The following is a 72,089-nucleotide window of genomic DNA, read 5'->3' on the forward strand; positions in this document are numbered from 1 at the left end:
GTTTGTTGATGAACAGATTGCTCCTTATGGCCAACTTCCAATGGACGACGTGTCCATCCTTCGTCACTTGGATTTCATCACCAGCAATAGTGTTCGGATGGCCCATATGGGTGCGGCTTTGTGCCGTATGGTCCAGGGTTCTCCGGTACATGCGACTAAAGCCTTTATGAAGGATGCCTGGCGATCGGTTTTTCTATCGGTAAAGAAATTCACAAATATAATCGCGTCGTAAGTATAGCTTCTAAACCAACAGAAAATCCTTTCGTACAAACGTTTGGTTGTCACAAGTAACAAACCCTTTTAAAATTGATAACCGAAGTATTTAAACCTCGGGTCGTCTTTTCAAGGAACTGCAGGGAGGTATGTTCTTATTATTGGTTATGAGTTTTGTAAATTGAGGGTTTTTGAAATAAGAAGCAAGTAATTTAAATGACAAGAAAAATATGTTAATAATAATAAAAGAAAAGAACTCTTGGCAAGGTATGAGAATTTGGAAGTCCTATCCTAGTTATCCTTATCGATGGTAATGAGAATTGAGTTTTAACCCCACTTAGTCAACCTTTACTAAGGCAAAGAAAAGTCAAGTGGACTAATTAGTTTGATCTTCAGGTCCTAGCCAATTCCTAAGAAAGGACTAGAGTTATTGGAATTCAATTCAATTAGCAAAAATAACAATTATCAATCACGATGAGTTTGATAACTCAAGAGTCTCCAATTAATCAATTTAAGTCAAGAATATAAAAAGCTAAATAGGAATCATAAATCTGAAATACCTCAATTGAATTGATAAAAGAAAATCAATCTAAACATAAAGAGTTCATAAGCCAAATTGGTGACATAAGTCAGATACGAATAAAAGCATTAGAATAAATAAAAATATAAAGGAATATTGAACCTGATAAAGAGTTGAAATAAACTAATAGAATTCCTAAAATCCTAAATCCTAAGAGAGAGGAGAGAACCTCTCTCTCTAAAAACTACATCTAAATCCTAATAATTATGAATTATGAATGTATGATCTATTTTTTTTATTCCTCCATTCTCTGGCTTATAATATGTGTTTCTGGATTCAGAATTGGGCCGAAAAAGGGTCCAGAAATCGCTGGGGGCGTTTTCTGCAGATTCTGGTGCGTAGCGTCTGTCACGCGTTCGCGTAGGTCTCGCGTTCACGTCATCTGAGAGTTTTCCTTGTCACGCGTTCGCTTCGGTCATGCATACGCGTCATTTGCGTTCTGCTCAAGGCACGCGCCCGTGTCAGTCACGCGTTCACGTCGATGCCTTTTCGCGCTAGGCACACGGCCGCGTCGTCCATGTGTTCACGTCGCTGCCCTTTTCTTCAAAACTCCATTTTTGTGCTTTCCTTCCATTTTTGTATGTTTCCTTTCTGTCCTCTAAGCTATTCTTGCCTTGGGAGATCTGAAAATACTTAACTCACAAATCAAGGCATCGAATGGTATAAAGGGAGAATTAATATTTGGTAATTTAAAAGCCCAGGAAGCATGTTTTCAATCATAGCACAAAATCAGGAAGGAAAACGTAAAACATGCGAATCATATGAATAAGTGGGTGAAAAGCTGATAAAAACCACTCAAATTAGCACAAGATAAACCATAAAATAGTGGTTTATCAACCTCCCCACACTTAAACATTAGCATGTCCTCATGCTAAGCTCAAGAGAAGCTATAAAAGAGTGAAGAGGAATGGTAGAATGTATGAAATGCAACCTATCTATATGAATGCAACTACATGCTAAATGCTTTTTCCTACTCGGTTAAAAGTAAACAAATTTTTTTAAGAACAAATATGAACTGGATTTCACTAATTCAAATTATACAATAAAAGACAAGTAAACTTGTAAGAAGAGAGCTCATGAAAGCAGGGAACATAAAATCAAGCATTGAACCCTCACTGGTAGTGTATATCACTCTAATCGCTCAAGTGTCTAGGGTAATTCACTCTACTCTTCTCTAATCATGCTTTCTAAACTTCGTTCTTCATCTAACCAATCAACAAAATTTAGTATACCAATGCAAACATCATGAGGTCTTGTCAAGATTGTAATGGGGCTAAGGTAAGGGTGAGGATATATGTATGGCCAAGTGAGCTATAATATGAATCTTTGACTAACCTACGCTTTCACCTAACATATATACACACACTCTATGTAACTCTAAATTCATGCCTAGCTACCCATAATTCCCACTTTTGTATCACATACTCATGTACCAACCTTTATTTTAATTTTATCACATATGCATTAATTTTTCATTAACTTAACATTGGGATAATTTTGTCCCCTTATTTATTTACTTATTTATTGAATATTTTTTTTGGATTTTTTTTCTTTTTTTTCTCTTTTTTTTTTTTTTTTTTTTTGAAACATAAACACAACATATATCAATGGACATGGTATTTTAGTTTAATTTAGTTTCACATGAGCATGCTCCCAAATTTCTGATTATTCTTATTAATTTAATTCTTTCCTATCAACCCATGTTCCCATGTTTCCCCACACTTAGTTGATACATAATCTCCATCTTAAGCTAACCAAAGATTCAATTTGGGATTTTTACTTTTGTTTTTCTGCTTAAGGCTAGTGATGTGGTTATAGAACAGAAGGGGGTTAAAAGGCTCAAGGGGGCTAACAAGGGTGATGTAAAAGGTAGGCTTATTTAGGATTAGTGAGCTTAAAACAAGTAATGCCCTCAATCATATGTAAGCATGTAAATACACTAAATAGTAGACATATAGAATGGAACAAAATATAGATTACAATCATAGAGAAGGAAACACACAAGGATAAAATATTATGGTTAAATAATGTAACCATATAAATAAGCTCAAAGTCTCACAGGTTGTGTGTCTTTTGGCTCAAAAACCATGTTCCAATTTACAGTCTTCTAACAAGTTTTAACACAAAAAAATTTTTCAATTTAAATTAGTGAAATACTATAAAAATTTCTGGAAAAAGAAAATATTACTTCAACCAAGCAGTAACTAAATGCATAAAATCAAACAAATATGCAATTAAATATGCAAATGCAACAATGAATTAACAAAGAAAATAAAATATTGGTGTTGAGAAGAAAATAACTAACCATGGAGATCGGTATCGACCTCCCCACACTTAAATATTACACCGTCCTCGGTACATGCTAAGATGTGCAAGTGGACGGGCTGCTGTAACTGATGCTTTTCCCTAAAGATTATGCAGATGGACTTGTTTGTCTCTCCATTTAGAAGCTTTCCCTTTCCCTTCTTTGGTGGCCATCCTGAAAGAAGAGGAAAAGAAGAACAGAAACCCAAAAACAATGATAGAAAACAAATAAAATATGAGTGGGTAATGCCAAATAATAAGGGTCTCAATTACATGGTAGCTACAACATGCAAGTGAGAAAACAATAAAAGCACATGGCATACCAGTGGTGCAAAATTTTGCAACAATGAGGGAGAGTGTGGGTAAGGAGAGGTAATATAAATTCATGTCAATGCAAAAGTAATACAGGTATAAAAGATTGGCATTGATTTAAATAATATTACCTAACCAGAATAAAACAAGTCACTAAGCACCTAAAATAATTCAAGAGAAGATGCAACAGTGAAATAAGAAAATTCAACACCAAAGGAAAAATAATGATTTTAGAAAAGAAAATAAAAATATGCACTAAATTAAAATGCAATGAATGAAAGTATGCAAATGAATTAAATAAAATAGGATGAAAGTGAAAAAGGATGAGAAGTCAAAGAGATAAAGTAAGAAATAAAGAAGAAAGAAGGAAAGCTAGAAGAAATTAGGATTAGAAAATAAAAGATAAGATAATTGGCGCTGATTTGGATAAATTGTGCGGCGCAGGCGACGCGGACGCGTGAGTGACGCGGTCGTGTGGTACGCGATAAGGTCAGGTGACGCGGACGCGTGGGTCATGCGATCGCGTGGCCTGATTTCTGCGATTGGCGCGAGTGCAGCCTCGCGTTTGCGCAACTCTCTGTTCGAAACTCTTTTTGCCAAATTTTTTTGAGTGACGCGGTTGTGTGGTTGACGCAATTGCGTGGGTTTGGAAAAAGATGGGTGACGCGGACGCGTGAGGCACGCGATCGCGTCGCTGAAAATTGTGCTAGACGCACACTTCCAGCGTCGTTTCAGCGCAACTCTCTGTCTCCATTTAGGGGGCCATAATATCCACACGACGCGGACGCGTCGCTCATGCTTTCGCGTGGGATGAGTGTTTTGCAAGTGAGACATTCGCGTTAGGGACGCGAACGCGCAGGCCGTTTTGTGCTAAACGCACACCAGCCGCATGATTCCAGCCCAACTTTCTGGGCGTTGGATCTTTACGCCGATATCCAGTTCACGCCCACGCGTGGCCTGCGCGCTCGCGTGGCTTAAAAAAAATTTTTTTTATGTTATGCAATTATGCAGTATGCAATATGCAGTGCTAATGGAGATGCTATGAATACTTCCAGGTTCAATGAAAATAAAATAAAATAAAGACAAATAACACGAAATAAAATTGAAAAAAAAACGATCATACCATGGTGAGTTGTCTCCCACCTAGCACTTTTAGTTAAAGTCCTTAAGTTGGACATTTGATGAGCTTCCTGTCATGGTGGCTTGTGCTTAAATTCATCTAGAAATCTCCACCAATGTTTGGAATGCCAACAGCCTCCGGGGTCCCAAACTAGGCATGTAAAGCTTTTGAGCAGCTTCAAACAGATTCTCAGGCTCCCGGGGTGACGAATGTCAGAATAGATTCCAGGATTCCAAACTTTGCTTTTAAATCCGCCTTTGTCTTGATCTATATTCTTCCATCCGGGCGGTTTAGAAATTGTATTCTCACCAAGATGACCAAACGCCTTCCGAGACCCATTCAATTGAACTTGATACCAATCCTTGCACTTCGAATTGAAGCGTGGAACCTTATTGAATCTTGCACACCAGCTCTGAGTACGAGCCATTTCCCTCTTACTCTTAAAGCCGCAGAGAGCTCTAAGCTGGCCATCTGTTTCAAGCAAACCATATTCAAGTGGAAAAGTAAAGACAAAGGTTAAGGATTGTACCAACTTGAAGCTTGTATTAGGTGGTAATGGCCTTAGGATAGGTGTTTCCAGTGGTTCTGTAAGTTTTACTCCCTTGTATTCTTCTGTGAATTCCTCCACTTCTTTGCAAAATTCTTCAACTACAAATGCGTCTTGATCAAAGTCTTCTATGTCTTCCTCGTCACTCAAGTCATAAGTTGGAGGTTGAGAGAAATCTACCTCGACATCATCTTCGTATTCAGTTGGATAAGGTTCTTCAGGCTCAAGGAATTCAGTTGCGGATGCAAGTTTGTGACTAGGAGAGCTTGATTCATGATCATCACTGCCTATGGAATCAACTTCTTGGTCTGTTCCGTCCAATTTTTCACAAGAGATATGCTTTGGAGGTTGTACACTATCCTCCTTGGCATCAAATTCGAACTTCTCGGAGGAATCCTTCACAGTTCTCAATTCCCATAGAGGTTCAGCATCTCCTAAATATTCAACCACTTCTTCCTCTACAATTATTATGGCTTCCTCCACTTGTTCCAATACAAAGCCATGCTCCTCATTGTCCACCGAAGTTTCTAGTGTCTCCTTCATGCTACGCTCTTCTTTTGATTCTCCACATGTAGCCATGGGAGTACTCTGAGTGCTCAGATGTTGGGAAGCTAATTTATTTACTACCTCGGTTAAGGCAGTAGTGAGTTCCAGTACGTTCCTTTGCATCTTCACTTGTCCTTGAAGAAGAACACGAAGGGTTTCATCCATTGGAGATTGGGGTGGATATGAGGGTTCATTGGTTGGGAGAGAGGGCTCATAATACAGAGGTGGTTCTTCTTGATAAGGACATGGGGATGGTGAATTTTGTGGTGGTGGTTCTTGGGAGTAATTAGATTGGAATTGTGGTGGATAAGGGTCATATGGTGGTGAATGGTGAAAAGAAACTTGTGAGTGTGGTGGTTCAAAGCTATGTTGAGAGGGTGGTTCATAAGCATAGGGTGGAACTTGTTGGTAACTACAAAAGAATCCACCGTATCTATTGCCTTGGCATGCATTGTAGAATGGTCGTCGTCTGTGATACTGTGGAGGGTGTTGTAGCCTAAAGGGTTGATCAAGTCCTCGTGGCTCCATCCATCCTTGATTGTTCTGACCTTGATGCATGTTCCTGCTATAGCTTTCATTCCCTTCAATAATATTAGAACCAAACTCAAAGCGAGAGGGGTGAGAACTCATGGTAGCTAATAAGAATAAAAAATGAAAACAGAAATAAATAAACAAGCAAAAGAAAAATATTTACAATAACCAATAATAAGGCACACGTTTGTAGTTCCCCGGCAACGGTGCCATTTTTGACGATCGGTTTTTCTATCGGTAAAGAAATTCACAAATATAATCACGTTGTAAGTATAGTTTCTAAACCAATAGAAAATCCTTTCGTAAAAATGTTTGGTTGACACAAGTAACAAACCCCTTTAAAATTGATAACCGAAGTATTTAAACCTTGGGTCGTCTTCTCAAGAAACTGCAGGGAGGTATGTTCTTATTATTGGTTATGAGTTTTGTAAATTGGGGGTTTTTGAAATAAGAAGCAAGTAATTTAAATGACAAGAAAAATAAGTTAATTATAATAAAAGAAAAGAACTCTTGGCAAGGTATGAGAATTTGGAAGTCCTATCCTAGTTATCCTTATCGATGGTGATGAGAATTGAGTTTTAACCCCACTTAGTCAAGCTTTACTAAGGCAAAGGAAAGTCAAGTTGACTAATTAGTTTGATCTTCAGGTCCTAGCCAATTCCTAAGAAAGGACTAGAGTTATTGGAATTCAATTCAATTAGCAAAAATAACAATTATCAATCACGATGAGTTTGATAACTCAAGAGTCTCCAATTAATCAATTTAAGCCAAGAATATAAAAAGCTAAATAGGAATCATAAATCTGAAATACCTCAATTGCATTGATAAAAGAAAATCAATCTAAACATAAAGAGTTCATAAGCCAAATTGGCGACATAAGTCAGATACGAATAAAAGCATTAGAATAAATAAAAATATAAAAAGAATATTGAACCTGATAAAGAGTTGAAATAAACTAATAGAATACCTAAAATCCTAAATCCTAAGAGAGAGAGGAGAGAACCTCTCTCTCTAAAAATTACATCTAAATCCTAATAATTATGAATTATGAATGTATGATCTGTTTTTTTTATTCCTCCATTCTCTGGCTTATAATCTGTGTTTCTGGATTCAGAATTGGGCCGAAAAAGGGTCCAGAAATCGCTGGGGGCATTTTCTGCAGATTTTGGTGCGTGGCGTCTGTCACGCGTTCGCGTAGGTCACGCGTTCGCGTCATCTGAGAGTTTTCCTTGTCACGCGTTCGCTTCGGTCATGCGTACACGTCATTTGCGTTCTACTCAAGGCACGCGTCCGCGTCAGTCACGGGTTCGCGTCGATGCCTTTTCGCGCTAGGCACGCGGGCGCGTCATCCATGCGTTCGCGTCGCTGCCCTTTTCTTCAAAACTACATTTTTGTGCTTTCCTTCCATTTTTGTATGTTTCCTTTCTGTCCTCTAAGCTATTCCTGCCTTGGGAGATCTGAAAATACTTAACACACAAATCAAGGCATCGAATGGTATAAAGAGAGAATTAATATTTAGTAATTTAAATGCCCAGGAAGCATGTTTTCAATCATAGCACAAAATCAGGAAGGAAAACGTAAAACATGCGAATCATATGAATAAGTGGGTGAAAAGTTGATAAAAACCACTCAAATTAGCACAAGATAAATCATAAAATAGTGGTTTATCAATGCCAAGTCCGAATTTAATAGAATCAAGGCTTTGAAGGATGAGCTTAACGCTAAGGTGGCAAAGTTGGAACTGGATATGGAGAGGGAGAAGTCCCTGGCTACTGCTGCTGAGGCTGCCACAAACCTGGCTGAGGAAGCGGCGAAAAAGTATAAAGAGAGCTATACTCGCACTTATGGTGAGCTGTTGGAGGCCAGGGAAAGGATTCAGTCTGCCCAGGCTGATTATACCGAGCTTCAGGGTCACCTGGTGGACAGTGTGACTGATGCTTATGAGAACTTGAAGGCCCAATTCCGGGTTTTTGCCCCTGAACTCGACCTGACTCTCTTTAGTCTGGATAATGTAGTGGAGGACGGCAAGATTGTGCCTGCCCCAGACGATGAAGATGAAGGTCCTCCCCCTGCGTCGCCGGCCAAAGCTACTGCCGCCTTGACTTCTTCAACTCCTTCAGCTGAGGTCGACCGTCCCGAGTCTGATCCTGATGTTCGAATTCTGAACCGGGAGGATGGGACTGTGGATGCAACCCCTTTGAAGGCCATTCCTCCTCCTTCAGCCCAGGATGCTACTACCGAGGAGACTTTGAACCCCTTATGATCTCTGTGTATTTGTATATAGTCCGGCTTGTGGACTTTTTGAACTTTAGTTTTCTTTTTGTAACTTTTTATATGGTTGGCTCTCTTGACATTTAGTTGCTTCTATGCAACTTTATTTTGGAAAAACAAAACACTTTTAAACTCTGAGGCTGCTCCTTGGGTGGCCTTTTGAGTCTTTAATGTTTTATTTTGATGGATATGTTTCTCTGATATGTTGACCATACCTTCGCACCCTTTTGTGGGTTTTTATAGAGGGTTGGTATTTTTCTGTCCGACCTCTTTTTGGTCATTTCTTATTTTGTCTATTTTCTGTTTGGGTAGGGTGATCCTCGGAGCTAAGTCGTCCGACAACTTTTTAATGTTCTTGTAGAACCTTTTTAGTTTGTCCGAACGATTTTGATAACCTTGTCGTGGAGTCGTGGCTTTATAGGCAGAGCTGTGTCCCTTTAAGCGCACGTTTCTGAGCCTTAGGTTGTTCCTTTCTTTGAGGTCATTCCTGGGCTTCTTTCATTGCGCGACCTCTTTGTCTGAGCTTTTCAGTCATATTCCAATAACTTTTTAGGTAGTGTTCCAAGGGGAACCTTTTCTTTATAGTTTAGTTGGACGACTTTTTAGCCCTTCCTTTGGTTTTGTGCGTTTGCTTTTTAAGTAGTGTCTTTTTTCAAGACTTCGTACCTTTCAGCAAAGCATTGCTGGCCTTTCTTTGGCCTTTGCGAGATGTCTTCGTCCCTTTTTAGTGATCCTTTCATTGGTCCGACTTCTTTGTCGGGCCTTCTTAAGTTATTTTTAGTAATCCATGTTTAGTCAGACCTCGTCAGGCCGCTTTCTATGGATTACTTTTTATAAATTCTTGCATTAATCTGTCTCGTCTACTTTCACCTTGCCGACTTCTTTATAATCGGTCGATGAATTTGGTTTTTCACCTTACCGACTTCTTTATAATCGGTCGATGAATTTGGTTTTCACCTTGCCGACTTCTTTATAATCGGTCGATGAATTGTTGCATTTTTGTGAGCTTAGATTAATGTGTCTTGGTAGGAAACTTTTTAGGGAATCTAAAAAACTTTATTCAAATAGGAATATAAACAGGAATATATACATATGAGTGCTTACCCTTCTAAGTTGGACAATTTTGTAGATCTTGGCCTGGCGCCTCATTAAAAAACCTTTTCAAGAAAAAGAGTGCACCTTAACCTAAGATCCTTTTTTATTATTTTCTAACTATAGTACCTTCTTAGGTTACAGGCATGCCATGACCTTGGTAGCTCTTACCCTTCGAGGTCAGACACCTTGTAGTAACATTTCCCTAGTACTTCGACAACTCGGTAGGCTCCTTTCAAGTTAGATGCTAGCTTCCCTTCTCCTGATCGACCTGCTCCGATGTCATTTCGGATTAAGATGAGATCGTTGGTGGTGAAGCTTCGTTGGACTACCTTCTAGTTATAATTTAGATCCATTCGACGTTTTAATGCTTCCTCCCTAATTCGAGCTATTTCTCGGACTTCTGGAAGTAGGTCGAGCTCCTCTTTTTGAATTTGTGAGTTGGCATCTTCATTGTAGAAGATTATTCTAGGATATCTTTCTTCTATTTCTACTAGGACCATTGCTTCCATCCAGTAAGCGAGTCAAAAGGGTGATTATCCTGTGGTGGAGTGTGGAGTTGTCCGATATGCCCATAGGACTTGTGGGAACTCTTCATCCCAAGCTCCCTTCGCGTCCCGTAGTCTCCTTTTTAACCCAGCCAGTATGACTTTATTGGCAGCTTCTGCCTGTCCGTTGGCTTGTAGGTGTTTTACAGATGTGAATTTGTGCTTTATTTTTAAGTCAGCTACCAAATTTCTAAAACCTGTGTCCGTGAACTGAGTGCCATTATCTGTGGTGATAGAGTAAGGGACCCCAAACCTTGTGATAATGTTCCTATATAGAAATTTCCGACTTCTTTGGGCGGTAGCATTAGCTAAGGGCTCTGCTTCAATCCACTTTGTGAAATAGTCTATTCCCACAATGAGGAATTTGACTTGTCCTGACCCTTGGGGGAAGGGTCCAAGGAGGTCGAGCCCCCCATTTTGTGAATGGCCAGGGCGACGTAACACTAATGAGCTCCTCTGGTGGAGCGATATGGAAGTTAGCATGCTTCTTTTCCCAAGGTTGGCCAGAAGAAACCGGCTGAGAGTACCTTTTTAGAAAGACCTCGTGCCCCCAGGTGGTTGCCACACATGCCACCATGTACTTCTTCCAAGACTTCCCTTGTATTGGAGGTCGACACATATTTAGGAGGGGTGTTGAGATCCCTCTCCTATATAAGATGTCTCCTACTATAGTGTAGTACTGTGCTTCTCGTATTAGCCTTTTTGCCTCCTTCTTATCTGTGGGAAGTATCTCTGATTTGAGGTAGTTGATTATGGGGGCCATCCATCCTTGATCCTGAGCTGATATAGTTAGGACCTTTTCTTCTTCCGAGATTGATGGACTTGGCAATGTTTCCTGGATGAGGCTTCTGTTATTGCCCCTTGGTTTGGTGCTAGCTAGTTTTGAGAGTGCATCAGCTTGAGCGTTCTGTTCTCGAGGTATATGTTGGACCTCATATTCCCCGAATTGTCCGAGCTGGTCTCTGGTCTTGTCCAGATATTTTTTCATGGTGGGGTCCTTAGTTTGGTAGCTTCCTTCTATTTGTGAGGTAACTACTTGTGAATCGCTGAAGATGACAAGCTTTTGAACTCCTACCTCCCTAGCCAGTCTCAAACCAGCCAGTAGTGCCTCATACTCAGCTTGATTATTTGAAGCAAGGAATTCAAACTTTAGTGAGAGCTCGATTTGGGTTCTCTGATCACTTTCTATAATTATACCTGCGCCACTCCCGGTTTTGTTTGAAGAGCCGTCCACGTAGAGATTCCATTTTGTGGGGGTTCCCGGGGCGTCAGTGTATTCTGCAATGAAGTCGGCCAGGTACTGTGATTTGATGGCTGTCCGAGCTTCATATCGAAGATAGAATTCAGATAATTCAATTTCCCATTGTAGGATTCTTCCTGCTAAGTCTGTTTTCTGGAGGATGCCTTTTATGGGCTGGTTGGTCCGAACCCTGATAGTGTGAGCTTGGAAGTATGGGCGGAGTCGCCGAGAAGTGAGTATGAGGGCGTAGGCTGATAAACTACTATTTCATGGTTTATCTTGTGCTCAATTGAGTGGATTTTACCAACTCTTTACCCACTTATTCATACTATTTGCATGGTTTTACATTTGCCTTCCTAATTATGTGCTTTGATTGAAAACATGCTTCTTTGGCCTTTATATTGCTAATATTAATCCTCTCTTATCACCATTAGATGCCTTGATATGTGTGTTAAGTGATTTCAGAGATTACAGGGCAGGAATGGCTCAGAGGATGGAAAGGAAGCATGCAAAAGTGGAAGGAATACAAGAAGTTGGAGAAATAGCTAAGCTATCCAGCCTGACCTCTTCGCACTCAAATGGCTATAACTTTAGCTACAGAGGTCCAAACGACGCAGTTCCAGTTGCGTTGGAAAGCTAACATCCGAAGATTCGATTTGATATATAATATGCTATAGTTTCCCTGATGCTAGGTGACACGACCGCGTGCTCTATACGGCCGCATCGCAGTGACAGAAATCCAGCGTGATTGAATTCGAGACCAGCGAATTTTGGGCTGTTTTTGACCCAGTTTGCAGCCCAGAAAACACAGATTAGAGGCTATAAAGTGGGGGAATGCATCCATTCATAACAAGGCTCTCACATTCACAATTTTAGGAGTAGATGTAGTTTTTAGAGAGAGAGGTTCTCTCCTCTCTCTTAGGATTAGGATTTAGGACTTCTCTTAGTTTTAGGAGTGACTCTCAATCCTAGGTTCAATGTTCTTTTTATTTATTTCTCTAATTTAATTTGTATGTCAGATTTAAGTTCTTTTGTGAATGAAATTCGAGGTATTTTTAGACTTAATTTTGCTTTGCTTTATTTATATGAATGCTTTTAATTTAATTTAGATATTTTCCCTTTTGGTCTTGGTTAAGAAATCAGTAACTCAGGAATTATCCAACTCAATAGCATAATTGATAATTGTTATCCTTGCTAATTGAATTGATCTTCAATAATCCCAATCTTTTCTTAGGAATTAACTAGGATTCAAAGATCTAAATAATTAGTCGCTTGACCTTCCCTTGTTATAGCAAAGGTTAACTAAGTGGAATTAAGATTCAGTTTTTATTATCATTGATAAGGATAACTAGACTGGACTTCCAATTTCTCATACCTTGCCAAAAGTTTATTTTACAATTATTTATTTATTTTATTTGTCATTTAAATATATCTGTGCTCATTGCCCAAGCTCCAAAACCCCCAATTTACAAAACTCATAATCAATAATAAGAACATACTTCCCTGCAATTCCTTGAGAAGACGACCCGAGGTTTAAATACTCAGTTATCAATTTTAAAAAGGGTTTGTTACTTGTGACAACCAAAACATTTGTACGAAGGGATTTTTGTTGGTTTAGAGACTATATCTACAACGCGACTGTTTTTATGAAATTCTTTACTGGCAAAAATTCTAACGTCATAGGCGAACTTTTCTATCTTTTTATAGTTTAGTTCGGCCCTTGGAGAGCTTTGCTGATGAAGTAGATGGGTTGTTGCCCATTTTCGTCTTCTCTGACTAGTGTTGAGGCTATTGCCCGACTTCCCACTATGAGGTATAATATGAGTGCTTCTCCTTTCCGTGGTCGGGTAAGAATGGGTGGTTGCCCCAAGAATTTTTTGAAATCTTGGAATGCTTTCTCGCACTCTGATATCCATTCAAAGCTCTTTCCCTTCCTTATTGTTGCATAAAAAGGGGAGAGATCTTATGGCTGATCCGGCCAGAAATCTGGGCAGAGCTGCCAGTCTGCCGTTGAGCTGTTGTACCTCTTTGACGCAAGTCAGAATTTTCATGTTGAGTATAGCCTGACATTTATCTGGATTTGCCTCGATTCCTCTTTAGGTGAGCATGAAGCCTAATAATTTGTCAGCCTCTACTGCGAAGGTGCACTTTGCGGGTTTAAGTCACATACCGTACTTTCTGATGGTGTCGAACACTTTAGTAAGGTCAGACAACAATGATTCCTCACTTTGTGTTTTTACCAGCATGTCATCTATGTAAACCTCCATCAGTTTTCCAATATGGTCAGCAAAGACTTTGTTCATCAATCTTTGGTAGGTAGCTCCTGCATTTTTAAGCCTGAATGGCATAACTATATAGCAATAGTTTGCCTTTGGGGTTAGGAACGAGGTCTTCTCTTGATCAGGTGGGTACATTGGGATTTGGTTGTATCCTGAATAGGCATCCATGAAGGAGAGGTACTTGTATCCAGAAGAGGTATCCACTAGAGTATCTATGTTTAGGAGTGGGTAGGGATCTTTTGGGAAGACCTTATTGAGGTCGGTGTAGTCGGTACACATTCTCCACTTGCCATTTGACTTCTTCACTAAGACAATGTTGGCTAGCCATAATGGGTATTTGACCTCCCTTATGAACACTGCCTCTAGTAAAGCTTGCACTTACTCTTCCACAGCTTGGGATCTTTCTGGCCCGAGCTTCCTACGTTTTTGTTGCACGGGTCGAGATCCAGGGTATACTACCAGCTTATGGCACATTAGCTTGGGATCTATGCCGGGCATGTCCGCTTCCTTCCATGCAAAGAGATCGGCATTATCCTTTAGGAATTGTATCAGTGGCTCCTTTAAGTCTCTTTTTAAGGTTGCCCCGATATTTGTTATTTTATCGTGGGCATCCCCGATCTGGACTTCTCCGATCTTGCCTTGGGGTCGCGGTCGAAGTTCCTCACGGGCACGTACTCCCCCGAGTTCGATATTGTTGATTTCCTCCCCTTTGGGGCCGCCTTTAAGGTTTAGACTTTCATTGTAACAGTGTCGCGCAATCTTTTGGTCTCCCTTTATCATGGCGATCCCTTCTTAAGTTGGGAATTTCATGCGCAGATGTGGAGTGGAGACTACTGCGACGAGCTGGTTTAGCTTTGTCCGACCTATTAGAGCGTTATAGGCTGAGCTCACGTCGACTACTATGTAGTCTATGTTGAGTGTCCTGAACCGAGTTCCTTTTCCAAAGGTTGTGTGCAGTGAGATATATCCAAGTGATTGGATTGGAGTGTTTCCCTGTCCGAACAAGCTATTCGGATATGCTTTGAGCTCTTTATCTTGTAGACCGAGCTTGTCGAAGGCGAATTTAAACAAGATATCCGCGGAGCTTCCTTGGTCTACCAGTGTTCGGTGGAGATTAGCATTGGCCAGTATGATAGTAATAACCATGGGATCATCATGCCCCGGGATGATTCCCGCAGCGTCTTCTTGAGTGAAGGTGATATTGGGGAAGTTGGCCGACCTGTCTCCTCCTCTGACATGGTACACCTCCTTAAGGTGTCTTTTGCGTGATTATTTAGAGATCCCCCTCCTGCGAATCCTCCATTTATCATATGAACGTGTCTTTCGGGGGTGTGGTGGGGGTGTTTAGCTTGTCCAATCTCTTCTTCCCTTCTTCTCTTTCTCGGTTTCTCCGTCTTACTGGCTAAGAACCAGTCTAGTCACCCTTCTCGTGCCAATATTTCTATGACATTCTTTAGGTCAAAGCACTCATTGGTAGAATGCCCGTAGATTCGGTGGTATTCGTAGTACTCTGTCTGATTTCCTCTTCCCCTTTTGTGTTTAATCGGGCAAGGCGGTGGATCTTCTCAGTGTTGCATATCTCTCTGTATACATCCACAAGGGACACTCTGAGTGGAGTGTAGTTGTGGTCTTCTTTTTTTCTGGACTCTTTATCCTTGTCTCGAGGGGGGTAAGAGAGTCCGGATTTTGAGATTTCCCCTAGTCGAGAGTTCTCCTCCATGTTGATATACTTCTCTTCCCGTTCTTGTACCTCGTTTAGAGACGTTGGATGCTTTTTTGATATAGAGTGGCTAAAGGGTCCTTCTCGCAGACCATTGATGAGACCCATGATGGCTGCTTCTGTTGGCAGACTTTGTATGTCTAGACATGCCTTGTTGAATCTTTCCATGTAGTTGCGGAGGCTCTCCCGATCTCCTTGCTTAATTCCTAACAGGCTTGGGGCATGTTTAACTTTGTCTTTTTGGATGGAGATTCTGGCTAGGCACTTCTTGGCGAGGTCATCAAAGCTTGCTATTCATCTTGGTGGCAAGCTGTCGAACCACTTTATTGCCGTTCTGGTTAAGGTGGTCGGGAAAGCTTTACAGCAAATTGCATCTGAGGTATCTGTGACATGCATCCTACTTCTGAAATTATTGAGATGATGGCTCGGAGCCGATGTACCATCGTATGGGGTCATGTCAGGAGCTTTGAAGTCCTTTGGGACTTTAGCTTTCATGATCTCTTTGGTGAATGGGTCTTGATCTTTGTGGGAGCTGTCTTCATGACTGGATCGAATGGTTTTGGTTTTAAGGTCGGCCTCGAGCTTTAGGAGCTTGTCTTCTAACTCTCGACGTCGACTTGTTTCCCTCCGGAGATCTCTTTTGGCTTCGCGCTGGTGTTCAACCTCTTGTTCAAGCTGCTTGAGACATTCCTGCTATTCTCGGAGGGCATCTAAAATTTCTGTGTTTGGAGAATGCTTGTCTCCATTTTGTTGAGGTGTATTTTTCGGTGGGATGTCTGCGTTCTTATGCAGCGTCCTATTTTCTAAATCAGAATTGTGGTCGTTGTCAAGGTTTTCCGCCATGATGATGGAATGACTTCCAGGTTCCCCAGCAATGGCGCCAATGTTCTGAGGGTTACGTGAAACTGAAGGTCGATCTCGAATGAGATCTGTTGTGGTTGCCGGAGCTGTTGTGTCCGACGTGTTGGATTTGGTGGTTCCGCTGATCCTTGGTCACCGGAGGGTGGTGGTACCTACAAGAGACTCCGATGCTTAAGTTAGCATGGGCTTTAAGCAGGGTTTTTGTGTAGAATAAGAGTATGAGTTATACCTGGGTGCTCCAGTGTATTTATAGTAGTGTAGAGTGACCTTCCCATAAGATAAGATAGTTATCTTATCTTATCTTTTTAGGGGAACTGCCTTATCTTTCTTGGCTTTGCCGCCTTTAGAATGGGCTTTGCTCCTTTCGTTTGGGCTTGCTTGGGCCTCTATGGTGATTTGTTCGAACTCTTTTAGTAAGAGGTCGGTGGTGACCATCCTGAAGAGGTCGGTCACTCGTGTCTTTAGCCAGCCCGGGTCGCATAGCTCGACCCAGGGTATGAACACTAAGTGATCCCACTAACCTTAATAATCAGCCTCTTATTTAAAAACTTCCTCCTCTACCTCATCTACACAAAAACTTCTCTCCGTCTCTGTTCTCTACAACGTTATTCTCTGTGATGCTGCTCTCTGTGCCACCCATCGCCGCCGTGACGAGCAGCTATTCGGCGCCGCCGCCACTCGTTCCACCGATCATCACTGTTGCTCATCACCACAGCCACTCCTTACTGCCACTGCTAACTGTGGTTCCCCCTCTGGTTTGTACATCTTATTTCAACTTCTCTGGTCGTATTTTTTTCTTTTCTCTCTTCTCTACTACCTGTTCTTTATAGCCATTATCAATAATCAGTGTCAAAACTCTCTTCTTCCAATTTTTTTTCATTTAGTTTACTATGTCCATTTCTAGACAAGCCCTTGATTCTAAAGTTCCTACCCCTGCCTCTGCTAGTCCTGCTGCTGGCACTGCCCCTGTTGGTCCCGCAACTCCTATCCATTCTAATAGAATTGACCCAAGCTGGAAATATATTATTACTATAGAAGAAGAAAATACCAATGAAACTGTATGTAAATTTTGTGGGAAAATTATGAAAAGAGGCATTACACGGGAAAAAGAGCACTTAATGATCAAGCTTGGAAATGTTGCTGGATGTAAAATGGTCCCAAAGGATATTATTGTTAAATTATGAGAGTATTACAATTAAAAAAAGAATCGAGGAAGACAAAGTGCCACACCAGGAAGCACCGAAGAACAGAATGTCAATGCTAGGAAACTTGACTTAGAGAGTTTGGGGTTCAAATTTTTAGAGGAAGATGCTCAAGGGATTGATGAACTTCATAATCGAACTCCAATGGCAGTAGCTAGAGGGGGTGCCAGTAGTGCTAGAAGGGGTGCGAGTAGTATGAGAGGTCCAATGGACTTTTTTGTTAGAAGACCTGAAATTGCCATTGCAAGAAATAAAAAAGAGAAATTGAGGTAGTAAAACATCAAGGAGGCATATAATAAGGAAGTAATGAAAACATCCCTAAAAGTAACTAGATTCTACTAAAAACATACTAAAAACAATGCCAAAAAGTGTATAAATTATCCGCTCATCACAACACCAAAATTAAATTGTTGCTTGTCCCCAAGCAACTGAAAATCAAATAGGATAAAAAGAAGAGAATATACTATAAATTCCAAACTATCAATGAAACATAGCTCCAATTAAATGAGCGGGACTTGTAGCTTTTTTGCCTCTTGAATAGTTTTGGCATCTCACTTTATCCATTGAAGTTCAGAATGATTGGCATCTATAGGAACTCAGAGTTCAGATAGTGTTATTGATTCTCCTAGTTCAGTATGATGATTCTTGAATACAGCTATTTTATGAGTCTTGGCCGTGGCCCTAAGCACTTTGTTTTCCAGTATTACCACCAGATACATAAATGCCATAGACACATAATTGGGTGAACCTTTTCAGATTGTGACTCAGCTTTGCTAAAGTCCCCAATTAGAGGTGTCCAGGGTTCTTAAGCACACTCTTCTTTTGCTTTGGACCTTGACTTTAACCGCTCAGTCTCAAGTTTTCACTTGACACCATCATGCCACAAGTACATGGTTAGGAACAGCTTGGTTTAGCCGCTTAGGCTAGGATTTTATTCCTTTAGGCCCTCCTATCCACTGATGCTCAAAGTCTTGGGATCCTTTTTATTTACCCTTGCCTTTTGGTTTTAAGGGTTATTGGCTTTTTGCTCTTGCCTCTTGGTTTTAAGAGCTTTTGGCTTTTTCTGCTTGCTTTTTCTTTTTCTTTCTATTTTTTTTCGCCTATTTTTTTTTCTTTTTCTGCAAGCTTTGTTCTTTGCTGTTTTTTCTTTCTTCAAGAATCATTTTCATGATTTTTCAGATTATCAAATAACATGTCTCCATATCATCATTCTTTCAAGAGCCAACATATTTAACATTCTTAAACAACAACTTCAAAAGACATATGCGCTGTTCAAGTATTCATTCAGAAAATAAGAAGCATTGTCACCACATCAATATAATTAAACTAAGTTCAAGGATAAATTCGAAACTCATGTACTTCTTGTTCTTTTGAATTAAAACAGTTTTCATTTAAGAGAGGTGTTGGATTCATATTCACTACTTTAAGGCATAGTTACTAAATACTAATGATCATGTAATAAGACACAAACTTAGATAAGCACTTATCATAGAAAATGAAAAACAGAGAATATAAGAACAAGGAATGAGTCCACCTTAGTGATGGTGGCGTTTCCTTCTTGAGGAACCAATGATGTCCTTGAGCTCTTCCATGTCTCTTCCTTGTCTTTGTTGCTCTTCCCTCATTGCTTTTTGATCTTCTCTTATTTCATGAAAGATGATGGAGTGCTCTTGATGTTCCACCCTTAGTTGTCCCATGTTGGAACTTAATTCTCCTAGGGAGGTGTTGATTTGCTCCCAATAGTTTTGTGGAGGAAAATGCATTTGAGGCATCTCCGGGATCTCATAGTGATGAGCTTCCTGCGCCTCTTGAGCTCCATGAATGGGCTCTCTTGCTTGCTCCATCCTTTTCTTAGTGATGGGCTTCTCTTCCTCAATGGGAAAGTCTCCTTCTATGAAAGCTCCAGCTGAGTAACATAGATGGCAAATAAGATGAGGAAAAGCTAGCCTTGCCATGGGGGAGGACTTTTCGACCATTTTGTAGAGTTCAAGAGAGATGACTTCATGAACTTCTACTTCCTCTCCAATCATGATGCTATGAATCATGATGGCCCGATCCACAGTAACTTCAGATCGGTTGCTAGTGGGGATGATGGAGCGTTGGATGAACTCCAACCATCCTCTAGCCACAGGCTTGAGGTCTAATCTTCTTAGTTGAACCAGCTTGCCTTTGGAGTCAATATTCCATTGAGCTCCTTCCACACATATGTCCATGAGGACTTAGTCCAACCTTTGATTAAAGTTGACCCTTCTAGTGTAGGGGCGTGCATTTCCTTGCATCATAGGCAAGTTAAACGCCAACCTCACATTTTCCGGGCTAAAATCTAAGTATTTCCCCCGAACCATGGTGAGATAATTCTTTGGGTCCGGGTTCTTACTTTGATCATGGTTCCTAGTGATCCATGCATTGGCATAGAACTCTTGAACCATTAGGATGCCGACTTGTTGGATGGGTTTTGTTAGAACTTCCCAACCTCTTCTTTGGATTTCATGTCGGATCTCCAGATACTCATTCTTCTTGAGCTTGAAAGGGACCTCAGGGATCACCTTCTTCTTGGCCACAACATCATAGAAGTGGTCTTGATGAGCTTTGGAGATGAATCTTTCCATCTCCCATGACTCGGAGGTGGAAGCTTTTGTCTTCCCTTTCCCTTTTCTAGAGGATTCTCTGGTCTTAGGTGCCATCAATGGTAATGGAAAAACAAAAAGCTTATGCTTTTACCACACCAAACTTAGAATTTTGCTCGCCCTTGAGCAAGAGAAGAAATAAGAGATGAAGAAGAAGAAGAAATGGAGGAGAGAGAGAGATATGTTTCGGCCAAGAAGGGGAAGAGAGGGTTGTGTTGTGTGAAAATGAGGAGGAATGGAGGGCTATATATAGGGAAGGGAGGGGGGTAAGGTTTCGGCCATATAGGGTGGGTTTGGGTGGGAAATTGATTTTGAATTTTGAAGGTAGGTGGTGTTCATGAGGTAGGTTTTTGGGGAAGAGTGGATGGATGTGAGTGGTGAAGTGGAGGTAGGTGGGGATCCTGTGGGGTCCACAGATCCTGAGGTGATCCTATGGGGTCAACAGATCCTGAGGTGTTCAAGGATTTACAACCTTGCACCCAATTAGGCATGAAAAAATGCCCTTGCACACAACTCTGGGCATTCAGCGCCAGATTGGTGCTTGTTCTGGGTGTTGAACGCCCATTTGTTGCCCATTTCTGGCGTTGAACGCCAGAACCATGCTTGTTCTGGGCGTTCAGCGCCAGCTCTTCTCTAGGGTGCAATTCTGGCGTTCAAACGCCCAGATGCTGCCCATTTTGGGCATTCAGCGCCAGAACCATGCTCTGTTCTGGCGTTGAACGCCAGCCAGATGCATCTTACTAGCGTTTAAACGCCAGTAAGGTCTTCCTCTAGGGTGTGATTTTTCTTCTGCTGTTTTTGATTCCGTTTTCAATTTTTTTATTTATTTTGTGACTCTACATGATCATGAACTTAATAAAACATGAAAAACAATAAAAATAGAAATTAGATAAAAATTGGGTTGCCTCCCAACAAGCACTTCTTTAATGTCAATATCTTGACAGTGGGCTCTCATGGAGCCTCACAGATGTTCAGAGCATTGTTGAGACTCTCCAACACCAAACTTAGAGTTTGGATATGGGAGTTCAACACCAAACTTAGAGTTTGGTTGTGGCTTCCCAACACCAAACTTAGAGTTTGACTGTGGGGGCTCTGGTTGACTCTGCAATGAGAGAAGCTTACTATGCTTCCTCTCCATGGGTACAGAGAGAGATCCTTGAGTTTTAAACACAAGGTTGTCCTCATTTAATTGATGGATCAATTCTCCTCTGTCCACATTAATCACAGCTCTTGCTGTGGCTAGGAAGGGTCTTCCAAGGATGATGAATTCATCCTCATCCTTCCCAGTATCTAGGACTATGAAATTAGCAGGATGTAAAGGCCTTCAACCTTTACTAACACAGCCTCTACTTGTCCATAAGCCTGTTTTCTTGAATTGTCTGCCATCTCTAATGAGATTTTAGTGGCTTGCACCCCATAGATTCCCAGTTTCTCTATTACAGAGAGGGGCATGAGGTTTATCCCTGAACCAAGGTCACACAGAGCCTTTTCAAAGGTCATGATGCCTATGGTACAAGGTATTAAGAACTTTCCAGGATCCTGTTTCTTCTGAGGCAATCTCAGTTGATCCAGATCACTTAGTTCATTGGTGAACAAGGGAGTTCATCTTCCCAAGTCTCAATACCAAATAATTTGGCATTCAACTTCATGATTGCACCAAGAAACTTGGCAGCTTGCTCTTCAGTAACATCCTCATTCTCTTCAGAAGAGGAATACTCATCAGAGCTCATGAATGGCATAAGGAGGTTTAATGGAATCTCTATGGTCTCTAAATGAGTCTCAGATTCCTTTGGTTCCTCAAAGGGAAACTCCTTGTTGATCACTGGACGTCCCAGGAGGTCTTCTCCCTTGGGATTCACGTCCTCCTCTCCCTCTTTGGGTTCGGCCATTTTGGTTATGTCAATGGCCTTGCACTCTCTCTTTGGATTTTCTTCTGTATTGCTTGGGAGAGTACAGGGAGGGATTTCAGTGATCCTTTTACTCAGCTGGCCCACTTGTGCTTCCAAATTTCTAATGGAAGACCTTGTTTCATTCATGAAACTTACAGTGGCCTTGGACAGATCAGAGACTAAGTTTGCTAAATTAGAGGTATTTTGTTCAGAGTTCTCTGTCTGTTGCTGAGAAGATGATGGAAAAGGTTTACTATTGTTAAACCTGTTTCTTCCACCATTATTAAAGCCTTGTTGAGGCTTTTGTTGATCCTTCCATGAGAGATTTGGGTGATTTCTCCATGAGGGATTATAGGTGTTTCCATATGGTTCACCCATGTAATTCACTTCTGCTATTGCAGGGTTTTCAGGATCATAAGCTTCTTCTTCAGAAGATGCCTCTTGAGTACTGTTGGATGCAGCTTGCATTCCATTCAGACTCTGAGAAATCATATTGACTTGCTGAGTCAATATTTTATTCTGAGCCAATATAGCATTCAGAGTATCAATTTCAAGAACTCCCTTCTTCATAGGCGTCCCATTACTCACAGGATTCCTCTCAGAAGTGTACATGAACTGGTTATTAGCAACCATGTCCATGAGTTCTTGAGCTTCTGCAGGCGTTTTCTTTAGGTGAATAGATCCACCTGTAGAAGTATCCAATGACATCTTAGCTAATTCAGACAGACCATCATAGAATATATCCAGGATGGTCCATTCTGAAAGCATGTCAGAAGGACACTTTTTGGTCAGTCCTTTGTATCTTTCCCAAGCTTCATAGAGGGATTCACCTTCTTTCTGTCTGAAGGTTTGAACATCCACTCTAAGCTTGCTCAGCTTTTGAGGAGGAAAGAACTTGGCTAAGAAAGCTGTGACCAGCTTGTCCCAAGAGTTCAGGCTATCTCTGGGTTGAGAGTCCAACCACACTCTAGCTATGTCTCTTACAGCAAAAGGGAAAAGCATGAGCCTGTAGACTTCAGGATCTACTCCATTAGTCTTAACAGTATCACATATCTGCAAAAATTCAGTTAAGAACTGAAAAGGATCTTCAGATGGAAGTCCATGAAACTTGCAGTTCTACTGCATCAGAGAAACTAATTGAGGTTTCAGCTCAAAGTTGTTTGCTCCAATGGCAGGAATGGAGATGCTTCTTCCATGTAAATTGGAATTAGGTGCAGTAAAGTCACCAAGCATTCTCCGTGCATTATTGTTGTTGGGTTCGGCTGCCATCTCCTCTTCCTGTTCGAAATTTTCAATAAGGTTGTCTCTGGATTGTTGTAATTTAGCTTCTCTTAGTTTTCTCTTCAGAGTCCTTTCAAGTTCTGGATCAGCTTCAACAAGAATGCCTTTTTCCTTGTTCCTGCTCATAAGAAAGAGAAGAGAACAAGAAAATAAGAGGAATCCTCTATGTCACAGTAAAGAGGTTCCTTATTGTTAGTAGAAGAAGAAAAGGAATAGGGGTGAAGAAGAATGAAGAATCCAAACACAAGGGTAAGGATAGGATCAGTGATGTGAGATGAAGAGAAGTGTTAGTAGATGAATAAATAATTAGAAGGAGATGAGGGAGAAGGATTTTCGAAAATTATTTTTGAAAAAGAGTTAGTGATTTTCGAAAATAGTTTTTGAAAAAGGTTAGTAATTTTTTGAAAATTAAAATCAAAAATTAAAATAATTAGTCAATAAAAAAGAAATTTTGAAAAAGAGGGAAGATATTTTCGAAAATTAGATAGAGAGAGTTAGTTAGGTAGTTTTGAAAAAGATAAGAAACAAACAAAAAGTTAGTTAGTTAGTTGAAACAAATTTTGAAAAGATAAGGAGTTAGAAAGTTAGAAAAGATATTTTGAAATCAAGTTTTTGAAAAAGATATGATAAGAAGATATTTTTGAAAAGATATGATTGAAATTAGTTTTGAAAAAGGTTTGATTTTTAAAATCACAATTAATGACTTGATTCACAAGAAATCATGAGATATGATTCTAGAACTTAAAGTTTGAATCTTTCTTAATAAGCAAGTAACAAACTTGAAATTTTTGAATCAAAACATTAATTGATGATGTTATTTTCGAAAATTAGGAGACAAAGATAAGAAAAAGATTTTTGAAAAATATTTTTATAATTTTCAAAAATAACTAAGAAAAATGAAAAAGACTTGATTTTTGAAAAAGATAAGATTTTTAAAATTGAAAATTTGATTTGACTCATAAAAACAACTAGATTTTAAAAATTTTTGAAAAAGTCAAATCTAATTTTCGAAATTTTAAGAGAGAGAAAAAGGAAAGATATTTTTTTTATTTTTTTGATTTTTGAATTTTTAATGATGAGAGGGAAAACCATGAAAAAGACTCAATGCATGAAAATTTTAGATCAAAACAATGAATGCATGCAAGAATGCTATGAATGTCAAGATGAACACCAAGAACACTTTGATTGTCATGATGAACATCAAGACTTATTTTTGAAAATTTTTATATGCAAAGGAAACATGCAAGACACCAAACTTAGAAATCTTTCATGTTTAGACACTATGAATGCAAAAATGCACATGAAAAACAAGAAAAGATGCAAAACAAGAAAACATCAAGATCAAACAAGAAAACTTACCAAGAACAACTTGAAGATCATGAAGAACACCATGAATGCATGAATTTTTCGAAAAATGCAAGATGAACATGCAATTGACACCAAACTTTCAACTTGACTCAAGACTCAAACAAGAAACATAAAATAATTTTTTGATTTTTATGATTTTATGAAATTTTTTTTTTGTATTTTCTTTTAATTTTTTTTTTTTTGAAAATCATTTTGAAAAGGAAAATAAGGATTCCAAACAATTTTTTATATGAATTCCAGGAATCTTATGCTCTTTAGTCTAAAGCTCCAATCAAAGGGTCAGGCATGGCTTAATAGCCAGCTAAGCTTTAGTATGTAACTCAAACATGACACGCCTGACATTCCCTACCCAGAAGGATTAGACATGGCTTTACAGCCAGCCAGGCTTCAACATGCTTCATGAAACACTAGAATTCATTCTTAAAAATTCTGAAGAAAAATATATTTTTAAAAATATTTTTATTTTAAAAATTTTTCGAAAACAAAGGAGAAATTTTTGAAAGATTTTTGAAAAATTTTTGAAAAGAAAACGAAAAGAAAGTTACCCAATCTGAGCAACAAGATGAACCGTCAGTTGTCCAAACTCGAACAATCCCCGGCAACGGCGCCAAAAACTTGGTGCACGAGATTGTGATCATCAATGGCGCCATCAATATGGTACGCTCAATTGTAATCTCAACTTTTTATCACAATTTCGCACAACTAAACAGCAAGTGCACTGGGTCGTCCAAGTAATAAACCTTACGCGAGTAAGGGTCGATCCCACGGAGATTGTTAGTATGAAGCAAGCTATGGTCATCTTGTAAATCTCAGTCAGGCGAATATCAAAAGGTTATGGAGTTTTTGAAATTAAATAATAAGTAAACATAAAATAGGGATAGAGATACTTATGTAAATCCTTGGTGAGAATTTTAGATAAGCGTATAGAGATGCTTTCGTTCCTCTGAATCTCTGCTTTCCCGCTGTCTTCATCCAATCAGTCTTACTCCTTTCCATGGCTGGCTTTATGTAAGGACATCACAATTGGCAATGGCTACTTTTGATCCTCTCTGGAAAATGGTCCGATGCGCTGTCACTGCATGGCTAATCGTCTGGAGGCATCACCCTTGTCAATGGCTGCATCCCATCCTCTTGTGAAAATGGTCCAAATGCTTTGTCACAGCACGGCTAATCATCTGAGGTTCTCGATCATACTGGAATAGGATTCACCCTCCTTTTGCGTCTGTCATTACGCCCAGCACTCGCGAGTTTGAAGTTCGTCACAGTCATTCAATCCCAGAGTCCTACTCGGAATACCACAGACAAGGTTTAGACTTTCCGGACTCTCATGAATGCCGCCATCAATCTAGCTTATACCACGAAGATTCTGATTAAGAGATCCAAGAGATACTCATTCAATCTAAGGTAGAACGGAAGTGGTTGTCAGGCACGCGTTCATAAGGAATGATGATGATTGTCACGTTCATCACATTCAGGTTGAAGTGCGAATGAATATCTTAGAAGAGGAATAAGTTGAATTGAATAGAAAAACAGTAGTACTTTGCATTAATCTTTGAGGAACAGCAGAGCTCCACACCTTAATCTATGGAGTGCAGAAACTCTACCGTATGAAAATACATAAGTGAATAGAGGGTAGGAATGGCCGAGTGGCCAGCCCCCAAACGTGATCAATAGATCAAAATATAATCCAAAGATGTTCAAAGATGTCTAATACAATAGTAAAAAGTCCTATTTATAATAAACTAGCTACTAGGGTTTACAGAAGTAAGTAATTGATGCATAAATCCACTTCCGGGGCCCCTTGGTGTGTGCTTGGGCTGAGCTTGAATGTTACACGTGCAGAGGCTCTTTCTGGATTTGAACGCCAGGTTGTAATGTATTTCTGGCGTTCAACTCTGGTTTGTGACTTGTTTCTGGCGTTTAACTCCAAACAGCAGCGTAGAACTGGCATTCAACGCCCTTTTACGTCGTCTAAACAAGGCCAAAGTATGGGCTATTATACATTGCTGGAAATCCCTGGATGTCTACTTTCCAACGCAATTGAAAGCGCACCATTTGAAGTTCTGTAGCTCCAGAAAATCCACTTTGAGTGCAGGGAGGTCAGAATCCAACAGCATCAGCAGTCCTTCTTCAACCTCTGAATCTGATTTTTGCTCAAGTCCCTCAATTTCAGCCAGAAAATACCTGAAATCACAGAAAAACACACAAACTCATAGTAAAGTCCAGAAATATGAATTTAACATAAAAACTAATGAAAACATCCCTAAAAGTAACTAGATTCTACTAAAAACATACTAAAAACAATGCCAAAAAGCGTATAAATTATCCGCTCATCACGTACGCACACACCTATGCATATGCACAAATACCAGTACGTGACTTCATTAAAAAGTCACATGGCTCACTATTTTGAAGGCTTTTCTGGCCCATTTCTGATTGGTTTGAAGCATATATAGAAGGTCTAGCAAGTGGAGAAGAGACCATAGAATACCATACAACACTTCGGCATATTCTTAGATAGTTTTAGGTAGTTTTAGTTTAGTTTTTCTTTAGGTTTTCTCTCAACTTTCATAGGGTTTAATTAGGGTTTAGATTACAATTTCACATTTTCCAATTTTGATCTTAGATTCTAGCTTGCTTTCATTGTAAATATTTCTTAATTTTCTCTTTAATTGCACTACTTGTTCTACACTTTTATATAATTTAATTCACTTTATCAATACATATATACTTTTGCAATTTTGATTTTTAGTTGATGATTTTGATGTTTAGTGGTTATTATATGTTTGTTTGAGTTGCCATTGTTGACTTTGTTCATTGTTGTTCATAGTTTTGAATATTTTTACAATTTTTTCATGTTTTATGAATATGCCTGATGAACGGATTTTTGACGGTTTAGAATTCACAATAAATTCTCGTTGCTAGTATAGTTTCTAAGCCAACAAAGAATCCTTTAATACAAAAATTTGGTTTTCACAAAAAGGTCCACCATAGCTATTGTCCTGGTATGCATCATAGAATGGTTGTTGGTCATAGTGCATTGGAGAGGGTTGATCAAATCCTTATGGCTCCTCCCATTTTTGACTGTCCCAACCTTGATGCGTGTTCTCATTGTAGCTTCTATTCCCTACAACATAATTTAGACCAAACTCATAGCCAAAGGGGTGAGAATTCATAGTAACAGAAGAAAGTAAAAACAAAAACTAATAAGAATTAATGAAAATAAACTCCTAAAACTAGAAACACTAACAAAGAAACGAAAAAGCAAAATTATTCACAATTTTCACAATAACTAATAATAAGGCACACATTTGCAATTCCTCGGCAATGGCGCCATTTTGATGAACGGATTTTTGCTAGTAAAAAATTCTAAATAAATTTTCGTTGCTAGTATAGAGTCTAAACTAACAAAGAATCCTTTCATACAAAAATTTGGTTGTCATAAGTAACAAACCCCTAAAAATAATAACCGAAGTATTCAAATCTCGGGTCGTCTCTCAAAGGAATTGCAGGGAAGTGTAGTTATTATTAGTTACGGGAAAGTATCTTTTTGGGGTTTTTTAAATAAGGAACAAGGAAATTAAATGGCAAGAAATTAAATTAATAACTAAGAAAACTCTTGGCAAGGTATGAGAACTAGAATTCCTATCCTAGTTATCCTTATCAATTGTGATGAGAATTGTCCATCGCTCCCACTTAGTTAACCTCTAACTATGAAGGAAAGTCAAGTGGATAAATCAATTTGATTCCTCAAGTCCTAGTCAACTCCTAAGGAAAGACTAGCTTTAGAGGGATCCAAATCAACTAGCAAATTTCAATTATCAATCAACAAAGGAGTTTGGTAACTCAAGAGTCTCTAATTACTCAACCAAAGCCAAAAGGAGAGAAATCTACACTAAAATCTAACCAAGCATTTTATCAAACACTTGGAAGGCACAACATAAAAGCATAGAAAAGCAATAAGAGATAATAAAATCCAAACAACCAATTGCAAGCATCAATAACATAAATAGAAGAAAGCAATCATAAATACGAAATACCTCAAATTGCATTAATAAGAAATTGAATCTAACATGGAGTTCATAAACCAAATTGGAGAATAAATAAAGCAACAAGAGAAGACAAATAAACTAAAGGACTAGAACAAATAAGAGTAGAAGAGAAACTAAATTAAAGTAAAGTAGAAATCTCTAATTGAAAATAGCTAAATCTAAAATTCTAAAACCTAGAGAGAGGAGAGAGCCTCTCTCTAGAAAACTACATCTCAAACCTAAAATTATGTGAATGAATGTTGTCTGAATGAATGAATCTGATTCCCCTACTCTGCAGCCTCTAATCTGTGTTTTTCAGGCTTGAAACTGGGCCAAAAATAGCCCAAAAATTGCCTCCAGCGATTTCTAATACGTCTAGCACGTGGCTCTGTCACGCATACGCGTCATCTACGCGTACGCGTCGCTGAGCTTTCGCAATGTCAGGCGTACACGTGTGCGTCAACTAACTGCATGGCAACGATGGAAAATTATATATCATTTCGAAGCCCCGGATATTAGCTTTCCAACGCAACTAGAACCGTCTCATTTGGACCTCTGTAGCTCATGTTATGATCGATTTAGTACGAGGAGGTCAGGCTTGACAGCTTTAGCAATTCCTTCAATTTCTTGTATTTCTTCCACTTTTGCATGCTTCCTTTCCATCCTCTAAGCCATTCCTGCCCTATAAACTCTGAAATCATTTAACACACATATCACAGCATCGAATGGTAATAAGAGAGGATTAATAATTAGTAATTTTAAGGCCAAAGAAACAAATTTTCAATCATAGCATAAAATTAGGAAGGAAAGTGTAAAACATGCAAATTCTATGAATAAATGTGAGAATAGTGGATAAAATCCACTCAATTAAGCACAAGATGTACCACGAAATAGTGGTGCATCAATGCCTACCATGTGTTTGTTGAAATGCCAATTTTTATTATGGGGTAGATTTCCACTCCTTGACTTGGGAAAATGAGTATATGGGTCACTATAGTCATAATGTCCAATATTTAGTGATAATTCTTGGATTGATAGTTGTTCTTGTTTCCACTAACGCTAGCTTTTCAATAAGGTAATTAGTAAGTTAGCTAGGATTTGTGGATTAAGAACAACTATACTCACTTGACTTACTCTTCGATGTTAAGGGTTGACTAGGTGAGATTAATCCATTCTAATTATCATAGTTGTGGTTATGAAAAGAAAGGGATTCCCTAACTCAACCCAACCTAAGGCAACCATTTATGTTTTGAACCACAATTCAATCATTTTAAGCTTTACTTGTTCATACTACATAGATAGCTCTTTAATTCGTTTATTAGTTCATTAATTGCAATTTTGAATGTTCTTTAATTCCTTTCATTGTTTGATTCATTATTGAAACACCCAATTTCACAATCAAAATTATGCACTTGTGGTTACTAGTTCCTAGGGAAGACAACCTAGGATATGGAGAGGATGTTGATGTAGACTCACACAACCTCCAAAGTGTGACTTAAGTGATGGGGAAGAGTTGGATGAAGTTGGTGAGGAAGGAGTTGATAATCAAGAGGTGAAGGTCTTTATGCAATAATCCAAGAGGGTGACACTACTTCATGGGCAATTTGAGTGGGTAACCATATCACCCATGAAATTTATCGTCCCACATCAATACGCTATTTTGGAGACGGATCACCAACTTAAGGTCCTACTTGGAGTGTTATATGATGAAGAATTGGAGGTTGGTTGCCAAAAGAGTTCAAGACCTATCAAAAGTGCTAATTCAAGCTTTGGGATTCAAGCGTGGTATAAAGCACAATTTAGTGGATTCCAGAAAGTGTTGGGGGTGCTTTGAGGGTACTTTGAGAGTTTGTCCACCCGACTTGAAGCATAGAGATCAACAAGACGGGGAATAGGAAACTAGAATATGGGATCCCGGAGGAGCTTTAAAGACCAAGCGCGGATGGAGATTCAAGGAGGAATGGAAGCAAAGGCTGCCTTAACAAGAGTCTCTTCAATAAGTCCAACTTAAGGACTTTAAATAAAAGTGCTAGGTGGAAGACACCCCACCATGGTAACATCTTTCTAACCCTTTCCTTGTTTATAGTTTAAATTCATTACATTTTTACTTGTCTTAGCCAGCTTAGAATTAGTTTAATTTTGAACTTCGATAGGTTGATTTTCATATGGATCATGAGTTTGTGAATTTCTAGATGTTTTAGGGTTGAAATTTTTGTTGAGCTCAAGTTTAATTCCTTAGTGGTTGAAGCAAATTTTTTTGAGAAATAGGGGAGTATGCGTACGCACACCGTTATGCGTACGTACACAAAGACTAAATTCAGCATCTTGTGCGTACGCATCCATAAGTGCATACACCAACTCATTGACAACCCTTCTGTCAGGAGCGCTCGCACCTCTCTGTGCGTGCATATCCCAGCCTTTTTTCTCTTTGTGCATATACACGCCCATGTGCACATGCACACTTGATCCTTTTCTTCTTAAAAAAATTGCCTTTTGTGCGTATGCACATGCCTATGCATACACACACTTCTTAATTGCCTCTCTGCTCAGTGCGCTCGCACATGTGTGTGTGGGCTCACGCCTTACACTTTCCACCTTGTGTACATACACACACCTAGATGTGCGTACGCACAAGTGCTGTTTTGGGCATAATTTCGATTACGCTTTGAATTAAGCCCTAACGCACTTCCGTCCCCCTCCATCCTTCTCTTCTCTTACTTTTTCCCTATTTTCTACTTGTCCTAGTTAGTTTTATTTGCATTTTATTTTCATTTTAGTAATTATATTTGGTTTGGTTTAGTATTTGTCAATTAAATAAGTTGCAAGTGTTTGCTTGATGTTGATTGGAGTGCTTCTTGCTTGAAATGTGGCTTCAATTTGATGAATATCTGCACTAAGTATTAAGTCTTTCTTTAATTGCCTAAATAAATTTTGAGTTTGATTCATATGTTGTAGGTACCATATGCGTTAAACTATATCCTTGTTTGGCAACTTAATCATGAATTTTGCACCTTAGATGATCATTGATGCTATTTAAGATTGAATCTCATCAATGCACTTATACTTTGGTTTAAATTACTAGTACCTAGTGATGGGTGGAAATCAGATTCCAACACCTAAACTCACCGGCAGGTGTACCGGGTCGCATCAAGTAGTAATTACTCACATGAGTGAGGTCGATCCCACAGGGATTGAAGGATTGAGCAATTTTAGTTAGGTGGTTAGTTTAGTTAAGCAAACAGTTGATGACTTGAGTAAATTGTAACCAACAGAAGTTAAATTGCATGAAACTAAAAGGGAGAGGGAAAATTGACAGAAAAGTAAAGTGCAGAAGAGTAAATTGCATGAAACTTAAAGTGCAAGAAAGTAAAAGAGCTGAATCTTAAAGTGCAAGTAATGTAAATGACTGAAGCTTAGATTGCAAGAAATGTAAATAGCTGAAGCTTAGAATGCAAGAAATATAAATTGCTTGAATAGTAAAGGGATGTGGGATGCTGGGATGCAGAATTTAACAATAGAAAGTAAAGAAGATGAAGTAAGTGCAGTAGATCTAAACAGAAATGGAAAATTGCTTGAAGAACAAAACAGAAAGTAAATTCAACAAAATTGTAAAAGCTAGGAAAGAAATTCAAGATCTCAAGGGCTCAATGAGACTAGAAAACAGGTCTAGATCTCAATTCCTTCCTTGATCCAACAGAGAACAATTTGTAGAAGAAAAGAAGATGAAACAGCAAATAAAACTTAGATCCAATTCTTAGAACAATTGAGAAGAGAGGTAAAAGATGATTCTCAAACTTAGAATCAGTGAAGCTCTTCAATCTCAATTCAAATTCCAAGAGCAGATAGCAAGAGTTGTAGAAGAAATGAAAATGAAGATAGAAAGCTAAATCTAATTCCCAATCCTTAGAATTATGCAGAAGAAAACAAAGATAAGTTGCAGATCAAGATTGAAACAGAATTCCTTCAATCTCAATCTACAATTCAAAAATAGAAAGTAAGAAATGCAAAAGTAAGAAAAAGGATGAAGAGAACTCATCTCTCAATCCCAATTCCCCAATTCAAGCTAAAATGTAAAAGTGAGCTAAAAATAAAACTCAAAATAAAAGAAAGTTCAAAGTGAAAGTAAAGGGTTCCTCTCTAAATCAAACTAAGTCCTATTTATACACTTTCTATTTTTGATCTTCAGAACTTGGAGTGGGCTTTTCATTTGGTGAAGAGTTGGATCCAATTTGGCTTTTAATTGAAATTGAACCATGGTGCACTTCCAGGGAACTGCTCGGTTAATTGAACCAACGGAGCGCTCAAAGTCTTGGCCCAGGTTTGTCTAGTGCATGGCTCCAGGGAAGCGTTCAGTTACTTATGGCAACGCAGCGCTCAAATTCTTGGTCCCAGGCTTTCGAACCAAGCCTCCTTGGCGCACACGCGTGGATCGCAAAGGCAATCGGCGCGCACGCACGCATGGCGCGCACGCACGGGAAGCTGCACGTGACCTCATTAAGGGAAATCATGCCTGGCAATTTTTGAGGCTCATGAGGCCCAATTTCAAGCTGTTTCTGCATAGAAAAGACCCAAGGATGCTAGGGGAAAAAGGGGGGATCATTCATTTTACACTAAGACACAATTTTAGCTAGTTTTTGGGTTCTTTATTCTTCTAGAGAGAGAAACCTTTATTCTCCTCTAGATCTAATTTTAATTTGATCTTCCCTTGTTAAATTCTGAATTGGATCTTGTTAATTACTCATTTTAGTAGTTTAATTTGAATTCCTTAGTATAATTTTGCTTAGATCTTGTGTTAGCTTTATGAATTCTCATCAATTGTCATCTTATACCCATTTCATGAATGTTGTGAATTTTGCTTTGTTGATGTTACATTATTGATTTCTATGATTAATTGTGTTGTTTGGATGATTGTATGTTGATAATTGTTAGTAGGTACTTGTTAATTTCAATTTAATTGCAAATTGAACATGTCTTTTATTAATGCTTACTAAGTGTTTGATGAATTGTTTACCTTGATTATGGAGTAGTTCTTTTTGCTCTTGGCCTAGGCTAAGGGAATTGGGTAAACTTGAGTCATTGGGTCTAATGGATTTGATGATTTGGGAGCCCTTAGTGGTCAATTTGATAACTATTGATGCTAACCTTCTATTAAGTTAATTAATAGGGAGGTTAGAACTTATGGGTTGATGTTGACCAAACCATTTGACGTACTTCAAGTATAGAAGTAGACTTAATGAGTTTGGTTCCTCATAACTGTCAAGATATGGTTATTAGACAAGGATGGTGACCCCAATTTCCATACCTAGCCAAGAGTTGCTTTTATCATTCATATTTGGAAACCCAGAATTCTTGCTTACTTGCTTTAGTTATAGTTACTTGTTTAGTTAGAATAGAATTACTTTGTTAGTTTGGAATCACTCATGTCTTGCTTAGTTATTTGAATTAATTTCTTGCATTTTAAGATTGCTTGCTTGTTAAGATTCCCATTTTACTTTCTTACTCGTAACTCACAACCTCGGATTTCTAACCAATGTTGAAGCACATGTTTGCCCATTCCTTGTGAGACGACTTGAGGTTTGAATACTTCGGTTATTTCTATTGGGGTTGAACTTGTGACAACCAAATCCCTCTCTAAATTTGATCCCCAAGGATTGTTGTTGGTAGAGCTATACTTGCAACGTGACTTTATTGACAAAAATCTTTACTGAGCATCCCTTGGGAAGCCATCAAACCCTGGACGATGCAATTTGGTGCTAATTTACTTGGCCCAATGCCCTTGCTTCCTTGCTTGGTGTAGCGCTTGTTTTGGCTCCCTGGGTGCAAGGTTCGAAACTTGGTGAAGTCATTTTGGCTTATTTTCTTGCAAGGCTTTGTAGCGTGCTTCCCCTTGCTAGCATGGGTTCGAAACCTGGCTGCCCCCTTTCTTGGTGTGGCGCCTTGATTTTCTTTCATGAGGAGCCCGATAAAGTTAACAAAGTTAACTGAGCGCTATTGATTTTCCCTTGTGAATTTTGGTTCCTTGGGCGCTCAGTTAAGAGAGTTCACTGAGCACCATATGCCTTTGCTCCCTTGGCCTTTGCTGTTGATGCTCCACTAGCGCTCAGTTAGGTAAGTGAACTGAGCGCCCTTGCCTTCTTTGTGCGTAACGCTTTTGTGCCTTGGGTCACGCTTTCCAAAGCGTGGCCTAAGGTCCAAAGCGTGTTTTAACTTCAAAAGCGTGCCAAAAAATCCTTTTTCCACCATTTCTTCACCTACAAGTAATCAAAACAACCAATCAAAGTTTTAATAATTCACAAGGTCTACAAATCATTCAAAAACCAACTAATTTTAGCTTAAACCTCATGATTTAGTGTCAAATAAAGGATGGTTGATTAATTTAACAAAACCATACAAAACCACTCCAAATTACTTACTTCTAATGCAAGAAAGTGCATAAAACCTAATGAAACAAGTGAAAAATGCTTGAAAAGCTAGCACAAGATGACTTGTTATCACAACAATGAGGTTTTATGCAGACAATGGTAGCTAATTTATTACTTGCTGACAGATAAGAAATGTTTCCTTAAAGGTTCACTAGAGTTGCTGCTATAATGCCTTACTTTTGCTTGATCCCTTGCTAGCTTTTTCTTTCTTTCTTTTGCTTCAGATAGCTTATTTATTAATGAAAGCTTGGTGGCAAATGTTGCAGCAGCCGTTTGGCTCAATTTTGCTCAACATTCTTTCACCACAGACACGTGGCTCACAATTTCTTCCTAGGAGCATTGATGCCCAGCATCTCTTTGGATTACTAAATGCTTTGTAACTAGATTGCTCTTGATGGTGGACTTTCAGTTGGCAATCCCAGATCAGTTGATCTAAGTGGCCAAGTTTCAGAATACTCCTCAAAACCTACTTGTCCAAGCATATCCCAGTACAAAAATACCACAGGCATATGTCCTAAGGTCCAAGCTATTGGTGTCTAGCCTTATTGTTTGTTTCTTTGCCAATTCTTGGCTTTTCTTTTTCTTTTTCTTTTTGTTTTGCTTCATTCTCAAGGGAATTTCATTAATTAACAGACTTTATTGCAGTAAACTAATTCACACTTCAAAGAACATGTTATTATGCAGCTTTTGTTATTTGAGCTAACCATTAAATCAAACAAATACCTCCACTGAATGTCATTCTAATTTCTACAACATTGGACAATCACTTTCTTGTTTCAAACATTTCTCTTTTATTTTTACAGAAGGGAAATAAAACAAAATTTCAAGTTACTGATGTATGACAATCACAATATGCAGGCTAGCATTCTTAGCAAAAAAAAAATCTCCACTTGCACTTAATTGAACACTTCAGCAAGACATATAGGGATTTCCAAATTAAAGTACTTCAAAGCACCAAGGAGTAAGTGTCAATACAACCTATTGGGAATGTCTTCGCAGCTTTTCCTTCTGTCATCATTATTTCTCCTTGTTGCACTTCCTTTGGACAATGATACAGACTCCCTCCACAGGTTGAATGTTTTCCTGCATAATCCTTAAAAGTTGCTTGTCTCTCAAGCCCTTAAGCAAATGGTTAGCCAACATGATTTATTTATGGGCTTTTGAACTTACTTTGGTGTGTGAACACCAAACTTAGTCCCTTGCCAAAGTTTCTTATGCATTAAGTCAACCATATATATGAACCCCTTTGTTTTTGCTGAAGGTTGTAAAACTAAAAACTAGAAGATAGACAATGATTCAATGGTTTATCTAATTTCTTGGAGCTAGCAACCCTTTATGTAGAAGGTGAGAATGTGTTTTTAAATGAGATTTTGGTGGAACACCAAACTTAGCATCCTTCACTCTCCCTTAAATTGTTTTGGTGTGAAACACCAAACTTAGCTCCTTGCAATACAGATAAAACCACTTAACCTTTTTTATTGAATTAGCTATGAAAAGAAAACTACCTCAGGTTGGGTTGCCTCCCAACAAGCGCTTCTTTTATTGTCACTAGCTTGACGTTGGACCCTCATTAGGGTGGTTGATGACTGTAGTGTCTCAGCTTGTCTCCCCTTACTGTGAGCTTCCTTCCAGTGCCCTGATGTTCAATCTCTGCATGCTCCAGTGAGAGTACTCTGTTGATAATGTAGTAGTCATTAGCTTGTTAATTTGTCCCCAACTATTGGTAGATTAGTTGCACTTTATCTCCCTTTAAGAATCCTTCAGTTAGGATCTTTTTATTTTTCCACCCTTTTGGACCCTTTTTCTTGCTTGTCTTCCCTTTTCTTGATGATTTTTCTCTTTTGACAGTGGGCTGTATTTTGGAATCTGTCTTCTCAGTGGCTAACACCTCACTTCCTTCTTGCTTCTTCTCATCATTCGGTGCAGTCTCATTCTCCTTTTGGCCTGCCTTGTTGCTTGTCTGTTGCTTTGGAAGGAAATTAATGAGTGTCTTGTTGGTTTCTTCCTTCCACTACAAGTCTTCTTTGTCAACCTCCAAGCATTTTTCCTTTTCATCATTATGCTATGCTTCTGGAAAGACATTCAAAGTAATGCTTTCATCATGTACCCTTAGAGTCAGCTCTCCTTGTTCAACATCTATGATGGCTCTTGCTGTGGCCAAGAAGGGTTTTCCCAAGATAATAGAGTCATTCCCTTCTTCTCCTAGATCCAGGATCACAAAGTCTGTAGGAAATATGAACTTGTCCACCTTGACCAAAAGGTTTTCAATTACTCCTTTAGGAAACACCAATGATTTGTCCACGAGCTCTAGTGACATCTGTGTGGGCTTTACCTCTTCTATGCACAGCTTTCTCATTATAGAATACGGTATTAGATTAATGCTGGCCCCTAAGTCACACAGTGCCCTTTTTATGGTTATATTGCCAATGGTGCAAGGCAAGAAGAAGCTTCCTGGATCCTTGAGTTTTGGTGGGAGACCTCTTTGAATCACAGCACTGCACTCTTGTGTGAGCATAATAGTTTCCTTCTCATGCCAGCTTCTCTTTTTGTTAATGAGCTCTTTCAAGAATTTTGCATATAGAGGCATCTGCTCTAATGCTTCAGCCAGGGGGATATTGATCTCCAACTTCTTGAAGACTTCAAGGAATTTGGGGAAGTATTGATCCTTGATCTCCTTGTTGAACCTTTGAGGGTATGGCAAGGGGGTGTGAAAGCCTTCACTGCCTGCTTCTACCCTTGAGATGATTCCTCCATTACTTGCTTCCTTTTCCTTGGATCTTGTGGTTGGTCATCCTTCTCTTTAAGCTTCTCTTGAGCTTGCTTGCTTGCTGTCATCTCTTCCTTGCTGTTAGCTTCATCCTTCTTGTTAATGATCTTGTCACTCTCCATGGGCTTCTTGTTGGCTTCTTTGTCATCACCCAAAGTCCTTCCACTCCTCAGTTGGATGGCTTTGTACTCCTCTTTAGGATTTGGAATGGTGTCACTTGGGAGTGAGCTTGTTGGCCTTTCAATCACAGCTTGCTTGGATAGTTGTCCAATCTGTCTCTCTAAGTTTCTTATTGAAGCTTCCTGATTCTTGCTTGTTATCTCTTGGTTCTTCAGCATCTTTTCTATCAATATCTCCAAGTTGAAGATCCTTTGAGTGTTTTGTGATGCTTGTGGCTGGTTGTGAGATGTTGAAGGTGGATGATAGGCGTTTTGGTTAGTAGTTGGGTTATTAAGTGGATAGTAGCTGGAATTTGGGTAGTTATTTTGGGGTTTTCTATATGGATTGGGGTTAGTGTTTTGCTGGTTGTGGTTCTGGTTGTTTCTTGAGTTGTTTTGGTTTGAATTCCTTTGCCATGGTTGCTGGTTTTGAGTGTGGTTATCTCCCCATCTGAGATTTGGATGGTCCTTCCAGGATGGATTGTAGGTGTCACCATAAACTTCATTTTGGCCTGAGCCTTGGTTGTGCACATATTGAATTTGTTCCTGCTGCTGATCTTCTTAGTTTTCTTCACTTTGCCCCTATGTGGGTGATGGTTGGCTTGTATTCACTACTGCAACTTGCAAGCTATCAATCCTCTTAGCCATCTGCTCAAATTATTGTTGGATTTGCTGCTGTATTATCTTATTTTGAGCTAGGATGGTGTCTACTGCTTCCAACTCCATGACTCCTTTCCTTTGGGCTATTGGCGTTGCCTTTGATGAGCAAAGAAGTATTGATTGTTTGCCACCATATCAATGAGGTTTTGGGCTTCCTCTGCTGTCTTCATTAATTGCAATGAGCCTCCTGCTAAGTGATCTAGTGCTTCCTGAGCCTTCAATGTTAATCCTTCATAGAAGTTTTGAAGGATGCCCCATTCATTGAATATTTCAGGGGGACATTTTCTAATCAGGGCCTTCCCATGCCTTATAGAGAGATTCTGCATCCATTTGTGTAAAGGTTTGCACCTCAGTTTTGAGCCTGATGATCCTTTGAGGGGGGTAAAACTTGGCCAAGAATTTATTCACTAGATCCTCCCAGCTAGTGATGCTTCCTTGTGGAAAGGTTTCAAGCCATTGAGCAGCCTTGTCCCTCAATAAGAATGGGAACAGCAGCAATTTATATGTTTCTGGATGCACACCATTAGACTTCACTGTATCACAGATCTTTAGGAAGGTAGATAAATGCTGATTTGGATCTTCTATTAGACTTCCTCTATATGAGCAGTTGTTTTGTACCAATGTGATGAGCTAGGGCTTCAATTCGAAGTTATTTGCATTGATATTTGGGGTAAGGATGCTACTCCTACAATGCCTTGGATTAGCAAATGTATATGAAGCCAAAACTCTCCTCTAGGGTTGACCATTGTTGTTGGCCACTCCCACTGTTGGATTTGTTGGATTTGTTGAATGTTCCTCCATTTCTTAAAATTCTTCTTCTGAATCCTCTTCTCCAACAATGCCTTTCCCTCTTGCTTCTCTTCTTAACCTTCGAAGAGTTCTTTCGTCAGTTTCACAAAAGGTAGGGATCTCTCTCCTTGCTTCTATCATAAAACCACAACAACAAGAAACACAAGAGCACTCTGTAGCTTGAGTGCAGTGAGAGTTAGTAGCGACAAAGTCTCAAATAGTTAGTGTGCTAGTTAAAAATAAAGGAAATAAACAAAAATAAAGAAAAAAGTGCTTAATCTAGACTACCAACTTACTTAATCATTGTCAATCTAATCAATCCCCGGCAACGGCACCAAAAACTTGATGGGTGGAAATCAGATTCTAACACTTAAACTCACCGGCAAGTGTACCAGGTCGCATCAAGTAGTAATTACTCACATGAGTGAGGTCGATCCCGCATGATTGAAGGATTGAGCAATTTTAGTTAGGTGGTTAGTTTAGTTAAGCAAACAGTTGATGACTTGAGTGAATTATAACCAACAGAAGTTAAATTGCATGAAACTAAAAGGGAGAGGGGAAATTGACAGAAAAGTAAAGTGCAGAAGAGTAAATTGCATGAAACTTAAAGTGCAAGAAAGTAAAAGAGCTAAATCTAAATTGCTTGAATAGTAAAGGGATGTGGGATGCTGGGATGCAGAATTTAACAATAGAAAGTAAATAAGATGAAGTAAGTGCAGTAGATCTAAACAGAAATGGAAAATTGCTTGAAGAACAAAACAGAAAGTAAATTCAACTCAATTGTAAAAGCTAGGAAAAAAATTTAAGATCTCAGGGGCTCAATGAGACTAGAAAATAGGTCTAGATCTCAATTCCTTCCTTAATCCAATAGAGAACAATTTGTAGAAGAAAAGAAGATGAAATAGCAAATAAAACTTAGATCCAATTCTTAGAACAATTGAGAAGAGAGGTAAAAGATGATTCTCAAACTTTGAATCAGTGAAGCTCTTCAATCTCAATTCAAATTCCAAGAAGAGATAGCAAGAGTTGCAGAAGAAATGAAAATAAAGACAGAAACTAATGGGCGGATAATTTATACGCTTTTTGACATTGTTTTTAGTATGATTTAGTTAGTTTTTAGTATATTTTTATTAGTTTTTAAATAAAAAATGCATTTCTGGACTTTACTATGAGTTTGTGTGTTTTTCTGTGATTTCAGGTATTTTCTGGCTGAAATTGAGGGACTTGAGCAAAAATCTGATTCAGACACTGAAGAAGGACTGCAGATGCTGTTGGATTCTGACCTCCCTACACTCGAAGTGGATTTTCTAGAGCTATAGAAACCCAATTGGTGCGCTCTCAATTGCGTTGGAAAGTAGACATCCAGGGCTTTCCAGCAATGTATAATAGTTCATACTTTGCACGAGTTTTGATGACGCAAACTGGCGTTCAAACGCCAGTTCCCTGCCCTATTCTGGAGTTAAACGCCAGAAACAGGTTACAACCTGGCGTTTAACTCCAAAAAGAGTCTCTACACATGGAAGCTCAATGCTCAGCCCAAGCACACACCAAGTGGGCCCGGAAGTGGATTTCTGCATCATTTACTTATCTTATGTAACCCTAGCTACTAGTTTAGTATAAAAACTACATTTAGTGATTTATTTCACATCTTTTGAATAATTTGATGTTTAGAGATCACGTTTAGGGGGCTGGCCATTTGGCCATGCCTGGACCTTCATTACTTATGTATTTTCAACGGTGGAGTTTCTACACACCATAGATTAAGGTGTGGAGCTCTGCTGCTCCTCGAGTATTAATGCAAAGTACCATTGTTTTCTTATTCAATTCAAGCTTATTCCTATTCTAAGATATTCGCTTGTACTTCAACATGATGAATGTGATGATCCGTGACACTCATCACCATTCTCAACCTATGAACGCGTGCCTGACAACCACTTCTGTTCTACCTTGGATTGAGTGTTTATCTCTTAGCCTCCATTCTGAAAGATCGGAGTCTTTGTGGTATAAGCTAGAATTATTGGCGGTCATTCTTGAGATCCGGAAAGTCTAAACCTTGTCTGTGGTATTCCGAGTAGGATCTGGGATGGGATGACTGTGACGAGCTTCAAACTCGTGAGTGTTGGGCGTGTGACAGACGCAAAAGGATCAATGGATCCTATTCCAACATGATCGAGAACCGACAGATGATTAGCCATGCGGTGAAAGCGTATTTAGACCATTTTCACTGAGAAGACGGGAAGTAGCCATTGACAACGGTGATGCCCAGCATACAGCTTGCCATGGAAAGGAGTATGAATCATTGAATGAAGACAGTAGGAAAGCAGAGGTTCAGAAGGAACAAAAGCATCTCCATACGCTTATCTAAAATTCTCACCAATGAATTGCATAAGTATCTCTATCCTTGATGCTGGGATTGATGTTGTGCAAGTGACGCGATCGCGTCAGGGACGCGATCGCGTGGGCGTTTTGTGCAAAATGCACAATGGCCGCACGATTCCAACCTAACTTTCTGGTCGTTGGATGTTTACGCTGATTTCTAGATCACGCGGCCGCGTGAATGACGTGGTCGCATGGGAAGTGTTTTTCGCAACTTGACGCGATCGCATGAGTGATGCGGTCACGTCGCACACCCTTTTTTTATGCAGTATGCAGAATGCAATGATTAACATGAATGCGATGCAAAACTCCAGGTTCAATATAATAAAATAAAATAAAACTTGAAAACAAATAAAACTGAATAAAAAATTGAAAAAGGAACGATCATACCATGGTGGGTTGTCTCCCACCTAGCACTTTTAGTTAAAGTCCTTAAGTTGGACATTGGATGAGCTTCCTGTTATGGCGGCTTATGTTTAAATTCATCCAGAAATCTCCACCAATGCTTGGAATGCCAATGGCCTCCGGGGTCCCAAACTAGGCATGTGAAGCTTCTGAGTAGCTTCAAACAAATTGTCAGGCTCCCTGGGTGACGAATGTCAGCATAGATTCCAGGATCCCAAACTTTGCTTTTAAATCCGCCTTCGTCTTGATCTATACTTTTCCATCTGGGCAGTTTAGAAATTAGATTCTCACCAGGATAACCAAATGTTTTCCGAGATCCATTCGGTTGATCATGATGCCAATCCGTGCACTTCGAGTTGAAGCGTGGAACCTTATTAAACCTTGTGCACCAACTCTGAGTACGAGCCATTTCCCGCTTACTCTTAAAGCCGCAGAGAGCTCTAAGCTGGCCATCTATTTCAAGCAAACCATATTCAAGTGAAAAAATACAGTTAAAGGTTAAGGATTGTACCCACTTGAAACTTGTATTGGGTGGTAATGGCCTTGGGATAGGTGGTTCCAATGGTTCTGTGAGTTCTACTCCCTTGTGCTCTTCTGTGAAATTCTCCACTTCTTTGCAAGATTCTTCAAATGTATCCATGTCCTGATCAAAGCCATCTATGTCTTCCTTATCACTTAAGTCATAGACTGGAGGTTGAGAGAAATCTACCTCCGTATCATCTTCGTACTCGCTTGGGGAAGATTCTTCGATCTCAGAGAATTCACTCACGGATGCAAGTTCATTACTTAGGGGTTGGGCACTGTCCTCCTCAGCATCAGCTGTAACATCCTTGACAGAATTCTCCATAACTCTGGGTTCCCATGGAGGTTCAGCGTCTCCTAAGTCTTCAACCAACTCTTCTTCTTGTATAATGATAGCTTTCTCTACTTGTTCTAGTACGAAGTCATGCTCTGTCTTGTCCACTGGAGTTTCTAATATCTTCTTCATGCTACACTCTTCATTAGATTGTCCACATGGGGCTCTGGGAGGCCCTTGAATGTTCGAACGTCTAGAAGATAATTGCCTTACTGCTTGCTCCAGTTGATGAAGGGTTGTTTGAAGTTGATCTACTGTTTCCTTGAGGCGAACCTCTGATTCTCGGGGTGATAGATTTGGATGTGGTACCTTGGGAAGTGGTGGTGTTTGGGAGTAATTGGATTGGGATCGGGGTAAATGAAGATCATACGGTGGTGAATGGTGAAAAGGAGCTTGTGAGTGTGGTGGTTCAAAGTTGTGTTGAGAGGATGGTCTATAAGCACAGGGTGGGGCTTGTTGGTAACTACAAGGTTGTCCACCATGTCTATTGTCTTGGTATGCATTGTAGAATGGTCTTTGTCCATGATATCTTGGAGGGTATTACTGCCTAAAGGGTTGATCAGATCCTCTTGGCTCCATCCATCTTTGATTGCTCTGACCTTGATGCATGTTCCTATTATAACTTTCATTCCTTTCAATAACATTAGAACCAGACTCAAAGCGAAAAGGGTGAGAATTCATAGTAGCTAATAAAAATAAAAGGGGAAAATAAAGACAAATAACAAGTAAAAGAAAAATATTTACAATAACCAATAATAAGGCACACGATTGCAGTTCCCCGGCAACGGCGCCATTTTGACGTTAGGATTTTTGATAGTAAAGAATTTATAAAAATAGTCGCGTTGTAGATATAGTTTCTAAACCAACAGAAATCCCTTCGTACAAACGTTTTGGTTGTCACAAGTAACAAACCCCTAAATAAATTGATAACCAAAGTATTCAAACTTCGGGTCGTCTTCTCAAGGAACTACAGGGAAGTATGTTCTTATTATTGGTTATGGAGATTGTAAATTGGGGTTTTGAGAATGAGGAGTGAATAGTTTAATTAGCAAATAAAGTAAATGAAGACAAGCAATTTAAATGGCAAGTAAAATAAATAAATGACTGTAAATAAACTTTTGGCAAGGTATGAGAAATTGGAGGTCCTATCCTAGTTACCCTTATCAATGATGATGAGAATTGAATCTTAATTCCACTTTGTTAACCTTTACTAAGATAAAGGAAGGTCAAGGGATTAATTGGTTTAATCTTCGGATCCTATTTATTTCCTAAGAAAAGATTGGGATTATTGAAGTTCAATTTAATTAACAAAGATAACAATTATCAATCATGTTTGAGTTTGATAACTCCTGAGTTACTAATTTCTTAACCAAGACCAAAAGGAGAAAAGTAAATCTACTGGAATAAAAATGTCTTCAGATTGGGAACAATAGTAACATAAATAAAATAAAGCAATATTAAACTGAAATACCTCAAATAACATTAATTCAAAAGAGTAATCTGTAACATGGAAGAATTCATAATTAAATTGCAAAAGTAAATAAAAGGGAATATTGAACCTGATAAAGAGATAATCCTGAAAGCGAATAAAATCCTAATTCTAAATCCTAATCCTAAAGAGAGAAGAGAGAGGAGAGAACCTCTCTCTAAACTAAATCTAAATCATGAAAAACTAACTAAAGTGGAGACTCTCCTTGAATGGATGCATTCTCCCACTTCATAACCACTGGTCTATGCCTTATGGACTTGGATTTGGGCCAACAAGGGCTTCAGAATTTGCTGGGAGCATTTTCTACAATTTTGGTGCGTGGCCTCTGTCACGCGTCCGCGTGGGTCATGCGGTCGTGTCATTCGGAGTTTTCCTTGTCACGCGGTCGCGTCAGTCATGCAACCGCGTCATATGTGTTTCGCTCGAGGTGCGCGGTCGCATCAGTCATGCGGCCGCGTCAATGCCTTTTCGCGCTGGCATGCGACCGCGTCGCCCATGCGATTGCGTGGCTGCCAGTTTCTTCAAAAACTCTGTTTTGTGCTTTCCTTCCATTTTTGTATGTTTCCTTTCCATCCTTTGAGTCATTCCTGCCTTAGAAGATCTGAAACTACTCAACACACGAATCACGGCATCGAATGGAAATAAAGGTAATTAAAATAGTTAATTTTAAAGCATAGGAAACATATTTTTTACATACATCATATAATAAGGAAGGGAAAGTAAAACCATGCAATTAATATGAATAAGTGGGTGAAGGATTGAATAAATCACTCAAACTAAGCATAAAATATATCATAAAATATGGGTTTATCAATCCTATTTTATATTTTATATTTTAATTATCAAAATCACATAACCATTTGAATCTGCTTGACTAAGATTTACAAGATGACCATAGCCTGCTTCATACCGACAATCTCCTTGGGATCGACCCTTACTCACGTAAGGTTTTTACTTGGACGACCTAGTGCACTTGCTGGTTAGTTGTATCGGAGTTGTGAAAAAGAATTTGAGATTATAAACGTGGTACCGAGTTTTTGGCACCGTTGCTAGAGATTTCGTGCACCAGAAAGCTAAATCCAATTTCCAATCCTTAGAATTATGCAGAAGAAAACAAAGATGAGTTGCAGATCAAGGATTGAAACAAAATTCCTTCAATCTCAATCTACAATTCAAAAACAGAAAGTAAGAAATGCAAAAGTAAGAACAAGGATAAAGAGAACTCATCTCTCAATCCCAATTCCCCAATTCAAGCTAAAATGTAAAAGTGAGCTAAAAATAAAACTCAAAATAAAAGAAAGTTCAAAGTGAAAGTAAAGGGTTCCTCTCTAAATCAAACTAAGTTCTATTTACACACTTTTTATTTTTGATCTTCAGAACTTAGAGTGGGCTTTTCATTTGGTGAAGAGTTGGATCCAATTTGGCTTTTAATTGAAATTGAACCATGGTGCACCTCTAGGGAACCGCTCGGTTAATTGAACCAACAGAGCTCTCAAAGTCTTGGCCCAGGTTTGTCTCGTGCATGGCTCCAGGGAAGCGTTCAGTTACTTATGGCAACGCAGCGCTCAAATTCTTGGTCCTAGGCTTTCGAACCAAGCCTCCTTGGCAAGGCTTTGCATAGCGCTAAGTTAAGAATCCAAATGTAGTGCCCTTTTACTTGAATATGGGTTTCTAGCTTCGAGCCATAGTTATCCCATTTGATGAACATTTTCCTTGTACTGGTGCTCAGTTAAAGGAGTTAACTCAACGCCCTTTGCTTGTGGAGAGAACTCCCCCTTCGAACCTTGGACGATGCTTTTCGGCACTAATTTCCTTGGCCCAATTCCCTTGCAAAGTGGCGCTCAGTGAAGTAAAGTAACTGAGCACCCAATGGCTTTGCTTCCTTGCTTGGTGTAGTGCTTCTTTTGGCTTCCTGGGTGCAAGGTTCGAAACTTGGTGAAGTCATTTTGGCTTATTTTCTTGCAAGGGTTTGTAGCGTGCTTCCCGTTGCTATCATGGGTTCGAAACCTGGCTGCCCCTTTTCTTGGTGTGGCGCCTTGATTTTCTTTCATGAGGAGCCCGATAAAGTTAACAAAGTTAACTGAGCGCTATTGATTTTCCCTTGTGAATTTTGGTTCCTTGGGCTCTCAGTTAAGAGAGTTCACTGAGCGCCATATATCTTTGCTCCCTTGGCTTTTGCTGTTGATGCTCCACTAGCGCTCAGTTAGGTAAGTGAACTGAGCGCCCTTGCCTTCTTTGTGCGTAACGCTTTTGTGCTTTGGGTCACGCTTTCCAAAGCGTGGCCTAAGGTCCAAAGCGTGTTTTAACTTCAAAAGCATGCCAAAAAATCCTTTTTCCACCATTTCTTCACCTACAAGTAATCAAAACAACCAATCAAAGTTTTAATAATTCACAAGGTCTACAAATCATTCAAAAACCAACTAATTTTAGCTTAAACCTCATGATTTAGTGTCAAATAAAGGATGGTTGATTAATTTAACAAAACCATACAAAACCACTCCAAATTACTTACTTCTAATGCAAGAAAGTGCATAAAACCTAATGAAACAAGTGAAAAATGCTTGAAAAGCTAGCACAAGATGACTTGTCATCGCCTAGTAGTTTTGAAAATTCATGTTTTGATTGCATCCTAGGACAAATTATTTGTGAGTGAATATTGAATTAAGTGAATTGAGTTGAATTACTTGTTCATCATGATTTTCATATCAAATTAATCACTAAACCGGTACTTGTTTCTTGTTAATGTTTTGCATTTGTTTGAGTGACTTGACTGGATTCTTGTCGAGTTTGTCACTTTTTGCAACAAGTACCTTTACCATGTGACTATTTCATTATGTTTCAAGATGAATAAGTGGTTCTCTTTTCATTATTAGATTGGTTATTGTTTATTGTGCTTTTATATTAATTTTGTGCTTTCACTTGCACAATTACAATATCCAATATTTCCTAAATTCAATTCACTCCTGTTCTATTTGCCTAAACTTGATTGTGCTTCAATCCTTGTTTATTCTGTGTCTTGCAACTTAGGCCACTTAATTAAGGAACTTATACTTCATTTTGCAAGCGTGTGGTTTTTGTTTTAACTTGCCAATGTATGTGTCCTAACCGTGTGCACATTTAGAATACACACATTTTCTTTTATCATACCACACTCATATGAACTCTTCCTCATTTTCTGTTTATTTATTTTCTACAGTAGCCCGAGCCCCCGCATCAGCCAGCTGAAGGTGGAGTGCCTTTGAGCCTTTTTCCCCATATTGTGATGCTTGCACGGAGGACTGTGGGGGAAGGATTCACAATTATGGGGCGTAAACTTCTCTTCCCGAACACTTTGCAATATTTCTTATTTTGTTTATATGTCTTTTCTGGATATTTGTTGATAGTTTTGATGTTTTGCACCGTACCTTATTTATTTTGCTTATATGTGTGTGTGTGTGTGTGTGTGTGTGTGTGTGTGTGTGTGTGTGTGTGTGTGTGTGTGTGTGTGTGTGTGTGTGTGTGTGTGTCCTAGTTTATTTCTAGTTTTATTGTAGTAAATATTTGCATGTTACCTAGTATAGGAAATAAGTTTGGCAAAAACAACAAAGAAATTTTCAAGAAATCTCTTTCAGGGCATTCCATTGATTAGATTTAAAAACTTCTCTTTCAAACTTGCTTGAAATATTTTTTGTAGAACATAAAAAAGAGCTAGAACAAACCACCAAGTAAGATTTGAGCTTTAATGGTGTGGTTGCACATTATCAACGACAAATTTTGTTCTTCTGTGCTATACTCCTTTTATGATTGTGATCTTAGATTTGCTTGAGTCTTTATGTCCTAAATTTGATGTTTTAAATGCATTTAGTATGATTGAGGCCATTTTTAAAATTAAACTTAATAACCCATATAGCCATACCCTTATATCTACCATTGTAACCCGCTTTTGAGCCTTTTTAATCCTCTTTTTGTTCTAATTTTAAGCACATCTTTCTCCCTAAGCGAAAAATTATTAATGTCCATAAATCATATTTTTTATTAGTTTAGGTTGAGGAGTGTGTGTTATTCAAGTGTGGGAGAAGATTTATGGAGGAACATTGGTAGTAAAGAAAAATTTTACCTTGGGTATTCATCGAGAAATTTTGGAAAAAATGGGTAAATACTCATGCATTTGTTACTTAGAACATATGCATCTTTTTTGGTGATAAAAGAAATATTTTGGTGCATATCCTTTTGCATATATATATATATATATATATATATATATATATATATATATATATATATAAAGAGAAAAAAAGAAAAAGAAGAGAAATGATAATAATAATGCTACATAAAGAATGCATATGTGGTTGAATTAGAAAGAAAATGCATGAGTAAATATGCGATAGGAGAAGAATGGGGAGTTAGGTTGTTTTCTTTTGTGTAAATAAGTTGATATAGGATTAGGTGGGATATTTGAGCTAATCAAAGATCTAATCTACTAGTCCACTTAACCATATTAATCCTACCCTTATCCTAACCCCGTTACAACCCTCTAAAGACCTCATGACATTTGCATTCCTACATCAAGTATTTGTTGATTGTTAGATGACTAGCAAATCGTAGAAAACATGATTAAAGGAGAATTGAGTGATTAAGCCCTAAACACTGAGCGATTAGAGCGTATACACATCGGGTGAGGGGTTCAATTGCTCAATTCTATAATTCCTTCTCTTATCTTATGTCTTTTTGCAAGTTGCTGAATTAATTTTTAAAAACTTCAAATCAAATCTTTGGACATTGATCATATTGCATTAATTCCTTGCCTTAACCCTAATGATCTACTGTTGATTGGTTGGAATTTTGTTGTTTGTTTTTTGCCAAATTTAGTAGGAACTTTAATATAAATATATGAGTAGGTAATATTTAACATAGTTGCACGCATGTAGGTAGTACATTAAATAAGTTGCTTGCCCTTTCACTTCTCTCCTTTGATTGGGATTAGCATGAGGACATGCTATTATTTAAGTGTGTGGAAATTGATGAATCCATATTTGATGATAGATTTTGGATTGAATTGAGTGGATTTCATCATATAAACCCACATTTATTCATCTAAATAGCATACTTTTGTGTTTTCTCTTTAATTATGTCTAATTGTGAAAACATGCTATTTTGTGCTTAATTTAATCAATTTTATTCCACTTTCATTCCATTCGATTCCTTGATATTTTTTTATGAGTGATTTCAGGTGTAATAGGTAAGAATGGCTTGAAAAGAGTGGAAGAGAAGCATGCAATTGGGAGAAAACATGAAGAAACAAAGCAGAAGCACACAGTCAAGTGTGCGTACGCACAAGTACCAGCGCGTGACTTCATTAAAAAGTCACGTGGCTTGCAATTTTGAGGGCTTTTCTGGCCCATTTCTGATTGGTTGAAGCATATATGGAAGGGCTTGCAAGGGGAGAAGAGACCATACAATACAATACAACACTTAGGCATATTTTTAGATAGTTTTAGGTAGTTTTAGTTTAGTTTTTCTTTAGGTTTTCTCTCAACTTTTTTAGGGTTTAATTAGGATTTAGATTATAAGTTTATATTTTTCAATTTTGATCTTGGATTCTAGTTTGCTTTCATTTTAAGTATTTCTTAATTTTCTCTTTAATTGCACTACATGTTCTACACTTTTATATATTTTAATTCACTTCATCAATACATATATACTTTTGCAATTTTGAGTTTTAGTTGATAATTTTGATGTTTAGTGGTTATTATATATTTGTTTGAGTTGCCATTGTTGACTTTGTTCTTTGGTTATTCATAGTTTTGAGTAGTTTTGCAATTTTGCCATGTTTTATGAATATGCCTACCATGTGTTTATTGAAATGCCAATTTTGATTATGAGGTAGATTTCCACTCATTGGCTTGGGGAAATGAGTATATGGGTTACTAGAGTCATAATGTTTGACATTTAGTAATAATTCTTGGATTGTTAGTTATGCTTGTTTCCACTAACACTAGCTTTTTACTAAGGTAATTAGTAAGTTAGCTAGGATTTATGGATTAAGAACAACTATGCTCACTTGACTTACTCTTCGATGTTAAATGTTGACTAGGTGAGTTAATCCATTATAATTATCATAGTTGTGGTTATGACAAGAAAAGGATTCCCTAACTCAACCCAAGCCAAGGCAACCATTTATGTTTTGAACCATAATTCAATCATTTTAAGCTTTACTTGTTCATACTACATAGATAGCTCTTTAATTCATTTATTAGTTCATTAATTGCAATTTTGATTGTTCTTTAATTCCTTTCATTGTTTGCTTCATTATTGAAACCCCCGATTTCCCAACCAAACTTATGCACTTGTGGTCACTAGTTCCTAGAGAAGACGACCCGAGATTCTTCTCCCGGTTATTTTAGTTTGAATTGTGACGTCTCTATTTTAAACTTTGATGGAGGGTTATTTGTCGGTCTAGGCTATGCTTGCAACGAAGAAGTTCTTTTCATATTGAGAAATTCTAGACCGGCACTAATTCTCCTCATCAGGCAACAAAGATTGTTATCATGCCCCCCTTTTAGAATCATGTCAAGTACACCCTTAAGATCATGAGCCCTCTTGTTTGGGTGCTTAGACTTGTTGATGGGAACAAGAAGCTACCAATGGGATATATTTATGATGAATGGAGAAGGAAAAGAAATGCATCATGAAAACATTTTCAAATGATGAGAGCAGGTACAATGATATTTTTAAAATCATTGACAACAGATGGAATTGCCAACTTCATCGTCCATTGCATGCAGCTGGTCATTTTCTAAATCCCGAGTTATTTTATGACAACCCTCGCATTGAGCTGGATTTAGAAGTTACAAAGGGGTGGTTTGAGTGAATCACTAGATTGGTGCCAAGTCAAGCTGTACAACAAAAGATATTGGAGGAGCAAGCACTATACAAGACAGGCTATGGGCTTTTTGGATCAGATTTTGCAAAATCTCAGAGGAAAAAGATTTCACCTGGTAAGATTGTTATAAATTTTACAAAGCTTTATAAATTTAGTTTGATTAAAATCTTAGACAAATTTATTTTAATTTTATAGCATTTTAGTGGCAGACATATGGGCATGAAGTTCCAAACATGCGAGACCTTGCTATCAAGATCTTAAGCTTGACTTGTAGGGCTTCAGGATGTGAGCGTAATTGGAGTATATTTGAGTATATTCTTACTAAAAAAAGAAATAGGCTTGATCATGAAATGATTGAGAGTTTGGTCTTCAAAAAGTATAACCAACAACTCATCGAGAGGTACAACCTTAAAGATGAAGTTGACCCTATTGCACTCAATGACATTGATGAGTGTAATGAGTGGCTAGTTGGAGAAATTGGGACTGCCACCTTTCGAGATGATGATAATGTGGATGATGATGCTAATTTGGTTCATCAAGATGACAACACTTTGAGTTGGAACCTTGTGTTTGAAGCAATGGGGTACAAAGGGTGGACCATAAAATAAAGAAGAACCAAGTGGGTTTAAGGGATGGTGCAAAGGGTGGACCAAGTGGGTTTAAGGCTTCAAAAAAAGGAAAAGAAAAGGAAATAATTATGGAAGAGGAAGAAGAACCAAAATTTGAAGATGAAGAGGATTCTGAAAATGAAGAAGAACAAGAAGAGGAGATTCAATTTAACGATACTGAATCAGAGGATGATGAGGGGGCAGAGGGACACGATAATAATCGTGTTAATTTGGATGAAGTTGATGAGAGATAGAATTTAGATGTTTTATAGTTTTTATGTTTTATATCTTCTGTTTTATGGCTTTCTTATGACTTTTGAGTTACGATTTGAACTTGATGTTATGTTTATTTGCAAAATTTGCTACTATATTTGCTACATTAATTGGATGCTTTATGACTAAAAAATTATTTATATAAATAGATTTTATAGTTTATTATATTTGTAATTTTTTTGCATATTTTTTTGTACATATATATGTATTTTTTAGGTAATCCACTATTTTCGCCATTTTTTTCAACACTATCCACTATAATTTTATGACGGATTTTTGCCTCACCGCCATAAGTCGCCATCCGCAATCAAAAACCATGGTTGTTAGAGGTTAAACTTGCAGATTTATTCAAGCCTGACTCTGACGGTGGCCTTATTACACTGTCAGTATTGTGCGCCTTCTGGTGCATTGCAGCAATGCTATGCTTCTCACTTGTAATTGCCACACACACTGTTTAAATATATCTGAATTTGCAGAAAAAACAATGAAGGTTTAAATTAAATTACGTACACTTAACACTCAATATAATCCTAGTAATATAATATCTTAATAATTTTTCTAAGAAACAGTAAAAAAATTAAAAATATATATACTCTTAAAACATTTAAAAACATGTTTACTTAATCTATATTTTTAGTAAACTTTTATTTAATATTTAAAAGGATATTTAATTAAGAACACCTACTAAATTAATAAATCATTTTTAAAAATCCATGTGCAAATGTGTTCTCAACTGAGTTCAAGCTCGAACGTCTGAAATATAAGCATCCTACTATATATTTGACTAAGCGAAGTAAATACTTGACATGATGAAAATTGACAACTATCATCAAACGTGCTTGTCAAAAATTCAAAACTTAATAATAGTCTTCTTAGCAACTTGCATTCTACAAAATTATTGAAGAATTAACAGAGCTTGGGTTAGGGGAGTTCTTAATTTATCAATTTAAACAAGTATTTAATGAATAAATTAATAATTTAACATGCTATGTAATCATGTTTTGTTAACTTAAAAGAGATCATTGATAGAAGACTAATCAATCTCACAAAATTAAAGATCAAAACCAAAAATAAATTTTTTTTTTATTAGGAAACTCACTATCTTTTAAAATATTTATTGGATTATTTAGAGTTTTTGCTCGTCAATAAAAACTACATGTAAATCTCTCTTTTCAATTCAATACTTCTCCATCATTCTTTAATATAAACTTCCACACACATATGAAATAAAATTGACACACATATATATGAAATAAAATTGATTATCCAAAATCTGAATTGCTTGTCTCAATTTCTATTTTATGAACTTACTTATTGTAACTTTAAAGAACGAATTCATGAGTTAAATATGGAATCTTTACAATTAAAAAAAACATAAAAAATAAAAGCAAAAAATTATTTCACAAAATCGTATCATCTTGCATGATGAGTTAATATTCAAAATGATCCCCGAAATTTGATCACCAACTCAATTTGATCTTCTAATTTTTAATTGACTTAATTTATACCCTGAAATTTTAAGACGTGGCTCAAATTGACTCTTCCGTTTAATTCTGTCACCAGAGTGATGACGTGGCACCCAAATCTCACCACATGCCTCTCCTTCTTCCTTTTACCATCGTCATCACCACCTCCCCTCTACCAACACCCTCCCTCCCCCAACAAACAACAACATTCACAATCCACCAACACCCACACATTTTCAACGCCACTTATAAAGAGCTTTTTTATTATCTAATCTTTCTCTTTTTCACCATCACCATCACCATCACCATTACCATCTTTTCTCTACCAACATCCTCCCTCCCAAACAAACAACATTAACAATCACTAACATTAACAAATTAAAGAGAAATAGAAAAGAAAAAAAAATACAACACCACACTTTAGATCCCTCTTAATAGGAACACAAAGACGAGTGCAATTGGTAAGGGTGCTTTTGAGGGTGCTTTAAATTTGGGACAATGGGTGGTTGATGCGCATAAACTAGTTATGCTACGATTTAGGAAATTGCACGATCGGCAAAATTCCTTCCGGCAAGTGCACCGGTTATCGTCGTCAAGTAAAAACTCACAATAGAGTGAGGTCGAATCCCACAAGGATTGGTTGAGTGAGCAATTCGAATTAGAAGTGTGTTCTAGTTGAGCGGAATCAAGATTTGAGATGAGAATTGCGGAATGTAAAATTGGCGGGAAAAGTAAATGACAAGAAAATTAAATGGCTGAATCTTAAATTGCATGAATTAAAGAGCAGAATGTAAATTGCTGAAATTAAAAGGGAATGGGGATGATTGCAAGAATTGAATTGCAGAATTTAAAGAGAAAGTGGAAATCAGAAATGGGGAATTCATTGGGTTTAGGAGATATTGAAATCTCCGAATCAAAACATGTAAATCTCTTCCTCAACCAATGCATTCATTAAATTTTGCTTGGCAATCTTATATGATTGGATCCCAATTCCTTGGCTCACCAATGCTCTCTAAAAACAAACAAATTCCCAATCCCTTGGTTTAAATGTTCATAAGAAGAGATGATGCTTGATCACTGATTATACCACACAATTTCATGAACCACAATTTGGTAGGATTACATGTCACAATATCCATCCAAACCCCAATCCAATCCACTGTGAGAAAGCTTCTCTAGCATGAATCCTCCATTCCTTTCCCAAGGCTCCGAAGGATTCCAAGTATGAGTAGTTTCTTTCCCAAGACAACTACTCAATGGAATTAGATCGAGAAGCTTTCTAACAAAATTCAAGAGAAAAGATTGAAGAAGAAGATAAACTATTATTGATTCATTGAATTACAATAGAGCTCCCTAACCCAATGAAAGGGGGTTTAGTGAATCATAGCTCTGAATTCAATTACAAAGAAAAAGAAAACTAGCTAAAAGTGAAAGTAAAAGTCCAAGGTCCCCATCAGGGGCTGGATTCCCCTTCAATCCCCCCCTCTTTAAAAACAGAAACTAAGGCCTTTAAATAGGCTCCCTAAATTACAAAATGAAAATGAAATTCAAAGCAAATTACAATCAAATGAAAATAAACTATTCTAGATGATTCTTGTGGCCTTGATTTGGTGTTGTTGATGGGCCTTGCTTGCTTGAAGGGCTGAGTGACATAATTGATCCAAAAAGGATAATGATCCATTAAACTACACTCAAATGTTGCACCCCCTTTCTTGAGTCGTCACTTTGTTCTCTTGTCAACCTTGCCAATTTGATGCCAAATATAGACTATTATACCTCGTTGGAAAGCTATGGATGTCAGCTTTCTAACGCAACTGGAAGCACCTCAATTGGATCTCTACAACTCGAGTTATACTCCATGGAAGGTGAAGAGGTCAGCTGGCCTGATTGCATGTTGGTACTATGCTCTTCTATGCACATTACGGGGCTGTTTTCTCCCTCAATTTTTAGTATCCACCATGCATGCCATATATGCTTGGAAAGCTCTAGATGTCTTCTTTCCAATGCATTTTGAATCACCTCATTTGGAGTTTTGTAGCTCAAGTTATTTATGTTTGAAGAAGGCATGGTCAAGCTGTTCCATATAACACGTTTAAGCTTCAGTTTAAGGTTAAACTGAAGCTTAAACGTGGATAAAGGAAGGGCAGCCCTGGAGGTCGAACACGTTTAACCTCCAGTTTGAGGTCAAACTGGAGGTTAAACGTGGAATGCTTAGAATGGTAGCCCTGGAGGTGTCGAACACGTTTAACCTTCAGTTTGAGGTCAAACTGGAGGTTAAACGTGGAATGGCTCCCTGGTACTCTTCCTGGTTCTGGCGTTTAACCTCCAGTTTGAGGTCAAACTGGAGGTTAAACGTGGAACTCCTCCCTGGGTGGCATTATCATTCTGGCGTTTAACCTCCAGTTTGAGGTCAAACTGGAGGTTAAACGTGGAATGCTTCTTTAGTGAGGCTTTTCATTCTGGCGTTTAACCTCCAGTTTGAGGTCAAACTGGAGGTTAAACTTCAATTCCAGCATTTCTTATCCTTCATGATTTTTGGCGTTTAAGCTCCAGTTTAGGCTTAAACTGGAACTTAAACTCCACATGTGATATTCAAGCTTCCTTTATTGATTTTGTTGCTTCCTTGCCTAGCCTCTTCTTCTCTGAAATCATCCAAACAGTTGCATCAAAGTCTTGCTAAAATTCATGAGAATTCTTCCATTCATAGCATTCAAGGAATATAACTAAAAACTCATGGAATTTGCATAAAAATCTTCATGTTTGAATGATTTAAGACAAGCATGACTATTTGGCCCAAATGATTACTTAAGGCTCAAGAAAATGCATAAAACAACTAAAAATAACATAAAAAATGCTAGTGAAACTAGCCTAAGATGCCTTGGCATCAGTGGTGTGACCTTGTAATTGATAGTAACATTGGGAATGCATTGCTCAACATGTATACTAAGTGTGGTTACATGAAAATTGGATTCAAGATTTTCAACATGATTGTGCATAAGGATGTTATGTCTTCGGGTGCCGTTATTTGCGGCATGGCGATGAATGGTCACGATAAACAAGCATTGCAGCTCTTTTCACAAATTGTAGTTCATGGTATTGCCCCTAACAATGTCACATTCATTGGTTTACTGTTTGCTTACAGTTATGAAGGAATGATGAATGTAGGTGTTATGCTCTTCAAAACTATGGCGGTAGAAATGTGTGAGTGTTGGTGGGTTGTGAATGTTATTGTTTGTTGGGGGAGAGAGTATTGGTAAAGGAGAGGTGATTATGGCGATGGTAAGCGGAAGAAGGAGAGGCATGTGGTGAGGTTTGGGTGCCACATTATCACACGTCTTAAAATTTTAAAGTATAAATTGGGTCAATTAAAAATTAGAGGGTCAAATTGAGTCGGTAGTCAAATTTCGGAGATCATTTTAAATATTAACTCTCTGCAGGGACGGATCCACTCTTATAGTTGTAGGGCAAGCGCCCCACTAAAATTTGAAATTTTATTGAGTAGTATATAATAATAATATTTATTTGCCCCCACTAAATTATTAAATTTGACCCCACAATAATTTTTTATTCAATTTTCGACACTTGATAGTCAATTTGAGAACTTCATATTAGATGTCTATTATAATTATCAATTTTTAAATTTAAATAAGATTGGTGTTCTTTCTTAGAAATCGACTCGAAAGAATATTATCTATTTATTTGTGTTTCTTCTTTTGAAATTAGCTTTAGTTTTTTTCATAATAACTACACTAATTGAATGAATTTTTTCAATTATGAATATCATCAAAGAGCTAATTGTATGAAAGTTGAGTTTTAAATGATTGTTTAACGACATATACAAAGAAAAAAGACATTTTGATTATATTGTCAAGGTTTCAAAATACGAAATATAAAAAATTAAATTTTAAATTATGTGTTATTATTTAAATTACTATTTTAATATTTTAATTTGTAATTAGATATTTTAAAATCTAATTATATTTTACAATAACAAAATATAATTATAACAACAATTATGCTATATATACATAAAATAATTACTTGTACAGAATAAATTTTAAAATAAAAATTTTAAAATACAAAATACACATTAAAAATAAGTTAATATATGTATTTATACTCAAATTTATAGTAGATAATTTAATAGCTAATTTTTTTTATGTAAACATAATATTTTTATTATAAAAATTATTATCATGTTATATATTTCGCCTCCACTATCAAAATTTTTTGGATCTAACTCTGTGTTGTAAGGCCCAGAATCTTTGAAAAGTCTTATTATGATCAAGTCTTAAATCCTACAATTATTTATAGCCTTGATTTCAGAGATTATTTTATTAAAGATAATTAAGGCAAGTTTTGATTTATTGGATTTGAGATAAGTTATGATTATTATCCAATTTTATAATTATTGGATTATTTTCTATATTTAAAGTATAAGGTTGATAGTTATGAAATAATAAGGATTTTATAAGATTTGGATTAGATAAGTAATATTTAAATATTATTACTGCTATTTTGGAAAAATAAAGAAATTAAGTATATTATTTCTAATTTTTGGATTTGGGCATTTTATTGAAAATAATTTGTGAAATTGATGAGCAAATAGTATTTTCTATATACAACTAGTGTTGGATTTAATTTGAGTTTCAATTATTATATTATACCCAATTTTATTTGAAATTACCAAATTACCCCTAAACCTAATTTTGCCTAAACCCTAACCTAGCTACCCTTTCCCCCCTGAGCCCAGCAGCCATAGCACGCACAGTTTCCTTTTGTTCTTTCTTCATGAAAGAAAGGAGCAGAAGCAAAAGAAAAACGAAATAGAGGGGAGAAGAGGGAGGCGGCGCGGTGGGTGCCACTGCCACCGTCGCCGCCGTCGCTGACTGAGGGGAGGGGAGCTCTGAACGAGAAGAGAGAGCTCGCGAGACAGGGGGAGATGGACCTGCGCCTTGCCGTCGACCCACGTCTCGCCGCCACTGCCTCCATGTCTTCCAATAGCGCCACCATCGCCGCCGTGGATCGCGACCAGAGGGGAGCACGAGATCGAGAGAGAGTGAGGCGTGGAGACGGCGTCGCGCGGAGAGGGACTCGCCGCTGTCGTCGCGCACAGCCATGTGTCGTCACTGCCGTCTGAACAGTCACCGTCGCCCTGGGGTGTAGTCCGCCGCTACCGCCAGTAGAGGTCACTGCTGTGGAACGGAGGTGAGAGAGGGAAGCAAGATGAATCCTCTCCGCTTCTGGTGCTCTGGTTCACCGCCACTACCGCCGGAATCCTTGGCCGCCGCTCCTACCGTTGCTCCATTTGGGTTCTGGGTGAGTGCGCCGCCTTTGCCCTTGGAAGCCGCTGCTTGGGTCAGGATGCTATGGTGGTTGCTGTCCTTGTCAGTAGCGGGAGAGGATGAGACGCGATGATGGTGGGTGGTTCCCAGCACTTGTTGCCGTGCCGTCAAAATCTGCCGCCATGGCCGCCGGAGCTCCGGGCTGAGTTTCTGCCACTTGAGACCCTACTGCCACCGTGTTCCACTGCTGGTAAGTTCTTTGAGTTTGGTTTCTGTTCTGTTGGAATTCCGGAAAGGTTGTTAACGCCGCGTGGTTGTTACAGTTACCGTCACCGGTGTTTTTGCTCGCGATTGTCACTTGGGGTTACTGACGGAGCCACTGCCGGGTTGATAGGGAGCTGCGGCTGCTTCGTTTTGTGATTTCAGTGAGTATTTTGATTTTTGAAAGCCCTGCGTTAGTGCTCTGTTCCGTGTAATAAAGTATTTGCGATGTTAATGGTTTTAGGAGTTAGAATCCGGTTTGCTTATGCCACTTGTAGCGGTTTCTGCTTTCGAGAGAGCAAGCCGAATCGGGTTCTGATTGTCGGTGATTTCGGGCAGAGCGAAAAGAGTTCAGTTGACACGCTTGGGTTAAGTTTTGCTTGCTGAGGTAGGGGCGCTTTCCAAAAACTATAGTTTATTATTGGAATTGTTACATATGGGTACTGATGTGAGATATTGTGTATTTGGTGATTGTATCTGCCTTATGTATTATTTGATTGACTCGAATGACTATGGATGTTGGTTTGGCCGAATTGTTGTGTGGCTTGTGAAATGTAATGCTTGAAGTTGATTCTTTAAAGATTTGAAATGAGTTTAATCCGTTGAGGATTGGTTTGAATTGAGTCAATTATTTTGATGATGTGGAAGATAGAATACTCTTGAAATTCAGCCTGTGTTGCTTTAATTGATTTGGTTTTGATAAACGATTTATTGCTGAACCGATTCTTTAAAGCTTTGGAAATGAGTTAAATCGGTTGATATTGAGTTGATTTTTGAAATGGCTTCCTTGAGATATGCCACTGAGGCGACTGTTGGATTTAGCTTGCTTTTGAATTGATTTCTGGTTTTGAGCTGTTGAAAAAGAATGAGAAACGGTTTAGTTGGGACCCGAACCGGGTGGCAAAAGTCCAAGTTTTAGGGGAGGTGCTGCCGAAATTTCTATAGAATCCGAGTCCTTATTTGAGATGTTAATTGGGGAATTTTGAGTTTAATGCCTTTCCTATTTATTTTGAGGATTGTGAAATTATGGCTTCTTTATTACCTTTACTTAGAGCAATTAAGAAAGCAATGAAGTTATGCTTTGAAAGAATTATTGAAAAGAGAATCATGATTTATCCTTATTTTCCAAGAAGAACAGTATGTCTTTGGGTACAATTCATTTGAAAGAGAATTTTGCTTTGAGGCTGTTTTAAAAGGTAAAACGGGTTTATGTTTTTCTCTATTAAACACAAAGATTGTCCCTTGGGAGAGTTTTCGTGATTTTAAAAGGAATTGGATTTCGATTGATGAGCCTCATTATTTTGACGTTTTAAATAAGATTCAAAGTATCTTTTGAACTCTAGTTTAACACAACGAAAATGATTCTCTTATCAGTTTGAAACGCTTCAGATTTAATTATGGAATTGAAGCCGGTTTTGTTTAAGTAAAGGAAATGGTTTTGAAAGAAGTAAAGGTTACGTGACTCGGTTTGGCTTAGATCCTATTTTCTTACTCAAATCAGAAAGCCAATGTTTTAATGATTTTAAATGATTTTGGCGAAATGAGATATGTTATTCTCCCCTAAAGACTTGGGACTCTGCCGAGAAACTTTGTTATAAAATCCCATTGTTGAATGGATGATTTTGAGTGTCTCCAAAAAGAATCTTTAACTTGCCATGGTTATGGAAGTTTGGAAAGAGGATGCCGAGAGTGGCATTGTTTTCAAAGGGAAATTTACCTTGAGTAAAAGTGGCTTATGAGCCTAAAATGATTTGAGAAATGAGATCTTTAAAGCCAAGGCTGAAAAGAGTTGAAACTCGATTTCAAAGTGAAATGAATTGAGGAAATGATTTATGGCTTAAATGCCGACTTTATGAATTTAATGATGTTGAATGGTGGAAGTGCTGTTTTGTTGTGAGCCGGAATGGCTGTGTATGATTATACATATTGGTTGGTTTTGGATTGAACCGTGAGCCGGAATGGCTGTGTATGATATGAATATTGGCTGGTTCTGGACTGAACCGTGAGCCGGATGGCTGAGATGGATGTTGATCCATGGATGAGATTGAATGCATGTTTATGCTGAATCATTGATAAATGTGAATGTTGCACTTCCACTATCTGAGATACGAGTTTCCCTGGGTAGTAGCAGTGGCTAGCCACCACGTGCTCCAGGTCGAGACTTGATACTCTGTTGACCCTATGTCGTAAGTGTGGCCGGGCACTTGAAAGGCCCGGATGAGCTCGCCCCCATAAATATTCACCAGTAAGGGTGATGGATATGGATCATGATTATGATCAAGTTTATGATGAGTATAACTCGAGTTGGGGATGCACGACAGAGGGACAGTCCAATGGTTAGCTACCAGGACTTGTCGGGTTGGCTTTATAACCGACAGATGATATCATCAGCCACTAGGGACAGGCATGCATCATATGCATTTGTGTGACATTGGTTAGGTGTGCATATTATACTTGGTTTGCCTATGTGATTAATTGCTAACTGTTCTACTTGTAATAACTGTTTGTTTGTGCTTGAACTTCCTTCCTGTGTTTGCATCTGGGACTCTGTTGGATTGTGGTGATTGGTTGTTGGTTGGATTGTTTAGGCCTAGGGCCGTGGTTAAATTGAGATGGACCGATGGTTGGTTTCGGTATTGTGGTTATGGTTTGGAAATGCGTGAAAGGCTAATTTGGTTCAGCATAGATAAACCTTCTGAAATGCTTTTGAATATTGTTTAAATGAACAGTTTCTTCTTTCAGAAAAAGGATTTCAGATTTCTCTTTTATTGTAAACGGTTGTTTTTGAAAAGAGGCATAAGATGGTTATTAATCACTGGTACGGTTTATCTTCACGTATCCTATTACAGTAATTCCCAAAAACCCTCTACTGAGAACCCTTTCGAGGATGATGTTCTCACCTCCCTACATTTTTCCCCTTTCAGGATATGGGCGCAGAAGTTACGAAGAGCTTATTTAATTGTTGTTGTGATGCTCTGTATTGTTTTAGTTATGGTTTATTGTACCCTCGCCTTGATCTTGATATAACCTGTAAGAGGGATAGGAATTGTATTGGATTATGTTTGTAATATTACTTATATATATATGTATGTATATATGTGGATGTACTCTTTATGAGTTTTTGTAAGTTGTATGGTATTTATGGATGTACGTTATCGAACGAAAGTATTTTTGGGAGCGGTATTGCGGTTTAAAGTTTTAAACAGGCTCATATTTTTAGTATTAAATAGTATAAGTGTCGTCGTAATGTCCGAGCTATCAGAGTCGCGCAGCCGGAAGTGTGAGCTCTGGTAGTTAGGGTGTTACATTATGGTATCAGAGCAGTTCTTCCTGTAGAGCCTGAGGAATGGACTGACTATGCTTCAGTTGCATACTCTGAGCGTTTGTCATGTATTAGGTCTTGTCGAATGACGAGAATTAGAGCTTTATGCACATGACAGTCTATTGATTAACATTGTTAGTCTTGCATTGCATAATTCCTGATATTAAGTTCGGCCGGCTTAATACTAGTGAAATATGTATATGAAAGCACTGATGGGTTATCATAGATGAAATCCTAGTTTTGAGTAAAGCGAATCGCGGGTTTTGGAAAAGTTGGAAACTACTTCTCGAGGCTATTCAGTTGTGTGTCTTGAATTCTGTTCGAGTTGACATGTTCTTTCATATCCTAACTTGAATTTCTTATTTGCTAGACCTTTTGAAGAGTAATTTGATGTCTTCACTCTATTCCTCTATCCATATGTATTCTTGTTTGACCTTAAGTGCATATGCTGGTTTAAGATCTTTGTTGCATCTATCTTCCTCTGTTTGAGTTCTTCTTGATTCAAGTATTCTTTGATATAGCCTTGAACCTGTCTTAATGTGCTGTGACTTTTAACTCCGGATTCTGAGTCCATTCTTTGAAAAATTGTTGATTCAGTTTTTCTCTTACTTGACAGTGATCACAGCCAATTTTGAGATTTTATAAATTGCTGTTGATTAGATATATGCTTTTCTATATATGAGACTTTGAAATTATTTATACAGTTTAACAACTATTTCTTTCTAATACTTTGCCTGTACTTTTACTGGTTTACGCAATTGTACTTATTTTAAAAGTAAATTTTGACCTTCTAGTAATTTTACTATAGTTCCAATGGACATCTTTATTTGATTGTGTATTGATGCCAAGGCATCTTAGGCTAGTTTCACTAGCATTTTTTTTATAGTTTTAGTTGTTTTATGCATTTTCTTGAGCTTAAAGTAACCAAGAATGGTTAAAAGAATAACAAAGCAATGAACCATCCAAACAGTATGATTTTGATGCAAATTCCATGAGTTTTAGTTATATTACTTGAATGCTATGAATGGAAGATTTCTCATGAAATTTTGCAAGACTTTGATGCAATTGTTTGGATGATTTCAGGGAAGAAGAGGCTAGGCAAGGAAGCAACAAAATCAATAAAGGAAGCTTGAATATCACATGTGGAGTTTAAGTTCCAGTTTAAGCCTAAACTGAAGCTTAAACGCCAGAATCATGAAGGCTAAGAAATGCTGAAACTGAAGTTTAACCTCCAGTTTAACCTTAAACTGGAGGTTAAACGCCAGAATGAAAGTCTCACCAAAGAAGCATTTCCACGTTTAACCTCCAGTTTAACCTTAAACTGGAGGTTAAACGCCAGAATGAGAATGCCACTCAGGAAGCATTTCCACGTTTAACCTCCAGTTTAACCTTAAACTGGAGGTTAAACGCCAGAAATGGGAAATGCACCAGGGAGCCATTTCCACGTTTAAGCTCCAGTTTAACCTTAAACTGGAGCTTAAACGTGTTCGACCAAGTTTTCTCCTCCAGGGTTGCTTTCTCCATTTCCACGTTTAAGCTCCAGTTTAACCTTAAACTGGAGCTTAAACGTGTTCGACACCTCCAGGGCTACCTTTCTCAGCTTCCACGTTTAAGCTCCAGTTTAACCTTAAACTGGAGCTTAAACGTGTTCGACCTCCAGGATGGCTTTCTCTATTTCCACGTTTAAGCTCCAGTTTAACCTTAAACTGGAGCTTAAACGTGTTCGACCTCCAGGGCTGCCTTTTCTATCTCCACGTTTAAGCTTCAGTTTAACCTTAAACTGAAGCTTAAACGTGTTCGACTAAGTTACCCTCCAGGGCTGCCTTCTTCCATTTCCACGTTTAAGCTTCAGTTTAACCTTAAACTGAAGCTTAAACGTGCTTCCACAAAAGGCATCACTGGAAGTGTCTGGCGTTTAAGCTACAGTTTAAGCTTAAACTGCAACTTAAACGCCACTCTTGGAAAAGGTTTCTGGGCCAAAAATATTGCGGTTTAAGTTAGTATTTGAGCACAAACATCAACTTAAACTTACTCTGGTATGAAACCCAATTGAATATCATGGTTTATGGGATTGGGCCTGAAGGATTGATGAGTCTGAAATTTCAATTTATTGAGTCATGTGTCATTATTTGATTATCACTAAGTTGGCTCAATGAATGTTACAGAATTTGGATCAACAGCCTCATCAAGATTATGGATCATAAACCCAAGGCAAAAGGAAAGCAGGGAGAGGCCTCAAAGCCCAAGAAACACAACAGAAGCTCAATATAGAAAGTGTATAAATAGGATAGAATTTAAGTTAGGAAGGGACTTTTACCTTTTCTTTTGGCTAGTTTTCATATCTTTGTAATTGAATTCAGAGCTATGACTCACTAAACCCCCTTTCATTGGGTTAGGGAGCTCTATTGTAATTCAATGAATCAATAATAGTTTATCTTCTTCTTCAATCTTTTCTCTTGAATTTTGTTAGAAAGCTTCTCGATCTAATTCCATTGGGTAGTTGTCTTGGGAAAGAACTTACCCATAATTGGAATCCTTCGGAACCTTGGGAAAGGAATGGAGGATTCATGCTAGAGAAGCTTTCTCACAATGAATTGGATTGGGGTTTGGATGGATATTGTGACATGTAATCCTACCAAATTGTGGTTCATGAAACTGTGTGGTATAATCAGTGATCGAGCATCATCTCTTCTTATGAACATTTAAACCAAGGGATTGGGAATTTGTTCGTTTTTAGAGAGAATTGGTGAGCCAAGGGATTGGGATCCAATCATATAAGATTGCCAAGCAAAATTCAATGAACGCATTGGTTGAGGAAGAGATAAACATGTTTTGATTCGGAGATCTCAATATCTCCTATAACCCAATGAATTCCCCATTTCTGATTTCCACTTTCTCTTTATATTCTGCAATTAAATTCATGCAATCACCCCCATTCCCTTTAATTTCAGCAATTTAGCTTCTGCTCTTTACCTCATGCAATTTAAGATTCCGCCATTTAAATTTCTTGTCATTTACGTTTCCCGCCAATTTTACATTCCGCAATTCTCATCTAAATCTTGATTCCGCTCAACTAGAACACACTTCTAATCCGAATTGCTCACTCAACCAATCCTTGTGGGATTCGACCTCACTCTATTGTGAGTTTTTACTTGACGATAACCGGTGCACTTGCCGGAAGGAATTTTGCCGATCGTGCAATTTCCTAAATCGTAGCATAACTAGTTTATGCGCATCAAAGTTATGGCGCCGTTGCCAGGGATTGGTTTTCGATTGACAATTCTCAAATTGGAAGTTAACTAGATTGAGCAATTTTTCTTGCTTTGTTAATTCTGTTCAAGTTACTTGTTGAATTTTAATTTCTGCACTCCGTTACATGCTTTCTTTCTTTATGCCTTTAAATTCAAGCAACTAACTCACTGACTCACTAACTGTTTGAATTAATTCCTCAACTGCTCTGACCATACTCTTCCATTAACCAAGAGTATTTCACTTGTTTGGTGCCTGTGCTGTGTTCTTGTATGACAGGTAGGAGAGGAGAGACATCAACTCCTCCATATACCGAACCAGAGAGGACCCTTCATAGACTTAGAAGGGAAGCAAGAGGGAAGAGAGTACTGGGAGAAGAAGAATCTGAAGGAGAATCTGAGGACAATTTTGAGGAAGCTCTAGATCTCAACATGGATAGAGAAGTTCACAACCATGAGAGAGCTGATGGAAACAATGCCATTCCTGAGAGGAGGGTTCTTAGTTCATACATAAACCCAACCTCTGGGAATTGTGGTAGCAGCATCCAGAAACCACCCATTCAGGCCAACAATTTTGAGCTCAAACCACAGCTAATATCACTTGTGGAGAATCATTGTTCATTTGGTGGAAGTGCTAATGAAGACCCAAACCAACATCTCACAAAATTTCTAAGAATTTGCGACACTGTGAAGTCCAATGGAGTCCAGGAAGATGCATATAAACTGCTTTTGTTCCCATTTTCACTTAGGGACAAGGCAGCTAAGTGGCTGGAATCATTCCCAAGGGGGAGCCTAACAACCTGGGATGAGGTGGAAAGCAAGTTTCTGGCACGTTTCTACCCCCCACAAAAGGTCAATAGGCTTCGATCTGAGGTTCAGACGTTTAGACAACAAGATGGTGAAACTCTCTACGAGGCATGGGAGAGATTCAAAGATTTGACAAGGAAATGCCCACCAGACATGTTCCATGACTGGGTGCAATTGCATATTTTCTATGATGGACTGTCTTATGAATCAAGGAAGGCTGTAGACCATTCATCAGGAGGTTCATTGAACAGGAAAAAGACTGTGGAAGAAGCCATTAAAGTGATTGAGACCGTGGCTGAGAATGAGTACTACTATGCATCAGAGAGACACAACACTAAGGGAGTCATGGAGCTGAACCATGTTGATACAATTCTAGCCCAAAACAAGGTGTTTGCCAAGCAACTAGCAGAGCTCACCAGGAAATTAGAAACAAAACAAGTGGCTGCAATACACACACAAGATCAAGAGGAAGAAAGCACTGAAGGAGGTGATTGGGAAGAGGCCAATTATGTAGGAAATCAACAAAGGCAACCATATGATCCACATTCCAACACTTACAACCCAGGCTGGAAAAACCACCCAAACTTTGGGTGGGGAAACCAGCAAAACCAACATAACAAGTCCACATACCAAAACTCCAACCAAAGATCATACCAAGCCACACAAAACACTTACTCTCAACCACCATATCATAGCCAAAATAATCAACCTGCTCAACCTAATCCGAACCAACAATTTCAAGATCAATTAAACAGGATAGAAGGAATGCTTGCAACCATGAGTCAAGACATAACCGAATTGAAAGCTTTTAAGGAAGAAGTAAATTCTAACCTGTAAAACCAAGGAGCTGCCATCCAGAAGCTAGAAAATCAAATTGCGTATTTGTCTAAGCAAACCCCTGGGACAAGCGTTTCTCATGCTGCCAAGGCTATTGCAAGGGAAGAATGTAAGGCCATAACCCTCAGAAGCGGAAAGAATCTAAAGGAGATCTCAAAGGAAACCACAGAGGATGAAGCAAAGGAAAATGTGAGAGATAAGGAACAAGGACAATCTTTTACATCGTCTGCAACAAAAGAAAAAGAAAAAGAGGTCCTGAAGCCTTATACACCTAAAGCACCATATCCTCAACGTTTGATGAAAAGTGAAAAGGATGGCCAATTCTCCAGGTTCTTGGAGATTTTCAAGAAGCTTCAAATCAACATTCCGTTTGCTGAGGCAATAGAGCAAATGCCACTCTATGCAAAATTCTTAAAGGAATTAATGACCAAGAAAAGAAGCTGGAGAAACGAGGAAACTGTGTTGTTAACTGAAGAATGCAGTGCCATCATCCAGCACAAATTGCCTCAGAAATTGAAGGATCCAGGCAGTTTCCAAATCCCCTGCATCATAGGAGAAGTCATGGTGGAGAAGGCCTTGTGTGACTTAGGGGCCAGTATCAATTTGATGTCTCTAACAATGATGAGAAGAAAGAATTTTTCGCTTTCATTCTGGTTGAGTTTCGTTTGATAAGCTTTACTTAACTTATTTTGAATTGAGTTTGGTTTAGCATACTACATAGTTTATGCCATTGTTGTTCTTTTGAAAATGTTGGATTCATAGCTTTCTTCTTATGAACGGACTGGTTCCTTCTTAAGCTTTTCACCTCTATGAATGTCATACGTGATTCTGTTTTTAACTAATCTTTTACATCTTGTGGACATTACCATTGATCTTGGTTTGTCCCCTCTTGTGAATCTCATCCTTATGTGGGTCAGTTTGATTCGTTTCAGGATAGTACATTGTTTATTCTCCCATTATCTCTACAAGAGTTTTTAGTTAAAGATTTATCATTGAAAAATTACAAATGATTGAGTTGTCTTTTCTATGACTTTTGTATTCTTTTGGATCAATTTAAAACTTGTTTGATATTTCATGCTTAGTGGATCTTGTTTGAACTACTCTAATTTAAGATCCTTTCTTGCAAGGCTTAACTCCTTTTTAGTACATCTTAAACTTCTTGAATGTTCTTCTGAGATGGGGATTTCAAGAACACTTTTGGAGTATTGTTTTGGACTTTTTAAAGAAGTTTTGAATTCTCTTGTAAGAAGTTTTAAACGGAATTTATTTTCTGTTTCTTGATTTAGATTGAAACCATTGTTCAATATTGATGAAGTTAATTTAAAAATCGGCATGCGCTATTTTAAATGAGGTTTTGGAAAGTTTCCTTATTTAGTGGAAACCGGTTTGTTTGTAACGCACCACTTATTTCCTTACCAGATTGTAAGCAAATTTTTATCTCGGAGTTTCTTTTCTAAAAAGAGTTTAACTTCCTCTTTCGTACTTGCTATAAATGTTATACATGCTTGTTTGAATATGAAATTTTGAGAATTTTGAACAAGCATCTGATTATTTCCGAGTTTTTATGAACTGCTTTTGGTTAAGTTGTGCATTTAATTATCTTTCTAAAATATTTGAGGAAATATTTTAGCTCTTAGCCAAAGTTGTGTGCATTTGTTTTTGGAACTCTACAAAATCTACTTCAACATGGAATTGTATTGAAGTAAAGCCACATTTATGCTTTTGTTACTCTCTTGAAGGACATTTGTTGCTTAACTTTTCTTTTAGACTGCGAGGTGATTTTCCTGCAAGTTTTCGATTCTTTTAAGAACAATGTATTCAGAAGTATTTTTAATCATGCCCTTGAGTTTTGTGAGCTTTGCCTTGGGTTTGAGATATTCTCTTTTGTAAACCTCATACTTCATCGACTCAGTTTGAGTTTGTTTCAAGCTGATGCGCTGGTTATCTTCTTGTTGATCCTATTGAACTTCTTTGATCTAAGGGTTATCTTTGAAGTTGTCAATTGAATTATGTCTAGCAAACTTTATTGCTTGAACATCCATGTTTATCTGGGATTGGATATATTCTTTCAAATCTATGACTATTGTCTTTGACATCCGTCTCTCCTTTCTAAGATCTCATATTCTTCTGAGTAGACTCGAGAATTGTTTTGGTATCACGTGCGACTTGTAGACGTAGTAACGCGATACGTTAGTTCTTTAAGATGTGATGTGTATACGGAAGTTGAAGCGGTAGGTGTGCAACGTATGAGTTGTGGGCATTTTGTTCCTTGCGAACGGGTTTGTGATTGTCAGGCTTGTGATCAAATTTGGGGTTTGTAAGGTGCTTGATGGAATTGGAAAGTTGAAACCTTGAGGTTGATATAAGATTAGTGTGCGGATATTGAGCACATCGTTTTAACTCCATCCTGTTTTCTAGCCTTTGATGCCTTGCCCTACTATCACATGATTGACCCATGTTATCTTTTGCATTGAGCCTATCTTGTAACGTTTGCTTGGCAGTTACACTCCTACCTTTGCATCCTTATGCTTATGATAATCAAAGTATTTGAAAATCGTATATATGATTATATTTTGAGATATTTTTGCTTCTTCTTTAAATGTGTTCAAGGGTGAACTGTTATGGAATTTCTTCCATTTTGTATCAATTTTCGAGGGCGAAAATTTTTATAAGGTGGGTAGAATGTAAGGCCCAGAATCTTTGAAAAGTCTTATTATGATCAAGTCTTAAATCCTACAATTATTTATAGCCTTGATTTCAGAGATTATTTTATTAAAGATAATTAAGGCAAGTTTTGATTTATTGGATTTGAGATAAGTTATGATTATTATCCAATTTTATAATTATTGGATTATTTTCTATATTTAAAGTATAAGGTTGATAGTTATGAAATAATAAGGATTTTATAAGATTTGGATTAGATAAGTAATATTTAAATATTATTACTGCTATTTTGGAAAAATAAAGAAATTAAGTATATTATTTCTAATTTTTGGATTTGGGCATTTTATTGAAAATAATTTGTGAAATTGATGAGCAAATAGTATTTTCTATATACAACTAGTGTTGGATTTAATTTGAGTTTCAATTATTATATTATACCCAATTTTATTTGAAATTACCAAATTACCCCTAAACCTAATTTTGCCTAAACCCTAACCTAGCTACCCTTTCCCCCTGAGCCCAGCAGCCATAGCACGCACAGTTTCCTTTTGTTCTTTCTTCATGAAAGAAAGGAGCAGAAGCAAAAGAAAAACGAAATAGAGGGGAGAAGAGGGAGGCGGCGCGGTGGGTGCCACTGCCACCGTCGCCGCCGTCGCTGACTGAGGGGAGGGGAGCTCTGAACGAGAAGAGAGAGCTCGCGAGACAGGGGGAGATGGACCTGCGCCTTGCCGTCGACCCACGTCTCGCCGCCACTGCCTCCATGTCTTCCAATAGCGCCACCATCGCCGCCGTGGATCGCGACCAGAGGGGAGCACAAGATCGAGAGAGAGTGAGGCGTGGAGACGGCGTCGCGCGGAGAGGGACTCGCCGCTGCCGTCGCGCACAGCCATGTGTCGTCACTGCCGTCTGAACAGTCGCCGTCGCCCTGGGGTGTAGTCCGCCGCTACCGCCAATGGAGGTCACTGCTGTGGAACGGAGGTGAGAGAGGGAAGCAAGATGAATCCTCTCCGCTTCTGGTGCTCTGGTTCACCGCCACTACCGCCGGAATCCTTGGCCGCCGCTCCTACCGTTGCTCCATTTGGGTTCTGGGTGAGTGCGCCGCCTTTGCCCTTGGAAGCCGCTGCTTGGGTCAGGATGCTATGGTGGTTGCTGTCCTTGTCAGTAGCGGGAGAGGATGAGACGCGATGATGGTGGGTGGTTCCCAGCCCTTGTTGCCGTGCCGTCAAAATCTGCCGCCATGGCCGCCGGAGCTCCGGGCTGAGTTTCTGCCACTTGAGACCCTACTGCCACCGTGTTCCACTGCCGGTAAGTTCTTTGAGTTTGGTTTCTGTTCTGTTGGAATTCCGGAAAGGTTGTTAACGCCGCGTGGTTGTTACAGTTACCGTCACCGGTGTTTTTGCTCGCGATTGTCGCTTGGGGTTACTGACGGAGCCACTGCCGGGTTGATAGGGAGCTGCGGCTGCTTCGTTTTGTGATTTCAGTGAGTATTTTGATTTTTGAAAGCCCTGCGTTAGTGCTCTGTTCCGTGTAATAAAGTATTTGCGATGTTAATGGTTTTAGGAGTTAGAATCCGGTTTGCTTATGCCACTTGTAGCGGTTTCTGCTTTCGAGAGAGCAAGCCGAGTCGGGTTCTGATTGTCGGTGATTTCGGGCAGAGCGAAAAGAGTTCAGTTGACACGCTTGGGTTAAGTTTTGCTTGCTGAGGTAGGGGCGCTTTCCAAAAACTATAGTTTATTATTGGAATTGTTACATATGGGTACTGATGTGAGATATTGTGTATTTGGTGATTGTATCTGCCTTATGTATTATTTGATTGACTCGAATGACTATGGATGTTGGTTTGGCCGAATTGTTGTGTGGCTTGTGAAATGTAATGCTTGAAGTTGATTCTTTAAAGATTTGAAATGAGTTTAATCCGTTGAGGATTGGTTTGAATTGAGTCAATTATTTTGATGATGTGGAAGATAGAATA

The 72,089-nt window shown here is 38.4% G+C and overlaps 2 non-coding genes and 1 pseudogene across 2 annotated transcripts; 2 read left to right on the plus strand and 1 right to left on the minus strand.

Annotated features, from left to right (window-relative positions):
- The first annotated feature begins 22,644 nt into the window (after positions 1–22,644).
- LOC148576346 (small nucleolar RNA R71) lies at positions 22,645–22,752 on the plus strand. Its single transcript, XR_015902819.1, has one exon. It is a non-coding gene; the product is annotated as a small nucleolar RNA R71 (small nucleolar RNA).
- Positions 22,753–51,005: 28,253 nt separating this feature from the next.
- On the plus strand, positions 51,006–51,954 carry LOC148576347 (uncharacterized; annotated as a pseudogene).
- Positions 51,955–66,667: 14,713 nt separating this feature from the next.
- On the minus strand, positions 66,668–66,771 carry LOC148576348 (small nucleolar RNA R71). The gene has a single exon (XR_015904649.1). It is a non-coding gene; the product is annotated as a small nucleolar RNA R71 (small nucleolar RNA).
- Between the last annotated feature and the right edge of the window lie 5,318 nt (positions 66,772–72,089).

This window comes from Arachis ipaensis, chromosome B1 (assembly GCF_059453495.1).
Source record: "Arachis ipaensis isolate K30076 ecotype BB chromosome B1, ASM5945349v1, whole genome shotgun sequence".
Taxonomy (NCBI): domain Eukaryota; kingdom Viridiplantae; phylum Streptophyta; class Magnoliopsida; order Fabales; family Fabaceae; genus Arachis; species Arachis ipaensis.